The 72,089-nt window shown below is 41.4% G+C and overlaps 2 protein-coding genes across 3 annotated transcripts; both read left to right on the top strand.

Moving 5' to 3' along the window:
* The first annotated feature begins 19,387 nt into the window (after nucleotides 1-19,387).
* Nucleotides 19,388-53,793, top strand: LOC133005436 (contactin-3-like). Its single transcript, XM_061075108.1, has 22 exons — nucleotides 19,388-19,442; nucleotides 20,089-20,224; nucleotides 23,610-23,785; nucleotides 27,151-27,246; nucleotides 27,967-28,170; nucleotides 29,050-29,152; nucleotides 29,497-29,681; nucleotides 31,506-31,642; nucleotides 33,270-33,399; nucleotides 33,842-33,992; nucleotides 34,615-34,742; nucleotides 36,141-36,310; nucleotides 38,978-39,095; nucleotides 44,812-44,970; nucleotides 45,762-45,911; nucleotides 46,187-46,257; nucleotides 46,872-47,106; nucleotides 47,566-47,675; nucleotides 49,307-49,493; nucleotides 49,772-49,884; nucleotides 49,963-50,131; nucleotides 53,696-53,793. Exons 1-22 carry the CDS (start codon nucleotides 19,388-19,390, stop codon nucleotides 53,791-53,793), a joined length of 3,081 nt encoding a protein of 1,026 aa, XP_060931091.1.
* A 6,342-nt stretch (nucleotides 53,794-60,135) lies between these two features.
* Nucleotides 60,136-69,363, top strand: exosc10 (exosome component 10). 2 transcript variants are annotated; one of them, XM_061075264.1, is made up of 25 exons: nucleotides 60,136-60,317; nucleotides 61,154-61,290; nucleotides 61,779-61,902; nucleotides 61,988-62,092; nucleotides 62,272-62,431; nucleotides 62,545-62,653; nucleotides 62,733-62,808; nucleotides 62,892-63,002; nucleotides 63,218-63,361; nucleotides 64,366-64,556; nucleotides 64,716-64,872; nucleotides 65,057-65,205; nucleotides 65,370-65,420; nucleotides 65,528-65,639; nucleotides 65,767-65,814; nucleotides 65,920-65,995; nucleotides 66,106-66,182; nucleotides 66,274-66,366; nucleotides 66,454-66,522; nucleotides 66,609-66,714; nucleotides 66,793-66,866; nucleotides 68,538-68,736; nucleotides 68,832-68,896; nucleotides 68,979-69,055; nucleotides 69,147-69,363. In XM_061075264.1, exons 1-25 carry the CDS (start codon nucleotides 60,195-60,197, stop codon nucleotides 69,175-69,177), a joined length of 2,664 nt encoding a protein of 887 aa, XP_060931247.1. In that variant the 5' UTR covers nucleotides 60,136-60,194; the 3' UTR covers nucleotides 69,178-69,363. The 2 variants fall into 2 exon arrangements, with proteins under 2 accessions (XP_060931247.1, XP_060931245.1); XM_061075262.1 differs by having other exon boundaries at nucleotides 66,073-66,182.
* Nucleotides 69,364-72,089: the final 2,726 nt, after the last annotated feature.

Below are 72,089 nucleotides of genomic sequence, written 5' to 3'. Positions count from 1 at the left end.
CACTATAACACTCAGTGAATGCAACTCACACCAAAATAAATATAATATGTTAAATGTGACTTGTTCATTCGTTTTCCAAAAGCCTCACAATACTTGACATTTATTATTTCATGATAAATACACATCGACATGAATAGACCATTAAACGCTCTTCACTTTCAGGTCGTCCAACCAGGTTCCGTTCCCACAAGGTCCAACTTCATTGCAAAGCCATATAGAGGAAGCAAACATTCCAATTACCACTTGAACCTGCAGTGAGCGCTGTGTTGACCACCTTGACATTACCCTCCATAGAGAAAGGCACCGGCGCACTGCTTGGAGTTCGCACATTTACACCTATTATAAGACCATTGTGCCGCGCTGACCTGTGATCTTGACCTCGAGTTGTGTTTCTCTCCGGCTCACAGCACTTCATCGTGGTTAAGTGAAATCCGTGGATTCCTCATCACTTCTCCTCTCGCTGTGCATCAACAGAGGTTATTCTAAAGTATCAGGGAAGAGAAACAGTGTTTGCTCCGAACTGGAAACTCTTTATTCAAGCGATGAGTCTCGCGACCCCTGACAGCAATTTATTTTGCGTTGAGACAAACGGCCCCAGTGGTGGTTCGCATTGACCTCTGCCCTATATTTTTGTGCTACAGATAACAACATGCAAAAGATACACCACAGAGGAAGAAGTGGAGAATATCCAGTTGCCATGGTAATGGATGTATATTTCATTGGCGCCTGGTCTTTCCTCCTGTGGTCTAACGATGCCCCCTAGTGACACCCCGGCCCTGCAAACATGGGATTGGAGTATATTTATTTACACAGCTTCACTCCATCAGGCTGAGAGAGCTTGAAATAATTCATTATTGATTTCAATCTCAGTGACTAATGCACCATTTAAATATGACCTTAAATATAAAAAATGTGAAAAACTTGAATATATGTATAGATAATATGATAGTAATTTATAAAAATTTAAATAGAGAATAACCTGCCATTAGAGATGCTGGGAAATGGGAGTTGACAGATTCAGCCAAGAATATGTGATGGTTTATGTTAATGGTCATTTTTATATTTCAGAAGATGATATCTGCACTTGGTTTGATAGGCTCGGTCTCATGCAGTGGATGAAAAGTGTGTGAGATATACAGTAATTGCCACCAGCTGCAGTGTTTCGTTCCAGATTTTTCATGTGGTAAAGAAAGAAATGTTCTTGCAGTGTAGGTTGAAACTGTTTTATTTCTTTTGGAGCTAAACTGTAGAGGGCGCCTCGGAGTGCACCCTGCTGTGGTTTCACAACTGCTGTCTGTTCTGTTATCAATTTCACATAGAATAAAATATTATATTACATCATCAAATCTATTGTCAGCGTCGTTTCCAGAACAGTCCTGTTAGATGCAAGAGTGTCACTGGTGGCTCGGTGGTTTATTACACAGAGAACATATTTACGGTCTCATCAAACCTGGGACACTTTGGGGAGCATCAGTTCATTGTGTTTGCTTCGTCCGGCCCTGAGAAAACATCACAGTGCTTAATTTGAAATCTTTGGCAGCACTAGATCATGTTAGCTTGCATTTTAATTTGGCACTGACCTTCATTATATAATTGTCGTGGAAGGCAAATGGGGCTGAATACACGGAAGAGACGAAAGTATAGAAGAAGGATTTATTTTTTCTAATTCAAGGGTAGGGGACACACTTAAAGGTAGTACTGTTATAAAACGGTTATACTGTTATTTGCTTCGTTACTGTTTCCAGTTAGCAGATTTAGCCTTGTGGGCTGATGTACATTTGTCATCACTCGCACATTTTTCTGAGAAGAAATTTGAATCATAGAGATATGAGATTCACATCTATCCAGGTTTCTTCTCCAATAGAACCTCCGACCAAAGATTCAGTCAGATTCTGCACAGGTATCTCTGCATTTCTCTGATCCTCACTTTGCCAAAGCTAGGTTCCCATTCAGGCTGTGAATATGAGTGACACCTCCCAAAGTACAAGGATGAACCACTACTCACTGTATGAAATCATCCAATTATGAATCTCTTTGTGTGGAGGCCCAGCATGCGGGCACACTGACCTGGAGATGTCAGGGATCTTTCTCTACACCCAATCCCTTCAGCCCAATATTCAATGTCTCCTCGCCACGTAGAACTCAGGTTTTCTTTGCAGTGTCTGATTCCACCAACCTTACCTTTAAGAGTCAGATTCATGAAAGAGTGCCAGAGCGGAAGAAAGGGGCGAATAAAGAAAAGAGATAATGCTGTGTGGAGCAATGCTCTTTCTGAAGAAGAGAGCCTCGCATAAAAGAGAACTTGTGTCAGGTATCCGAGGAGAGTGCTTATGCTGCATGGGGTTTTTCTTAAATGACAGATTCTATTGTGTGGACAAGACTGGGGACGTCATGCAAAATTTCGGTTGCACCGGTGATGAATTATCTCATATTTGTTGCCCAACATCATTACAGGATTGCACCGGGCTCTAAATAGAGATGAACTGGGAATAACCGTTGACTGATAAGTGCAATCAAAGCGAGCTGCCTCCTTTTTATTGACTCGAGACCCAGAGGTGTGAGTGTACGTGTGTGAGAATGTGTAATATCAGTGTTGCAGTGGAATAAGAGAAGTTACATCATCACCATTTAACAGAATTACAGGTAGCTCACTAAACTATTGGTGCCCAGGGGCAAAAATTGAAATTGAAATGTTAAATGACTTTAATACTCGTGCACGTTGGGAATATGTGACCAAGGGTTGCACTTATGCTTGTTGTGTAATTCTGGGTTCTGCTTTCTCTCTCACTCCCTCTCTCTCCCTTTGCATTTGTGTGTGTGGGTTTGTGTGTGTGTGAGAGAGAGACAGAAAAGGTTGACCATGAATTGGACAAGCCTGTATGACTAAATGATTGTATCTACGGGGGCTACGGCTATTTGAGGGTCTCTTTTCCATCCGTCTAACACCCCCACATCTCCACGGCTGGGCAAGTCGCAGGTGGCTTCGGCCAGCCTTCGTCGTAAGTGCAGAGTCTATGCTGAATATAAAGATGGGTGACGTGGCTGCTCTCAAAATATGAAATCATCTGGATTTCCCCCTGGTTGTTGGTCGCAATGAAGGTCAGAAACCCTCACTCCTCCATGTCCAACAGACAGGACATGGGCCAAAATAAGAAGTTAAATTCCCAAAGATGGCCTATTCCCACTGCACTGCGTGAACGTCACCAGAACAAAGTGGCAGCACCAGTATCATGACTATATCGGCTCCATTTTTGCCTTGTGGGAGGAAGTGGAGATACAGCATTCATCTTTATTTCAATTGTTAAAGTGCTGGTAAAAACAAGTTGAAGAAATGTTAAGCGATAGTGTGGGGGCTCAAATGGAAATTAATTTGACTGAATAACCACAATGAGTCAGCTTCTCTAAACTGATACATGAAGCCTTTTTCTATTGTAATTTTTTAAAAGTCAATATTACACAACCCAAGTAAGAGGCCACTATCATTATTGGTTTGATTTTACTTATTTTTACTTTACCAATTTAAAGCCTATAGTGCATCCTCTCCTGCAGTTGTTTTACATAAAGAGCAATAATAATCAATGATCTGCAAATGTTAATTCTACTGTAAAGACTGGATAATTACGATCAAATTTAAAGCATACAATGTATCTTATTGAATGGATTTTCTGTTACATGTACACCCAGATGTCAGTTTGTCGACCATTACAGGATCTTTTATGTTAATTAAGATGTTTAAATAATTCATGTATTTGACATCCTGAGTGCTAAGATATACAAATTCTTTGAGAGACAGATGTTTTTTCGCCTTTAACACCTAATGATCATCTGTGAAAATCCGAGAGCCAGGCAGATGGACTGCTGTTCATTGTGGACGTAATTATAAAACTTTGCTTTTTCTCACTCTTTATGCATCATTTGTCCTCGAAAAATTTGCAAGTTAACATTTGAGAAGTGCCGACTAGTCGTGTTACCAGCTGTTTGACGCTGATTATGTTTTTGCATTGTCTTGAGCGTGCTGATGAGAAAACGTCACGTTCAACTGCATATTGGGTGTTGATGTGTAAATGCCACCACAGCGCATCTTTAAAAACAACAGAGATAATTTGCTCTCTTTAAACACAAGCTAATTTGCTTGTAGCCATTAATGTATGCCAAACTTAGGCGAATCATTGTGGGTCATTGACCAGTACAGAGAGAAAACATTCATTAGAAAGAGACTATTGACAATCCATGCGGGGTCAGCACCTTGGACCTCTCCTCCAATCATCCAGGATGGATCTTTTCATCGAACACTTGAGGATAATGTGTGAAAACAAATGCCAGCCGCACTGGGCTGAACATCCACTGGACATACAGTACGTGGGTGTGTGTGTAAATGCAGGAGCCCTCTGAGTGTGGGACAGATCCCTCCTTTGGAGGCCTCCCCATTGTTTGTTTCATTATACTGCAGGGTTCACTTACACATGAGCCTCTAAGTCTCTCATAATGAAGGTAAACACAAGCGCCGCCTCGTTTTCTCATGAAGAAGGTAAACATTTTAGTTTAAGAGGTGCACAGGGTCGTCCACAATGGATGCCTCAGGAAAAATATATTGCCTCCTCTGGCCTAAAAATATCTCAATTGAAGAACTTAACAAGAAGACTGAGAGCTAGAGTGAGGTGCTGGAGATCAGACGTCAGCAGATATGATGGCTTCAGCAGTATCCTCAGTAAAGACCAGAACTACACACCAAGGACTGCTTTAAAGGGATAGTTCACTGAAAAATTAAAAATGACTCATTATCTACTCGCCATTATGCAGTTGGAGGGGTGTGTGAAGTGTTTGAGTCCACAAGTCACTGGGGACCAATTATTACATAAAAAAACAACAGAAAGAAATGCCTCCATATTTCTCCTGTGGTGTCATTTAAGTCTGTCAGCGGAGAATGCAAACAAGGTCGGCCAAAACAACAAGGTGACGAACTGTGATGGCTGAGCTGAAAGAGACGGGTCGGAGCTGGGGAGAGGACCAACACCGAACCAGGACTCATGCCAACTAACTAACCAACCAACCAACCAACTAACTAACTAACTAACTAACTAACTAACTAACTAACTAACCAATTCGTTAACTTTCAAGGCCAGCAGCACATGTTCTGTAAGCAATTCAGACAAAGATGAAGGACTGCTTTTCAGTAAAATAGGTATTGAAGGTGTGTAAGGGTATTCAAAAGAGGACTGAGGATATAAAAAAAAAAGTTGATATGCTATGAATATTAATACATTAATTTGCTGGGTTCATTTAATTTTCTTTGAATAAGGAAAGTAAATGTGAGCTCGTTCCTGTCTAATTCTGGTCTCCAGAAATATATATACAATGTGGCCCTGAAGCAGCCAACAGAAGACGGTGTGAGATTCATGCAGCTCCTAAGAAGAGAAGAATTGCCGGTCTCATCTGAGGTAGGCTGACCTTGCAGGTTCAGTGGTTTTATTGATTACAGATGTCTGTGAAGCTGATATTGGGCCACAAAACCGAACCCTGAAAACAACATATTCACATGTGCGCACACGCACATACACACACAATGAGTCGATGGAAAGCTGGTGAAATGGTAGTTAAAATATTTATAAGTAATGAATATTCAGCTGAGAGTACTTTTGCAACATCCCCCACAACAGTTTTCCTGTTTAAATATTTATGGTTGCCCAAATAAATGGAAGAGCCACACAAACTCAACATTGGAGATGTCTAGGTGACTATAAACAAGCTCTACATGCGGCTTGTCAGTTGCTATGGTTGTACACAGTTTCAGGAGGCTAAAAGCCTCATTTAAATGTGTACGTCTCTATCAGGGGGACAGGTAAAGTATCCCTGAATATGACAGCGAGAAATACTTCCTGTATGAAAATTCATAGCGTGTGACAAGTTCTTCCATTTAACAATCTCCACCTCCTCTCCCCACGCCCTGACTGAAAGCACTAAAGCAATTCACATTTTCACTCTCCGCGTTTCCGTTGGCAGAATTTATAACCAAACGAGCTGCGCTGGAAATGCCTATTCCGACTGGCATGAGGACGTGGGCAGTAATGTCTGCCGCCACCTGCTCCTCTCGCAGTGTTTTCTGCTCAGCGGTGCAGGGCTCCTGACAGCGACTCGAATTCTGTCTGCACAGCGGCTTCAGGATTTAGGGACCTTTTACCAGGGGGCTCAAAGGCACCGGGAGATGATGATTTCGGTGCACTTTAATTTTGTCAGAAACTTCAAGGTTGGCCCAGAGGTAGTGATACTATCAACGAACCGCTATAAGAAACTCTTAGCGGGCTGATTTCTGGCTCTGGGTGAGGAGTGTAAGCCATTAGATTCGCAACTATCAACTCCGAGGTGGATGGTTGTTACAGACCACCGCTTAAGAGCATCTGAGTGAAACACTAAACCCCAAATTACTGTGAGGGTGATATAGTGCTGTTCCCACTTGCTGGCCTCTTTGCACTTCTCCATGTTGCCTTGTGTTTATTTGGAACCTCTTCATAAAAACTGTGATTTTTCAGATTTCCGTCACAGTAAAGCTGGTGCATTCAGCTCGGCCGTGACTCACTGGTGTGAAGCTTTGTTTTAACAGTTGTCAGTGCTGAAATCACTGGTGCATCGGTTCCAGACACTGTGGAATTATACAATAGAGCAACAGGGAGAACTTCTCACTGTTCAGCACTCAGGACAAGCGCTTCAGCAAAGAGCAGCGGTAACAAGTAGCCTCTCATCAACTCAGACTGAAAACACTTAACAGGGCATTTGCTTAATAACACTACAAAGCACAATAGGAATGACCATTGAGTTGAATCAACACTCCTCAAGGTCTCTCACACAACTCACCACGATCTTCAACAGATTCAAGTTGTTATTCTGTCCATTATATTTGAATTCAAATATATGCGTCATCTAGAACTGGTGCTGTACTATAATTGTAGCATGACTTTAATCAATGCAGTCAAGTGCTTGAGAGATACCTTTATAAATACGAATCCTTTGTTGCACAGAAAAGGAGAAGGTTGCTGCTCGCTATACCCCCGGCGTCACTCGTTATGAGTTTGTTTAATAGAGCGAGATGACTAAGAGCTGATAATGGATAGAATCATTTTTCCATCAGTCTTTCACTCACTACGCCATCTGTTGTTGCAAGAAAGCTTTAGTTCACGCCAATGTGTAACACAGGATTCCTGTGGGCGTTCACACTGACTCAAAATATACAGAAAAAAGAAACGTGCAGAGGTTGCCAGATTATCAGGACTTTATTTTTTTGGTTTGTTTGTTGCCTTCTAGTTATTATGAGAATTGTATGAAAACATCTTGAGTAATATTTAATTCACGGTGAAACGCTGTGCAGGAAATAACAAGATTGTTTTCCCCAGGCTGCATGAAACAGATATCTTATATTTAAGCCATGCTAAGATTAATTAATGTACTGCAGCCATATGCACTCACATAAACAGGCTAACAGACAGTCAGATAGACTGTGCATCAGCTTGCTGAATTTCCTGGACTCACTCGAGGTCAGACCTCCCCCTACTGGTTTTTAATTGCAGGCCTCATCTGCAGCCAAGCAAATTTTTTATTGACCTAAAGAAGGATTTATCTCAAAGTGGATCTTTCCCTTCATTAGCCCATAGTGAGGCCTCCCTATAGTCGAGAGTACATTCTCCATCCACCAAAGTAATGGACCTGCACAGCTATAGAAATGCAGTATGCAATAAAAAAGGAATGCTGGCCCATTAGTCTTCTATGCAAGGTTGTTGAAAAGAGTCTGGCTAATGAACTAAGGCTACCAGACACATTGAATTAAAAAGAAAACACACACAGGAAACAATGAGGGAAACAGGCTGAGGTTGTGCGAGAGGGAGAGGGAACGAGAGGAGCCCAGGGAGCGTCTGTGTGATGTATTCAAGTAAACTGCAGAAAACACACAAATCATTTTAGATTGACAATCACATAGCTGACAGATGTTTTTATGTTCAGATGTATTGTGCAAAGGGGTTACGACAAAAGGATTTATGGTTTTAACTGAAAAATGATCACAGCAACCATGAAAGTGATGTAAGTTTACATATTTGTAGCAGGATATGCTGTTTAATTTTTCATGAAATAATAAAGTCGGCCATATAGTGTTTCCTCCAGTCCTGACAAATTGACAAATTGTCAAATGTTTTTTTCATATTAGGGTGACAAATCACCTTTTTATTTCTACGTGTGTACGTGTGTGTGTGCGTGTGTGTGCGTGTGCGTGTGCGCGTGCGCGTGTGCGTGTGCGTGTGCGTGTGCGTGTGCGTGTGCATGTGGGTCTTTTGCACAAGAGCCTCCACTTTCTGGTCCTCAAATGCGAGCATTCTTTTCCCCCCACACAGCTTAAAGAGTTTCTGTCAGGTGTGCAGTGCAGTCAGGAGTTAAGCAATGTTCTGTGATCAAGAAACATCATAATTAACATCTTAAATCCCATTTGAAGAGGGTGCGTACGAGATTCCCTCCGCCGCTTTGTGGGAAATTGCAGTGTTTAGCTGTCTGCAGAACCGACCTGCAGAACAAGCAAATTAAGCGCCGATGTTTTCCCTCTACAAAACTGGGTTAAACATGGGGGTCGCTGCATTGTGCTAAGCACAGTTCTTGCAACCATTTGCACTTTGCTGTGCGCTCACCCCCAAATTAGACGAGCTGTTAATACAGGAGAATTTACATCAAGCCCTCTTAATGGTTGAGAAATAAGACCTAATGACTTGCAGCTTAACACACACACGCTTTTGAGGCACAATGCACAGCGTACACACACATATGCTGCAAGTTACACACATGCAGACACACTCCCATACACTGAAGGAAATAATACCTTCGGGGGTTTGCTATTAGGATGGTTAATCCATTGGCCTCAAGAGAAGCAGGATACAATATTCCTGGAGGAAGCTTTTCACAACAAGCTCCAAGGATCAAACGCATGAATAAATTACAGGTATAATTAAAGGAAATGTCAAATGACTGCCATATGGAGCGTTATTAACGATGCCCTGGCCATCTTAAATGAACCTGGGCCCGAAATGAGGATGATCAATATAGGTTTAATGGGGCTCCTAGTAGACTAAGAGGATCCAGTCAGGGCTTCAGTCAGGCCCAGCAGAGACCCAGTGATACGTGATCTTGTCTTTGGGAGGGAGGATGATGTACCAAAAAAGGCGGTGGCGAAAAAGAGGAGGAATTCAGTGTTTGTGAGAGAAGGAGGCCGACAGACAGAGTAATGACGGGCAGTTGTTTATCTCAGAATAGGAGAGAGTTAATCAAAAGTAAGGGAGTTGGAAGAGAGAGAAGTTTCTCTCCAGCCTTGTCATGGGAAATACATCTTTTCAACAGGAACCAAAGCTGTCAGCGGCTGCTTATCAAAAAACTGCAAGACGTCAGCCTTCTGCAACTCAGTGTGTTACAGCAACCCAATTTCCTCCAGTTGGCAAATGCACTTTTGAATCATAGTCAAGTCAGTTGAAGTAAATTTTCTTTATACAGCCCAAAATCACAAATTTGTCCCAGAGGGTTTTACTATCAGAACAATATACAACATCCACTACCCTTGACTTGGACAAGTCCGGAGTAAACACTTAAATGAGCAGAAACCGCAGCAAGAGCAATAAAGAGAAAACTTCTTACAGGATGAACAGAAAGGCAGGAGTATAGAGTTAGAAAACAGAACCATTATATTGAGAAACTCATGTAAACATCTGTGATAATCTCTGGTGAAACATCATATTCCTGTTATCCTGTTAAACATAACATTAACAATAGCTCTGTTCCATCGAGATTGTCCACAAAACAAAATAATAAAAATGAAAAACATAAGATCCATTCCCTGCATGCACGCTATACACTAATCAGGCAATGCTGCATTTTCTAAATATTGTATTGATGCCATTTTAAAATGAATGATTGGTTTACATTAATAAGCCGTAAATTGTGCCTCAATTCTTATTGCACACAAAATGAAATGCATTACTACACTATGTGACTTCATTTGACTTCAGAGTGATGTCATGATGATATAATTCAGACAATTTGCTCATAAATTATTTTTCAATCTATGTAAACTACAGGTCTTGTCTATAGACCTATATGATGCAGATATGCATGCAAAAGCATTTTTTTATGACTTCTTTATTGCCTCACTTTCCATATAATATGATCTGGAATGTTTTTATCAATAGAAGCTAACCCTGCTATTTATGGAGAATTTTCTGGGTCATGTATTAATATTTTTACTTTACCTTTGACTGACCAGCTCAATGACAAGCCAATGTCAACAATATGTAATCTTTGCAAATAGCATTTTAATGTCTCTTTTGGTTGTAGTCATTATGCCGGGTTGTAGTTAAACATACCGACAAAGTCCACATTGGGAGGAGGAGGGTTGAGGAGGAGTTTTGGGTCAACAAAGACAGGACTGTCACACAGGAGGTTGCTCTTCATTATCATTTGAACCCGACAGACAATGTAGTTTCTTTATCCCTGACCATCCAACAACCTTAACCCAATTTCATTTTATTATCATTGTAACCATGACAACAAAGGGCGCTCTAACCATATTTTACTAGAGTATGTTTTGAGCCATACATAACCAATCACTCTCAAGCCAAGCCCACATCAAGAAGGTGATCTCACTGGTCCGCATACATCATGAAGGCTGAAATGAAAACACTCTGGTCTACAGAGGATTTCTGTGATTGGCGTCACAAGCTCGTCCCTCCCATATTGTTGTTGCCCAGCAACAGATCTGAAATTCGACATGACAAAAAAGCCTGAATGCCCTCTGTGCAATACCTTCAGTTGTTCTCTTGAGTTGAAGCGTGATACTCAAGCTTTGGAGGTCTTGACGCAATTACCTCTATGGAAAAGGGTTGGTCACCAAAGCACAATGAATGCTGGGATAGGTTGGGGCAGGAAGGATCCACCCATTGGATCCTTCATTTCAAAAGGATGAGAGGACACATTTGTCGGCCACATTTGACGGAGCCTTTGAACTTGGACAGCCTAGTCATGCCAATGTGATGCAATCAGTCTGTAAATGCAGCCTCTAAAGAATGTAGGCCATAAATAAAGACACATCTAGTGATGTTACACAACCCAAACTACGTGTGTATCATTGAAACCATGATGATGATGGTCTGGTATGCTCCTATGGGTCCTATTAGTGTTACTATGACAATAAGGGTCCAGCGCGCCTCTTGCCAGTACCTCCAATGGGTTGTATTGGAGGATAGGTGGTCATTTTTAGTCATAGAAATTGGAGAACTTTTGTTTCTATTCAGTATCTGGCTCATGACACTAACACAGCTTAATGGAATTCAGCCATCATTCTTTCTATTATTTTTCTGTTATTTTTCTGCTTTGAAATTTGAGTAAAAAAAGGACAATTGCAATGGGAGCAATGCCACTAACACCAATATCATCATGAGCACACTCACTTTGTACTTGTTTCGCCTGCAGGTACCTCCTCCACTGCATTTACCACCTGTACTGAATGGCACAATGGAAATATAGTTCTGTTGTGCCCCCATCATTTCTCTCTCCTCCAATCAGAAACAGGCTTGAGTGATTTCAACTAGCCCCCATGCACACCCCAGCACCTGCACACAAAGAAGAAGCCACTCTCGCACAATTTTTGAGTAATTTTAACAACCCCCACTCTGCAGCTCCATGTTTTCAGCCACTTGCAGCTCATTATATTGTGTTCTGGTACATGTATGCTTGAGTCCCAGTGGCTCTCACTGACCCAACGTGTAACAACCAGCAGCCTGTCCGAGCTCATAAGCTCATACAAGCTGATTTTCTGTTGCCTGTCGAGTGTGAAATGAAGACTTGCTGAGGTAAACAAGTGACTGGTGAAGAAAGTCCAACCAAAAGTGACCCATTTTTCTCTCGAGTTTGACTTTATCTCTTAACTCTGTCAAGAAAAGCCAAGTAGAAATTATAGTAAGTTGTAAAGACAAAAGATAATAAGTAGGAATTATTCAGAGTTTTTCTAATTTAAGTTTGCCGGGAATGAGGCAAAGCACTGCGGATTAATCCACACAGTTTGACACGTCTGGCCGTGCTTATATTGAGGTACTTTAAGCGATAATAAAAATTTACATTAAATCAAATGACAGAACAAGCACATGTGGAACTAATAACATTAACAGTGGCTCTGTTCCATTGAAGTGTCAGTCGCAGTAAACCCTGCCAGGGAGCTGTCGTGAAAAATAGCAACATTAAATCATATGCAGCAATTATTAATCCAATTAAACACCTGTGCAATTTCCATTGTAATATGTCGCAAGGACCGTGAAAAAAAAAAGAATTCAGTAAAAACAAAAACTCTTCTCTGCGATTCTATATAGCTTTATAGCTTTATAGTTACTGTCAAAGGAATAGTTTGGCAGATTGAGAAATATGCAAATTGAATTTCTTGCCCGCAGTTAAATAAGAAGCTTGATGCGACCTCTCATGTGTTTCCATGATATGAAGCTGGAGCCAGCAGCCTGTTAGCGAAACAAAAGCAGGGGCAAAGAGCTAGCATGGCTCTGTCCAAAGAAGGAAATAAATCTGCGCACCAGCATCTCAAAAGCTCCCCAATTAACACTTACTAAATTAACCGTTCAAAAACGGAGTTGGATAAATGTCAAGTTGCAGTTTTTTCCCTGGCCTTGTGTAAACAACTAGGCATGCTGCACCTGGCTATCACTGTACTCTGGCACACAATCCCCCTGAAGCTACATCTATTCATTTTTAAAGTTCTGTACTGAAAGAAACAATATTGTAACACAAGATTTCGGGATCCTGGTGGGCTAATGTCGTCACGTTTGGACAGGGCCAGGACTGGCTAGCTGCTACCACTTCATGCTAAGCAACGCTAACCTTCTCCTTGGTTGTTGGTTCATGTTCAACCTCGTGGCAAGAAAATTAATGAGTTATCTCCCAAACTGTGCTGTTTTTTTTCACCATGTGCAGTCACATCCTTGTAAAATCAATTTGACAAACACATATGGTTTCCAACATGTATATTGCTATATATATTATCTTCTCCTACTCTACACTATCTGCTCGGCAGCATCTTGAAAGCTCACTAATTAACACATTATGCTGTAGAGAAAAAATCGAATGTCAAGTTTTTTCCTTAGCATCATGTTGATGCTGCACCTGGCTACCACAGTATTGTGGCTCACAATCCCCCTGAAGCTACATCTTGTCAGTTTTATAGTTCTATACTGAAAGAGTCAATATTGTAACACAAACCTTGAGGATCCTGGTGGGCTGATGTTGTTACTCTTAGACAGGGCCAGGTGAGCATGTCCTTGTTGTAGGTCCATATTTTATCTTAGCAATAACTATTTAATTCTCTCCCATAATGTACAATTATTCATTTAGCTGTTTGTCTTCCACCATGTGCATCACTTACTTGTAAATAAAATGGATCTACTGTAGGCTACAGGAAAATTCATATGAAAATAAATTTGCTATTTGGTCATTAACAAATCCTTCTTCTCCTACGGAGCTTCATTTATTGATGAAACTAAACAATTGTTATATATTGCAAAAATTATAGGTGATGGCTAGTGTATCCAATTAATATTAATTCACGGAAACATGGGAACAAAAAGGAAAATCCAAGCTACGACAAGAAAAAAATCCAGTTAACAACAGAATAAGAGGTTTTTATTTTTTACCAGTTGATATTCAAACAATTTAACAAATTGCAGATCTATCTATATACTGTCAATGTTCCTCAACAGCTAAAACACCACAGCCTCTACCTCTATAACCATGAAGCAAAACTCAGTTAGAGTTGGGAGTTGTGATAAACTTCATAATTTAACTAGGAACAAACCATTGCACTACTGTTGATGTATTCATCTAACTCTGAGTCAGACCTTCAGCAAACTGAGACTGGATTTAACTGGTGTGTGCTTTAGCTGATTTCTGCAAAGCTCTTTAGCTCCCACTCAAGCTACTGGAGCTCGGTGATTGACGTTATCATATGACATGTATTTGACTTCTATGACCACTTCATTAAAAACCACTATACAAATGCTGGGTATAGTCGAGCCTCAATTCTTACTGGCATATTCCACAAGATGTTTTTGAATATTCCTTTGAGATCCTGGTCCATGTGGACATTACTGCATCACATCATCTCACAGCACACTCATGCTACAAATCCCCTGTTCTACTACATCCCAAAGGTGTTCTATTAGATTAGGCTCTGGTGACTGGTGAGTCCACTGAAGTACACTGAAATTATGTCGTGTTAATTAAACCAGTTTGAGACACTATTGGTCCGTGTCATGGTGTGTTATTGTGCTGGAAGTTGCCATTAAAAGATAGGGGCCATAAAAGGACGCACATGGTGAAGTGGCAATAGTCCGTGGAACTCAAACCATGATTGATTTGATTTGAGTGATCTAATGTGTGCCACGGAAACCTTCTCTAAACAATCACATCACTATCAGCAGCATGGAGTTTTGACACAGGGTTGGTGCCATATTCTGATCCTACCAGCTGCAGCCTCAGCAGTAATCCACATTCATCTGACCAGGCCACATTTTCCCAGCTTTCCACTGTCATCCTCGTCTGGTGTTGTGTTTTATCCACCTCAAGGTTCACCCAGTTGTGCGTTCTGGGTGGATGATTCGTTTACTAATGAACACATGTTTGAAAACAAGGCTTTCATGACAGCAGAGCCAGTTTTGTGTCAAGGTCTGTTACTAATAAAAATATCCTGCCACATGTCCCGTTGACAATTAACACCAACACTAATTTAAGTTATAAGGACATGTACTGAACTTGAAATTTACTTTGTGTGTTTGATTTGCTCAAGAGTTAATGTTAGATGTATTTAAACACATTGAAAAAAGTATCTTGTTGACCAGCGGTAAGTAGTGGGCCCTGTGTGTGTGTGTGTGTGTGTGTGTGTGTGTGTGTGTGTGTGTGTGTGTGTGTGTGTGTGTGTGTGTGTGTGTGTGTGTGTGTGTGTGTGTGTGTGTGTGTGTGTGTGCCATAGTGGATGTCTTGCTTCACAACAATGCCACTGTAAGGGATGCATAGAAATATGAGGGGTAGATATTGTTACATTGTTGCTGATGCTGAAACCTAACGCTGGAAATAGTGCCACTCTACTGTGTGCATTTAGTTTAGAGTGCAGGCCACTTGTTGCTGATCTTTACTTTGTGCGTCTTTAAAATTTCATGAAGATTATATATATATCTTCATGTAAAATTTAGCATGCCTGCACCAAATTTCATTCAATTGTTATGTATTTGGCCATTTCTTAAGTTACATCTCATGAATAAAGTTATGATGGTTCTGGTCATAAACACCCTGTCCTCGACCAAGATGTTGTTACCTACATGTTACCTACAGAAATATTACTTTTTTATGAGCTTGGAGAATTGCTTTCAAAAAAAAAATTATAAAGAACCCTGTGCTCCCATTAAAGACATAGATGTGAAAATTGAAATGAAAATTCACTCATTATCTACATTATCAGCTTGTTCCTGCGAGTCGAGAACAACGAGAACCTCCAAGAACTGCAGCAGAAGACATTTAGGCTGAAAACATGGTGTAAATGACACTACATTGCGCCCAATATGAATGCCAGTGCTTACGGACTCTTGGATGACCCCACAGGAACAGTATGGAGGCATTTTATGTTTTTTCTGTTGTTTTTTACATTTGAAAAAGTGGTCACTAGTTACTTTAACTGTATCGGATTTGGCTGTAAAGCTGTTTAACCCTGAACATCCCAAAGTGTTTTGTGGACTCAAACCCTTCACCCACTCCTCCAACTACATAGTGGTGAGTAGATAATGAGTGAAGTTTAATTTTTCTGTGATATAAATGATGACCAAAGACAGGATCAGAGTTGTGTTGCAATATTGTGGTGTGACGCACGGGGCGCAGTTCTCCACCAGGTGCACCTTCCCTCCATCCTGCACCTTCCCATCCCTGCGCTGCTGGTCGTGGCTGCACTATCGCCTCCTCCTCCTCTTCTTCCTCCTCTTCTTGTTCGCAGGGGGAGCTGACTTGATGCGCACAATAAATCATCTCTGCAAGAGACCAAATCCAGACGTGCGTTTGTTGGATTTCATCACGTAAACAGGGCGAGAGAGAGAGGGAGAAAGAGAGAGAGAGAGATATAGAGAGAGAGAGAGAGAGAGAGAGAGAGAGAGAGAGAGAGAGAGAGAGAGAGAGAGAGAGAGAGAGAGAAACTGGGGATGTTGCAAATGTGATTCTGCACAGCAAACAACGTGGGTGTTGTGCGCGCGCCCGTGTGTGTGTGCGTGCGTGCGTGCGTGCGTGCATGTGTGTGTGTGTGTGTTTTGGTGGGGAGTGCAGAGGAGGAGAGCAGCAGACATGAGGCGCGTCTGTTTATTATACCTCCTGCGTTATGGCGTGTGCTCCACCGCTGACTGACCACAGGCTCCATCACCTCACCTGGATCAACGACCTTGCGATTCCGACCGAAATTTGCCGAACCAGGTTTCCATGGAGGATCAGTGTGTCGCTCTTTTCCGTCAGGGCTGAATTCGGTTCCTGCTGCTCGCACCGTATCTCCAGATAAGAGGTAAGGCAAGAAACAGAAACACACACACACACATATGCAGACCCCGACGCGTGCCTGGCGAACGTGCACGAGTGCTGGAAGTTAAATAATTAACGCCGTGATATTTATATGCTTAAAAAATTAATTGACTCTAACAGGCTCTCGTGTCGGCCTGTCTTGCCTGCTTCTCCGGAATTGGCCCATTAATGAATTCCCTATGTCCACAGACTGGATCATAATTGTTTGTGTTATTCTGGAGCAACGTGACGTGCTCACCCAACTGCAGCCAATTCCTGCGAACTGACGAGTCTGTGATTTATTTATTTTTTATTTGCAGGGGCATGCATTCATAAACAGGCACTTCTCCACATGCGTTCGAACACAGGGAGTTGCACAGCCATGCCTTTCTTTGTTGAAGTGATGCACACATGCAGTTGCATTAGACACGCGTGGTATTTGGTGGTATCTCTCTGCCCCAGCTGCTGCGAAAGGGATCTTGACTTCACCTCACCCTCTGCAGGTTTCAGGGCAAGCACACATGACAGCAGCACATTTCTGGGGCCACGCCAGCCTTGGGCGGGCTTGCATGTGTGTTGCTTGTATGTGTGTGTGTGTGTCAGAAAAGAAGCTTATAATGTAGTCGTCTCCTCTTAAGGAGTCAGGTCTTGTAAAGGTTTTAAGATGTATGGAGAAGAAAATAACCTCAGCTCTTCTTGAGGAGTCTTGTGGCCATTAGTGGCTTTATGTCTTTTAGGACACACACACACACACACACACAAACAGACACACACACACTCCATTCCCACCCTTCACCAATCACCAGGTATAATGGTACACTGGTGTGCCACGATGTCAGCTGGAATATATGTGATAAATGCAGCCCCGGCCTGAAAAGTAAGTACACTCCCACTCTCCTAGCAGGGCTGTGTGTTCAAACAGCGTGTTACTTGGATGCAGGCGGAGTGTGATGGAGGTGGGAGATATCAGGATAATACTTTTTTCCCCCCTTTTTTCTCCTGCGTCAATTAACCCAGTGGTGTGTTGGATCAGGAGCGGGTACCCTCCTTGATTGAGAGTGATTCACCCTGTTCAGCTTTCTCACCACCTTCCCTCTCCGTCATCGTTAGCACCATTTATCTATGAGTGCAAGCTGAGACTGTGTGTGTGTGTCTGTGTGAATGTGGGTGGTGTGTGCCTACGTGCTCCTGCTTGTTTATCTGCGAGTGTCGTGCGTCTGTGTCGTATAGAGCATGTACACGTGAATCACCGCAATCTGCTCTGTGTAATATCGCTGACAGAATTCCGTATCTCTGTGTTTTGCAATTGCAAATGATTTATTAGATCTGCAAAAAGAAAATGAACCAATGGCACACGGTGCCATCCTTGACAAATGCCAATTACAAATGCAAACCACAACATGCAAAGTCGACAGTATTGTAATGTGCGCCCCTCCACACACCAATCCCCCCCAGTCCTGAGGTGCCAGCAGTTTGCACACTGTGGCCCTATCACTGAGGTATGGCATGCAGGACTCTTTCTGAGAAGAAGCGTACCAATCCAATTTTGCAGACTTTGGGGGAAGGAAAAAGGACCGGGCGAACATGAAAGGTAGGGAAGAAAATCCTGGCCGAGACCCCACGTGTCTGATCTGACATCCAGGCAGCTGACAAACAATTAGAACCTCCATAAGTAGCGCTCTGATGCAGGCTCGCCCCGGGATTAGGCCACAAATGAAGCCACACATCAAGGCTTATGTCTTCCAAATGAAAAGTCAGTGTGTGTGTGTGGAGACAGAGTGTTATATATTGAGAAAGTGACTCCGGTGTGTAGGTGTGTGTAGGCTGTGTGACATTTACCATATTGGGGTTATTATCTGTCTGGGCCCTTAAGGTATCTCGAACACCTCTTGAAGAAATATGTTGCATGTTTCTGTGTGTTCAACTCAGCTTATTCGTGTGCACGTCTCCATGCAGGTGACAAACATCTGCATATACTCGCCACACGTGTATAAATGTGTGTTCGCCTGCTCGCTGAACTGCCGCGTTATTGCCGGTTCACCATTCGTTGTGTGTATGTATGACATTTCATAATTGCATCATTACTTGCTCAGTCTCCTGCGGCAAGATGAGGGTGCATCGCAGTCTGCAACATGTGCTACAAGCAGACAGACACTTGCCCTTGATTATGGACCTGGGTTGAATGGCTTCCTCATCAGGCTGTCTTGATTCACCCCAGCATGTGGGTAGACACATGCTGCTGTGGATGAATCTAATTGATTGGATGGCACCCAATTCCCAGGTCCAAGTCTCCTCAGGCAGACAGAGAGAGTATCCGTCCAAGTGAAGGATGAGCCGAGGCGTTGGTCGCCCCCCTAATAGATTGGCATGGGCTTCATCCCATATGCCTCTGGTATCACCCTCAGACATCTCCGGGTACAAGTTGGCCACACCACAGGGCACAGAGTGACACCCAACCTCCACTGATTGGAACGGACACAAGACATGAGCCACAGTCTGCACCAAACTCTATGTTCATTTTTAACGAAATAATATAATATTTCCTCTGCTGAACTTTACATTTCCTCTGTATGGTATGCAATTTACAGGCAGAATATTGAGAGTGGGATTAAAGTGTTTTTAAGTGTATTAAAGGTTTGCTGAGTTTGGTCTTTCACGAAATATATAAAAAAAAAAAATCTTGTTCCAACAGGTCAACAACAGGCCCCCGCCCCCCCTCCCTCGGAGAACAAGAGTGCCATTTCAAAGCTTATTGGATGAAAGTCTCATTTGCCCTTGGCTGCCAAAGATGACGCTGCTATGGAAACAGTTTCTGCTGTTATCAATCATTGACTGTCTGGCAGGTAAACCACCTTTTTATATGAGTAATGATTCTTTCAGGTTTGGACGTTTACAGTTGTGGGGATGATGGCTGAAGAGCAGAAAATCATGTCAGTGTCAGAAAGGATAGGATGGCCCCGGCTTAAAGGAACAATCCCCAGTATTGACTTCCACTCACAGCACATGCACAACACTCTCAATCTTATTCGTCACTCCCCTCTTATTGTCTTCTGGTCTTTCCTCCTCTTATCACCAGCAACTAGAAGAAGGTTTAAGTAAGACAGCACAATATCAATGTCAGTGCTGATATTTCAGCATAATATTTCCCTTCAGACCATGAGGACTCCTCTAAATCCAGACATTAAAAATAGCCTACGTATAATGTGCAACAGTTTAACAATGAGTAACTTAAAAGTATCATTTGTTTCTTTCTTCTTATTGCCATTTGAAAATGGATTTGTTTTTTATTAGTGAAAAATTACCATTTCTACATTGTAATTGGAGAGGCTATCCTGGTTTATTCATTGGGATACATTTGAACTTTGCAGCACCTCAAGAAACGTAATGTCTCACTAACCTGTTGAACAGAGAATCCTGTCGGTCTGAATCTATCAACGTTGGCCCCGTGTCTCGGTCTCTCAGCTCAGAGTGTTGTTGTCTCTCTGGCAGATTGTCTAGACAGTGGATCATATCACGGTCCAAGATGGAGGATGGAGCCAGGTGACTTGTTCATTCCCGTCGACTCCATAGAAGAAGAGGCCACTCTGACTTGTGACGCTAAGGGAACGCCTCCTCCACAGTACAGGTGAGAGCACATTCACATTAAAGTGTGTGTCTTGAATGACAATGCGATGCTTTGGGTTTGTTTGAAAAAAAACTAAAAACATTTTGCTTAGGAACCTTTCAAACTGAGTGAAGTGTTTCATAATAAGAGCTGCTAGAATTCAGGGAAATGAGCTTCAATGCTTCATAATTTATATCCGTTAGATTAGGAAACACTGAACCATCCTTAATGAAAAGAAACGACAAAATGCCGCCCAAGAATTCTTTGCAGCAGCTACATTCAAAGCGACAAAACCTTGAAGTTGCACCTGGACACAGCCACTAAAGTATAAAAAAAGAGCAGCTGTTTATTTCTGTTTAATTCTAATTCTCTAATTTCTCCACATATATTCCTCACGTTATTATATTATTTCAAAATTTCAGTCCTGTTTTTGGTTATTTCCTGTAGGCAAATAATGATAAAATGTCATTTGTATAAAACAAAAACAAGTCGTTGTGTAAGTGGATTTAGTCTGCACCTTTCCTAACTCCTTATGGCTTCTCCTTTGAATCTTTCCTTGAACTTGTGACATATTCCATCGGGGTCAAGGAATAGTGGTTAGGAAAGGAGATTGTTTTATTTCCCAACGCACCCTATATTTCAGGTTGAAAAAATATATTTATTTTCTAATTTAGAAATCAAGAATCCCTAAATCGGGATTATAAAATATCATATTCAACACCATCTTATTGATCATTTGTTTTTAATGAATGTGCAGCTCACTGGCACCTTCTCCATATTTTTCCACTCACTTACAGAGAGCCATTAATGTCACACTGTAAGACCTTTTGCAGGAAAAGTAACCTGTCGATTGCACTCATTAATTTGTATAGTCTTTAATATCACATTTATATTCAGAGAGAAAGAGAAATATAAATATATCCTTGATATTACCAACAGCCTTTCAGCTCCTGAGGGAAATTAAACCCCTTTTGAATCATTGGCAGTACTTAAAATGAGGTTTTGTCCATTCAAAGTTATATATATTTGTATATTCTTAATGTGGAATAGCTTTTCTCTCTTATTAATTTTCTCCAGAGTAGACTGAAATGCAACGCGCCCATTTGCTCCCTGTTTCGTCCGATAGTATCTAAGTGACTCATGTGCAGCATCTTAATGATGGCCTGCTCTTATAAAGATGCCATGAGACCGATGCAGGTTGCTAGACACCAGTTGGCACCAACACGCATTGATTACGAGTGTCTTTGGCGCTCAACAGTGGAATTACTGAAGCACAGAAAGCACAGATGAGCTGAGTGTTAGTGGTGGGGCGCACATACGCTCATTATCTCAGGCTTTACACATTCCCTGCCTAAGACCAGGTATTTCCATGTACTGATTAAAGGTGAAATGAGCATGTTTAACGTGGAGTCTTGTCAAACTGGCTGTGAGAGGCTCCGCATGCCCTCAGCACCTCTCCGGCTCCTCTCTTGAAGTGTAAATGGGCTCACACGGCTCCCACCCCATTCTTCTCTTTTCTCCCTTTTCCTTTTTCCTCCGCTGTCACTCACAAAGATGTGAGGCTTTCATAGCACACACACACACACACACACAAACACGCTGCGGCTGTGTTATAAGTCATGTGAAAAAGCCACATCTCTTAAGGAAAAGCAAGTTCCAGCGAGCCCAAAAAAAAAGGCGGTTTGAGTTTTTAAAAATCACAATTGAAGGTGACTCGACTAACCTTTACTTGACCTGAGGTGTGAAACCCCATTGGCTCTGGAGCCCGCTGGAACGGTCGAGTTAGTCTATGGTCAGATGGTCAGACAACATGTGGGGAAAAAATGAGTCTCGAGTGGAGTAATTCAGTTTCGGAACCGCTATACAATCAACTGCCCGATATTCAGAGCGCCACTGAGCAGCAGAGGCTCTTCGGAGTCGGTCAGAAAGAGGTGAAAACGGTGACTCACAGAATAAAGAGCTGAATGCGTACATGTGGACACAGACACCTAAACACAGGGCTGCTTGTATCACTAGCAGATCCAACCCTGCAGATATTCATCTTATAGGCTGTTGCTTAGACGTTATTACCTGAAGAAATAGCAGCATTGATCTCAACGCACACGAAGGTACAGAACAAGTGACCACCACGGGGCAGCAGGCCCCCATCAACATTCAAATGGTTTGGATAAATTCTGTTAAGAAATTATTCTGAAGGATGGCCACAATGGCGTTGGAAGGTTGGCCATTGTGGGCTTTTGTTTCCACTTCACGAAAGCACAACAGAAGAATATGGCTGGAGCAGAGAAATTGTTTTTTTTTCTTTTTCTGCTTTATGCTTTGAGAAAAAATGATGGAGGATTCTTGAAAAATGTTGTGTCCTTGAACCCATCAATTCTTCCATTTCTGAAAAGCATTTAAAAAGAGAGTGTGTGGTGGTGGCTGAGAATGAAAGTCTTTTCTGGCCGAATAGTGGGGCTTGTTTTAATCTGTGAATTAACCTCGTGTTCTGCTGAGTTCTTTGAGGCATTTTGTTGATTAAATGGTCAAATGAGAACCCGGCTGTGTATTCTAAAAAATTCATACGTGTGGGAAGGATGTAATAGAAGGTGAAGAAAATAGTAAAAACCATCCTTTGTTACCTCAGCCCACTGTTACCTCATGCCAAGTGCATATCTCTTTTCCTAATGAGAAGTCAAAGGTGCAGTAATGTCACATTATGTAGATATAATGTGACAGAGAAGAGGTGATTATAGTGAGACTGATGATGATATCGAAGATGGCTCCAGAACCTTGATCTTCTGTTTACCTTAAAAAGCAGCGGACGGCTTTGTGTGTGATACTCTCAGATTAAAATTTAATGATCCCTGCGGCGGGAGATGGAATAGCTGCTGCAGCAAATAGTGGTATAAATAAAGAAAAGAATAATAAAAGCAGGAAATACAGTGTGGAGAAGGAATTTACATTTTAAGGGTTATATAAAGACCAATAAAGCTAGAACACGCAAGTTAAACAAATGGCTCAGACGTGTGAACATTGCAGCGTTATGCATTACAGTGTTACGGATATACGGGGGGGAACATACAGCAATTAGGACATATACGCAGAGTATGATTGGAGGACATGTTGTTATATTATATTATACCTGCAGTTTATAAATACACCAGTTGACAAGGATTTAGGATTGTAAAAAAAAAAATAAAAGGTTGTTCAAATGCTTACTAGTATTTTTATAGACATCCATCTGATTATATTTCAAGGTACATGCATAAGAGAGAAGGAATTTCAATCCCTATGAATCCCAGCACAAACAAACAGTATATATGAGTTACTGCAGTAACCTCCTGTCACGCCACCTTGGTCGGTAGCGAGAACCGGACAGTGCCTTTTCCTGCGACTGATGGTGTCTTTGCCCCCCCCCCCACAGATGGTCACTGAATGGGACCCTCATAAATCTCGGCCAGGATCCCCGGCGGCGTCTGTCTGGGGGCAACCTCATTATAAGCAGCCTGGACCGTCAGCAGGATGTGGGGGTGTTCCAGTGCATGGCCTACAACACTGTCGGAGCCATCCTCAGCCGGAGAGCCAGTGTGCAGTTTGCCTGTAAGTCGGTGTCAGAGATTATACTCACTTGTTTTTCTAAGAAAAAATGTCTAGGAAGCATAAGTGCACTTACAAATAATGCAGACTCACACCAAACCGACAAGGTGGCATTTGCATTATTTATCATTGTGCTGCGACGGTGGTGTGAAACAACATTAAATGTTAAAGTAACATGTGAGTTTGACAACTGTTCTTTTTCTAATGGTCATACTTGGAAACCACAGACTGTGGATGAAGATGGACGACATGACAGCTCCACAAAAGTGAAGCCAAAACGTGTTGATCTGTAGCACATGTTATAAACCCCACTTCCTCCATGTTAGTGAATGGGGCATGGACCTATCTTAAAGGTCAAAGACGCGTCAAAAACATTTCCTCAAAGATGGTTTGGTTCATTTTAGGCAGTTCTGAGATCCTTCGCAGGATTTATCGCCAGCGGGTGGGGGTGTGGATGACACTCGACAGAGGCAAAAATGAAAAAGAAATAGAAAACAAATAACTCTAAAGAGCGGAGCCACACACACTCAGAGCTTTGGGAGATAAGGGCAATATGCTGTAGAGAATAACACGTGGCATCTGCAGCGGTATTAATATGTTACGTCCTGCCTCTGCCTGCTGCACCCCCCCTCACCTGAACGCTGCAGAGGATTCTGTGTGGTTGTGAACGCGTCTGAGGGGAGAATCTCCTGCTGCGTTGTGCGGCCGTGTCGGAAGTTAAGTTTGGTCTCAATTTGTTATTTGATGCTATAGAAAAGGTGATGATTGACAGCTGATAATGGACATTGGCTCCTGTGCAGACTCCAAACGCACAAGATGGCAGCGTTTGTATCCTGGATACTTCAGATTCATTTCTCGATAGTGGGAGGAAGTGGAGACGCATCGTCCATCTTAACATACAGTCTGTGGTGGTGTCAGTGGTGCTTCACTGGATGTACTCAGGGGGAAAGGAGTCAGCAAACCACCTAATAAGGGCTGAAGCCTGAACAAACATTTAGCAGTAATATCAATGAATAAGAGCTGCAGTGCGTTGCTTTATATTACAACATTGAGTTAGTGTGTGTGTGTGAAGACTCTGATTTCTGTCATATCAATAATCATCCATGGTGACACCTGCAAACATCCCCGATGAATAAAGAGCTGGATGCCTGTTATTCAAGTTCTATTCATTACGGCTTCTATTCATAGAGATAACAACAAAACATCTTTTCACACCCTCACTTCACGGTGCTATCTGGTAGACAAGCTTTGAAGAGGGCTGAGATTAGCAGAGCTCAAAAATACTGACTAATGATATTTAAAACACACACACACACAGAAGAACAATAGGTCTATGCAGAGGTTACATCTTTAATCTTCACAGCTCGCTGGTAAGAGTTTTTTGCTGTTCTTCAAATGATAATAACCCCAGTTGTAAAATGTCTGTGAATTCTGCAGAGTAACTTGTAGATAACCCCATTAGTTAAGTGGGGAATGTACAGTACATACATTATACATACTTTAACATGTACTAGAATCCACATGTAATAATATGAACACCTCAAGAATTCAGGGCTGGTCTGAAATGTTTATTATACTGTGGTTTAAAGCTTTCTCTTCCTCAGTGTCTGATGTGATGTTAGTGGATCATAATAAGTGAAGGCTACTTTCTAAATTTACAATAGACAATAATCAATTGTCACAATAGTAGCTCTCTCTCTCTCTCTAGCTTCTGGTCACGTTTTTATTTTCATATTAAAGTTTCGCCGTATACCTCATATTTGATATTATTTATATTTAGATAGATAGATAGATAGAGTACTTTATTCATCCCCGAAGGGAAATTAAGTTTTCATAGCAGCCGGTATATTTGAATACAATAAAATACAATAGAATAAAATTAAAAATATTGAGGTAGAAAGAATAAAAAACAGAAGCACAAGATAAAATACAATAAAATAGGTAGATAAGGTGCAGTGGCAAGATGATGGTAAAAGTACTGATGATATGATGGTAATGGTATTGTTAGACAAGAATAGTACAGTATATATAGTATATAATATAACATAATATATATTTATATATGATAGTAATTATACCAATATAAAAGCAGTATATGGTAATAATGGCAGTTATTATGTGTTCGAAATACTTTTCTGTGTTTTTACCTTGTTGTGTTATGACTCAGGTTAGGGTTCTAGCGTTAGCCATCATGCTCATGTGGTCACATGCTCTAATAGAGACATTCATTACAGCAGGGCTGTAAATAATAATCACATTCTGAGAGAGGTCATTTCAGATCTGGATAATGAGATATTACTTTTCCTTAACTGTGTAATTTGGGGCCGTGTCACCAACATCAGCTGTTAATTCCCTCCATTCTCTGTGGCTCTTTACCATATGGCGTGAGGTGTTGTAGCAGCACTGTACTTCTTTAGACTCTCTCCGGACTGTCATGATTTGAGGACAGGTGGTAACAGAAGTGAGTGGTGTTTGAGCATCATTTGCAAAGAATAACGTGGTAATTTGACAAGAATAAAGTTACATTTTCGGGGGATAAAGTCGTAGTTTCACATGAATACGGTCACAGTTTAAGGCTATCTGTCATTTTGGAGGGAAAATATCAAAAGATCATCCAATCATCTGCGTTAAATTTAGGGAGGTGGAGCATCTTGCTAAGTTATATAAACATCAGTTTCAGAAATAGTGTTTATTCTTTGTTTTCGAATATTAAGACATGTTTTTGTAAGATAACAACATTTTTGGGGGCTTTTATCTTTCTTGGACTCTCACTGTACTGAGTGAGATGATTGTAGCACAGGTGGTAAAAGGGGTGTTTAAGTGCGTTGTGGGGATCGGTCTATGGGCTTCATTTGATGACAGTACTTTCTTCTCCATGTCAGACTTTGTATAATCAGTAGTTCCTGTTTTAGGAACGAGCTCCATGTTTTGTCTTGTCTGGTCCATCTCCTGTACTGAAATACCCTTGTTCACTCTCCCCTGTGATTGTTTGTGTTGCTGTCGGTTGATGCTGAATTCCTGCTGTGCATCTGTTTTAACACAATAGATATCGTCATGTGACACAGCCCTATTCTTTTGTTATCTGCATGCTTCCCATGTCATGCAATTTATATCTAATGTCTCCTTTACGTCCTGGATGTGAGTTTCTCGATTCTATTTTGGTCAAATACTTTACAGAAGCAAAGCACAAGCTCAGTCTCTCAGTCTCTCTCTCTCTCTCAGGCATTGTAGACGTGTAATTCTCATGACAGTTTCCTTACAGGCTTGTGCCAGTGTTTTGCTGAAAGCTTTTACTCAGCTCGGCTCCTCTCTGATATGTGAGATCCGGCGGGGATCTCTCTTTTCATTTATTTTCTGTTTTCCCTCAGACTTAGATCATTTCAAAGTCCACACCAGAAGCGCGGTGTCAGTCCGAGAGGGACAAGGAGTGGTGCTACTTTGTGGAACGCCCACATCCTCAGGAGGTAAACTCGCTGGCCTCCGTCTGAAACCTCCAACACAGCTGGTTTTTAAAGTTCTAGTGATGTGAAGATTGAAGCATGTTAATCGCATATCATTTCCTTAATTGTATTTCCTCAAATGTATCCATTATTTATGACTGAGTATGAGAGCCACTCAAAGGAGAAGGAGATTTTGAGATGAAAGTCATTATTGTATGAGAATTAAGTCCTAATAAATATTACGAGAATAAATAAACGAGAATAAATTATTATATTACAACAATAAATTCTTTCTCTTATGAGAATAATTAGAATTTTACGTGAATAAAGATGTCATTTTAGTCATTTTTATTACAACTAGAAATGTGGAACATCTCTTTGTGTTATGCTTAAGTATTGGTTTCAGAAATAGACAACATTTTATTAAAATTACAACTTTGTTTTTGAAATACTTAGACATTATTTTTGTGAAATCACAACTTCATTGTTGTAGAATAATGACTTTTTCTTGTAATATTGTCTCATTAATCTGGTTATATTATGACTTCCTCTCAATAAGCCTACAACTTAATCCTTTTTATTACTAAAACTTGTGAAAATCACAACTTTTTTGTCGTAGAATAATAACTTTATTTTTGTAAAATTAGGAGATTATTCTATAAGTCTCAGATAGTTTTTTCTTCAGCATGACCCTAATACTCCGTTGCAATGATCAGCATCTGTGTGTTCTGGTTTGTTTTGCAGATCTTTCTTATGCATGGATCTTCAACGAGTACCCATACTTTGTTCAGCAAGACAATCGGCGTTTCGTGTCGCAGCAGACGGGAAACCTTTACATTTCCAAGGTGGAGACCTCTGATGTGGGTAACTACACTTGCGTAGTGATGAACAGCATCACAAAGGGCAAAGTTCACAGCTCACCTACGTCTCTGATCCTCAGGACAGACGGTAAGACGCCGCCTCTGTGCTGTGATGTGACAAGTCTTCCTTTCAGTCGTATATATTGAGGCTCTTTCCTTCTTAAGGCAGCTTTAAATCATCACAGTGGCTCGAGCGCTCTTTGTCCCGTCATGCTTTGCTGTAGTTGAGTCACCGAGTTCTAATGCCTGTAAGTTAATAGTTGCTCCTCAATGTAGGCCACCAAACAAAGCGCCCAAATCTCCTCTTGCTGACTTGGCTTTCTTATAATTCCTGCCCCCCTTTTTTACAAGCCTTGCTTGTGCTTTCAGATGAATTCTCAGGCCGGTTCTCAGCGGCCCGTTGTTCTATTCTCTGTTATGCTTTCATAGAAAGATTGAATAAAGATTGCCTCTGGAATGAATTAAACATAAGCCATACATCATTGGACCATTACATTGAGTGTTCTGGTGGCTCAACCAGTTAGTTTCCACTCAGTGTACTGTACATGTAGCTGAATAAATTTAAATCCCATCGCATCACTGTCTGATCCTGGCCATGCCTGTCTTCACTGAATACTGATACAAACAATAAAACACCAGCGGTTGGGAACTGCCCACTCAATCTTTGAGATAATAGATAAAAAGCCAGACTAGCTGAACAGAACAAGATTTCACATATACACTCCGTCTATTCCACCCGGAAGAGATTTAAATTATTCCTGGCTGCTGTTCACCACATTCTGGTGGCTGCAGACTAAAGTGCGGTACCGCTCAGGGTTTACCCGCGAGAGCATGTTAGCTCCTGTGTCTTTTATTTCTCCTCTGTTAGTTTTACAGTGTTGCTGTTTTGGTCCATAATGCAAACCATATTGCTTGTAAGTCATGCATAATAGAAGACTGAACAAGTTCTTGTGCTTCCTCTGCATAGGAGTGATGGGTGAATACGAGCCAAAAATAGAAGTTCATTTCCCAGACAATGTACCCGCCTCGAAAGGATCAACAGTTACACTGGAGTGTTTCGCCCTTGGGAAGTAAGCTGGATTCCTTGATGCATGATTTCAATCTTCTTCTGATTTTCTCTCCAGACGAGGCACTTTTAGATTTCTATTGAGTAAACTTACTGTGGCAGTTATATTTCTTAGAGTGTGGCATCAAGCAACGATTAGTCTGAAAGCCTGTGTGAGGCTGCTCTTTTTGTTGTTGGATTGGGTTCACATGAAACTATTCATCTGTCAAAATACTGTGAATCGGCTTAAAGCGCCATCACGCACTTTATTGCAGGATTATTACAGACACCTGCGACCTAAGCGGCAGTCTTAATAGTTCAAAGCGACTTGGATCAGGATCTCATCTCACTTCCTCTTGTCTCTCCCAGCCCTGTCCCAGAGATCACCTGGAAGAGGGCGAACGGCGTGCCCTTCCCCAGCAAAGTCAAGATGAAGTACTCCAATGCCGTGCTGGAGATCCCCAGCTTCCAGCAGGACGACGCCGGAGGGTACGAGTGCTTGGCTGAGAACAAGATGGGGAAGAACACAGCCACTGGTCGACTGGCTTTTTATGGTACCGACACCTTTGTTTGGATTTCTAAAGCTGTTATGAACTCCGTAAAATGTCCGTGCACAAGTTTTCTGGATTTTTTTCCGAAGTTAATGTCTGAAGATGTTTGTCTTTCACTTATGAGGAATGCACAGGAGATTGTCTGGGTCAGAAGCGTCACAACAACATGAACATGTCCAGAATATTCAGGCAAGATGTGGTGTGCGGGTAGATAAGGCATAAGGCCTGACATTGCCAGTAAATTCAACTGCAGAAATCATTACATTACATAAACATTTGCGTCTGACCTTATTACGAAAAATTCCTTGAATCTTGTCATCTGTCTAAGTTGACATCGTTATCTGTATCCTCTATGTGAATGGCTCCTCTTTATCACCCTGAGATATTTGTATTCCCAATGCGTTTAGTTTTTTTTTCACTTTTGCGTCCCTGGTGTGTTAGATATGTGTTGTGTTCTGGTAGATACAAGATACAAGATACATTTATTAATCCCACACACATGCACAGACACACTCATGCAGATGAGGGAAATTTGTCCTCTGCTTTTAACCCATCTGGTGAACACAGCAGGACACACAGAGCAGTGAGCAGCCATGTACAGCGCCGGGGAGCAGATGTTGGGGGAGTAAGGTGCCTTGCTCAGGGGCACTAGACAGTGGGGTAGGGAGAGTCCTCTTGGACTTTTGAACAGATCCAAGTGTTTTCTGCCACTAGTCCACCGCCGAAGCTAATCCCAGTTGTTTTCTTGCCTGATCAATAAGCGAAGGCTGCGTCGTGACCGAAAATATCCAATCAGCAAGCGGGTGTGAACGGATACGTCATCGATTTCCAAGCATCTTTGTTTGTACCTGTTTATACTAAAATACTGCGCCAATACAGAGCCAGCAGCGTTACCTGACTTCTCCATTGAGCTGCTCTTAAACTCCAGGCGTATCTGTACGAGAGTGGATGGGATTTCAAACGTGTGGTTGTAGCCTCACATCCACTCACTTTTCAAATGTTCGGAGCTACTGACTCGGACATTTGCGTTCTCACGTACTGCCCCATTCAGGAACTGAACTGTCGGTTCAGTGCAGTGGATGCTGGATTCAATGCCTCTGAATGTGACGTGATGAATTGTAATCTGGTGATTTGATCACATCATATCATTCTCCAGCTGTGTCTGACAGCAGTTTCCCAGCTGGAGAAGGACCATCACCTTCCTCCTGTATAATAAGATGTGTTGGTTTTAACTGTGCCGCGCCATTATTACATTTTTGGGCTCCTGCCTTTTTTTTTTTTTCCCTCCTCCTGAATTTATGAGAGAGGGAGAATGACACTTGTGAAATTGGAACTGATGGTATGACGAGTGCCTGCGAAGTGAGATGTGCTTATTATGAGCACAACTCTCTCTAGCCCCATAAAAAATTCCTGAAAAGCTGTCAATTTGTAGGATGCCGGTTGCAGGGAAGAGGGGCTCCGGATGGGGAAATCGACAGGGGTTATGTTTACTGTGTGCAGAATCAAGGTGACAGGTTGGGGGGGTGAGGGCTGTTGTCGGGTGCACTCCACCCACCATGAGGGCTTCCTGCTTTCTGCTGCAGCGCTTCGCTCTAATCTGGAGTTGCCACGGGGCGCCGACACATTTCAGTGATGAAACTGAGTGACACCTTACGTTCACTCCTCTCTCTCCAGCTCCTTTAAAGACAACCTCTTTTTATAACGCTCGATGATTTCCACTGATTTGAGCTGTCAGAATGTAATGAGATAATTCTGTTCCCTCACAAATCTGCCCTCCTGGCTCGTGTCAGATATTTCACAGGAGTATAAATAAATCTGTGTCTTCAGCCAAGCCTCAGTGGATCCAGACCATGAAGGACACGGCCCTGGCCATAGAGGAGAGACTGTACTGGGAGTGTCGAGCCAATGGCAAGCCCAAGCCCTCCTACACGTGGCTGAAGAACGGCCAGCAGCTTCTCTCCGAGGTAAATCACTGCCTGTCTTCTGCCACCCACCACTGATTCATTTTTAACGGCTTAATCTCCAGCTTTAGCTCATCCCTTTCGTTTTTTCGAGAGCCCGGCGTCAAACCCGTCGCTGTTTTTTTTTTCTCCCAGAGTGCAATTCAGAGAGAGATGAGATGAGAGGGTAAACATGATGCCGAGGTGTGCCGGTGATGAGACGCGGATGTAACTGTCTCTTCTTCTGCTCCACCTAGGCAGATTACACAGTTTTAGCGAGTGGATCAGTGTAGTCCCCAGGAGATTGCTCCATTTCATCTGAATGAAGTCAGTGGTTGTTTTTCATTATTCATGGTGCATATTTAAGCTCCTCCAGATTTAGGGACAATGGGCTTAATCCACTGTGAAAGACACTGTATGGAGCAGCACACCTTACTGCAGACCACCACAGCTACTTGTCGTCTTGTGGGAGATCCTGCTGCCGTGTCTTATTGTCTGAGTGCTAGTTTAATAACGCTCAGAATGTGACTGGTCTTTTGATATATAAAAACAAATATAACCTGTCTGACCGTGTTATAAAAAAAATATGTTTTTAAATGTCATTCTTTAATTTGGTTTTAAGGATATTTTCCATCCTGCAAGATTCAGAATATGAATATTTTTTGTTATATATTATTTTTGCCATCAAAAGGCCAAGTCAAGGAGGTTTTGTTTTCATCTGCAGAACCCATTATATGTTGATGCAGAGCTAGTGGCTGTATTTCACTTTCTTCAACATCACCAGATCAGATTCCAACATTTTTGTGAACTTCTCATGAAATAATGAAAAGATCTTTATGAATAAACATCAGGCGTGTGTAGAATATTTTAATGAGGTGATTTTTACTCAGTTTCTGTTTGGTCATAACACATTTTTGTGTACATTGTACTTTTCTAATGGAATACACAATATGGTGATAAAGTGGCCAATCAGCCTGAGTTATGTGCTCTCTGAGTGTGCTTCTAGTTTCATCTGTGTGTTTGTTTGTAGACAACATTACACAACAACATTTTAGTGAAGATCCAGGATTTTTTTATCCCTTTCTTCACCATGTGTGTTTTTCAACATTTCTGTAGATTTCTCAGAGAATTATGTGTTAATCTTGATGAAAATGTCAAATCAAAGACAGATTTATGGGGTTTGCGTTAACGAGATGTGCATTTTTGTATGAATCCAAATAAGAATCTTGGTCAAGTGGATTCAAATGTGGTTCCGTAGGGGTGAGGGCTTTTTTCAAGAATAATGTTTAGAATAGTTTAATTAAAATGGATTTATAGAACTATGAAAGGTTTCAAATGTCAACTCCTCGAATGGAACACCTCAAACTAAATATTTAATAGATCAGGATCCTAGATTTATCCACACACTTACTCAGATTTGAGTTGGAAACGTAAAACTATAAAGGCTATTATCGTGAAACCAAAAGTAAAATGTGTTTTGTCCACACGATTAATTCCCGACAACATAATCCTGATTCGATCTGCACCTATCGACAACACCTCTAACTCAACCGAATAGTCGTTGAGCTTTGCCAGAGGATGCTGAGTGAAGCAAAAGCTGCACCCTTAAGTCCTTGGCAATAATTGCTTTCTTTCATCCTTTTCTGCACAGGGCAGGATCCATGTGGAGGACGGAGTCCTGTCAGTGTCCGCGCTGACACTGTCTGACGCCGGCATGTACCAGTGTGTGGCTGAGAATAAACACGGTGTCATATATTTCGCTGCTGAGCTGATGGTTTTAGGTAGGATGGCATTTATCTCTCCCTTAACTCCTCATGTCATTGTTGCCAAAGAATCTTAAAGGTCATCTCACTGTCATTCTGAAAGGTTGTCTGGATTAACGGATAAAAGGGTCAGCGAGAATCATTTTGTGGGGTCAAACACATTAAAAAAAGAATATATATATATTTATTTGTGTTTATTTTTTCTGGGGGGGATGTAGTGACATATAGAACAATATAAACGACTTTTTTACAGTAAAACCAATAAAAGACATTATATTCATACATAAAAAATGAGTTAATGTCTCAGCAGTGTTTTGATTTTATTTTTATGTAATTCCAAAAATCCAGAATGTTAAAAAATGTCTGGTTGGATTACTTCACGATTTGATGATTCATAGACTGAAGTTCACTCCTGTGAGAGTTGCTGCAGTGCTAAAGTCCGTTTCGTGTTTCCCATCAGCCTCTCCTCCAGACTTCACAGGGAACGTCCTCAGAGCTTTGCTCAAAGCCAAGGCAGGAAGTACAGTGACTTTAGAGTGTAAACCTCAGGCCTATCCCATCGCCAGCATCTTATGGAAGAAAGGAAACCTGCCTATCCACACCAACGACAGGTGAGTCATGGCCGAACTGAAAAGTAGCTGGAGATTCTCTGAAAACCACTTTAAGAATGTTTCCCAAAAGACTGGTGGATGTTCAAATTACTGATGATAATCTGCACACAAGGGCTACACGCTGATACTATTTATCTTGCCTCTTCTTCTTCTTCTTCTTCTTCTTCTTCTTCTTCTTCTTCTTCTTCTTCTTCTTCTTCTTCTTCTTCTTCTTCTTCTTCTTCTTCTTCTTCTTCTTCTTCTTCTTCTTCTTCTCTTTCTCCTCATTTTCCTCTTCTCCTTTATCTCCTTTTCCTCGTTCTTTTTCGTCTTCTTCTTCCTCTTCCTCTTCCTGTTCCTATTCTTTTCAGTGTGTAGCTGGATGTACACGCATGAACAGTTCAGTTTTTTAATTAGGTTGAAATCAGAGCATGGGGCATTTTTTATCCAAACTCTTTTAAAACTTTATTTGCTCTGATTAATATTCACTGCACAAACACTCGCAGCTACACCACTACGTTTCCGTGAGCATGTAGAACACTGACATGCAGACACATCCAGAATCAGCAGTGCAGATAAAGCGCCTCCTTGTATGCAGACGTGAGATTGTGAACTGCTCTTTACGTTTCTTACCCTCCTGCAGGATCACACTCTCCCCAGATGGAACGCTGAGGCTTGCCAACGTGAGCAAGTCGGACGCGGGCAGCTATACGTGCTTCGCTCGGAATAGATTTGGCATGTCGAGCACGACAGGACGGCTCCTCGTTACCGGTGAGCTCTGCTGTTAAATAGCTTAGCGTTCCCCACTTAGTGAGCTCAATTTATGGCTGAGTATGGATTAACACCAAAGAGGGAGCCACTGCATTGTGACTTGAGTCCATAACTGGTGGCTGGAAAACATAAACAAACTTTAGGTTTCGCTTTGAGGGGTGCGTCAAAAGTTTGGGAAGCCTTTATTCATGAGAGGCCCAACATAAAGTCGTTGAATAATTGAGTAACATCCTTAAACGTTTTTCCATTGTTTGTGTATTGTTCACCAAAGCTCTACTGCAGCGTGCAAAAAAAATAAAAAATCTTTCGGTTTATTTTTATATTGAATAGTTCTGTCCGGCTGCATTTTGCTGAAGATGCAATAATACACATGAATGGTGTTGGAGAAAATTCTCGGATCATTGTTTCCCTCAAAGCCGTTGAAACAACCAATTTACTGCAACAAATAAAATTGCTCTGGATGGAGGCGATGAAAGAATGAGCTGCTCCAGACTCTGTTATTGTATTGAGTGTGTTTCCAGTGATGGTTGAGTGTTCTCCTGGATTCTTATTGGCTTTATTTATGTGTCAAACGCTGTTGTTTGCAGCTCTGTCTGCGCGGAACAACATTTTTTTTTTAATTGTGGACGTATTTTTCAAGGTCAAAACGCAGCCAGCGACACAAAGCCACGATCCAGACGTGGATTATTAATGGCTTTAGAAGTGAGGGGACTCTTTTTACATGTATGCTTTACTTCCTTAACAGGGAATGTAAGGTAAGATGAGAGAGTTCAGACCCTCTTTCTTTGCGCACCGTCTTTATTCAAATCCAGCAGATTCATTATCTTGCATTTTGAGGCACAGAAGACTTAGTCCAATGATTGCCGTGGTAGACTGTGAGGCAGTGCTCCTCATTTTTGTTCTGGATGCACAGAAGAGCCCATTACATGACGTTTTATCTGATCCGCAGTGTATTATAATTGCTATCAGGAATTCAGAAGATTACTCCGGCTGTGTCAGCCTGGAGTATTAGTCCACTTTAGCGGTGGCAGGCTGCATGTTATCACATAAATTCCAATAAGACTTTCATGAGACCTTCCTTGGATCTCTATAAGGGCACTGTATAAAGTCAAGTTATTATTATTACTATTATTATAGTGTTTATTATTATTATGATGACTATAATTTATAGAATTACTATATGCCGTAGATAATAATGCCTGCCCTCCACTTACTGTATTACAGAACACTTTCCTGTGTTCCAGCTGGCGTTGTATCACCCGTCTGCTTCTGTTTGAGAAACTCAGCAAATGGCTTCTCATCCCGTCGCAGCGAAATGTCTCATGTTCAGTGTGAGACTGACAGCCGCCTCGTCAGAGATGACTCCCTCTCATGGTTTTTTTTTATCCTCTGGTGCAGATCCAACCAGAATCCTCCAGGGGCCTGTGGACATGGAGATCATCGTTGGCGAGAGCATCGTGTTACCGTGTCAGGTCGCCAGTGACCCAGTCCTTGATGTGTCATTCTCCTGGGCCTTCAACGGACAGCTCATCGCCAAGGGAGACGGTCACTTTGAGCTCGTGGGTGGGGTGAGTGACCCACCGTGGTGCTTCTTCAGGACGTGTGAATGTGCAGTTAACACCTCCCACCATCTTTCATCCCAGCCATTTGCTAAAAGGGACAGCTGGAAGAGAGTTTGACTGTGACTAAGGGTACATTCATACTTTCCATCTTAAACACCTTTCAAGTTGACTGGAAAACAGTGCGCCGATGTAAACAGGGAACAAAAAACAGCAATGATGAAAAGTAAGAGAAGGGATTTATTTTTTAGGAATGACAACAAGGTGAAACTGTTACTGACAGTAATACATATTAAACACCAAAATTAGCAAAGACACAGCTAAAAATATCGATATTCTCTATTTGCATATCTCTGTCACGTTTGACGTCACTGGAAACAGAGGAGCTCTCTCGCCTCGCTGGCTTTCCAGTGCTGCATCTTTCACATTATGAAGAAAGAAAAACACTGTTTTCCGAAGATGGGAAAAACATAACAAGTTCAATAACGTTATGGATAATTAGGTGCCAAATGCCCGGAAGTGCAATGTGGGGGGAAGGGGGGTAGCTTTTTCAAATTCAAAATACAGTTTACGCACCTTTTTATGGAGGTTTACTCCCTTGTTATTGTCCAATTTTACTGAGCATTATATGACAGTTTGGAGCACCTACCCCCCCTCCCCCTCCCATCACTGTTGCTTGGCAGCCCACCCCTCCTCTCCCGTCTCCTTAGTGTACGGCGCTCGCTGCTTGCAGATTCTCAAAGTCCTGTCTCTCTTGCAAACTGGCCGAGTTTCTGTCGGTCCCTCCATTCTGTGAACAGCTCCATGCGGTGCAGCAGCTCGTCAAAATGGGACACAGACATAGAATGGACTTTCCCCTTTTAACATCCAAGCACCGATAAGCTGTTTCTGTGATGTGAGACGCTGTAACCAGGGGCAACAGAGGGCTGTGTCATTGGGCTGAGTGTGTAATAAATGGTGGTTGCTTGTTTATCAGTTAGCCAGCGTTGCGTGAAGTTTGAAGAACTCATCAGGCTTAATCTCTAAGACGTTGTTATTAGCCGCATTGATCTATCTGAATCACATGCTCACAATTACATCATAAACTTAATTTTCTATTACATTGGCTCGACATTATCTTGGCTTGGTGTATGTTGTTATGTGTTATTTTTACATGTGCAGTCTTGATCTAATGGAGTAGATATATAACGTAACATGCAATTACAACACTCAAGTAATGTAGTCCCTCAAATTTGTAGTAATTGAGCAAATATATACCTAGTTACATTCAATCATTGTTTACCCCATACCAGTACAAATAAACAATACAAATTAAATGCTAATGTATTGGTCTATATGACTTGATTTCAGTTGTTTTAGTCTCCTAGTCTATATATAGTATATGGGGGACTGAAGTTCACCCACCTATTTAATAAACAGGGCCAGCAGCGTTTTTCAAACTTCTTAGTGTGATATAAAAGTAAAATCTAGTGGTGTGGATGTAGCCTAATTTATCCTGAAGTTGGTGTGACACCTTTCTTTTGATGTTGGAGGGATAATAAGCTGTGGGAATCTGTAGCAGGAACTTGTGGGACATCATTCAGTCCCTCTAAGCCTCCAATTGTACTTTTATGAATGAAAGCATGGCGACCTCTGTGTCAAAATCCACCTCCTACATCCAAATCCTGATGCAGGTAATACGTTGCTTGCTCAGCCATTGTGACATGTTGTCATCTCTTCGAGTGCACGTCTCCTGCTCCAGCTGACGCCTTATGAAGAGATCTATTTTTAATACTCGGGCTGGTCTTGAATTCTTTTCGTATCCCACTTTGACATAGCCTGCCGCACGGAGAGGGGAACACACATCATTAGAGGTGTCTTTTGAAAGGAATGGCAGAGCCCCAAATGACAAAACGCTTTGAGAACACCCTCACACCCTTCAAGATTAACCATTCTTCCTGTGCGCGCTTGACTGACAGTGTTCTTATCTGAGAAGAAACGCCTTCCCCCAGAAATGCTGGAATGTGCCCAGTCCAAAGAGATTATCAACTTTACTTTGCTGCTTCAAGGAATTTAATTTCCATAATTAAACCATGCTGGTTTCGACTGACACATTCGCCTGCCAATGCCAAGAGAACAATTTCACCACTAATTTACCATTTACTGCTTACGGGTGTCTCTCAGAAGAGAATATAGAGTGGGCCGTTTTCACTCTCCAATCAAGCACACACCACTCGCTGAACACAGTAACACATATTTCTGCCGTTCCTCGTAATAGGTCTTGAAGGTCGTGGCAATGAACTCTGAGAAAATGCAAAAGAAATAGCCGAGGCCTTGTCAATCACAGTGGCTCCGTTAGCTGCATACATTTGATTTGATTTCCAGCCTTGATCCTTCTCATCTGAGGAACGGCTCCGTGTGACTCGCTCTTATTCAGAGATGTTTCATTGTGTTTGCTTTAATGGCTTCGACTTCAAGAAGGGTCAAGATGTGTATGGAAAATGTCTTTTGATGTAACAATATCTAGCTTTCTAACACCATGCCTGGTTTTCTACACTTGGCGAAATAACTGCAGGATGTGCAAACGGTTGTGGCGCCGCTATTAACCACATTTTATGTATGCTTCACTACCTTCTTTGATAAGCTGTCACAAGGTCTGCCATCATGCTACTTACATCTTTCTCTCCTCCTTGGTAGCGCACAGCGGGAGATCTGATGATTAGAAACATTCAGCTCTACCATGCCGGGAAGTACATCTGCGTGGTGGACACAGATGTGGAGAGCCTGTCAGCTGTGGCTGTATTGATTGTGAAAGGTAAGAAAAGCCCTCTGCTCTGCACTCACTAATTACAACAGGGTTTATAGCCAGTGTTGCTGATTGGGCCCCGCCTCTGAAAAAAGGATCAATTTAAAATACAGACTTAACGGTGTAGTACTCGGTTGGTGTAGCCACAAAACATACAATAAAAAAAGATTTCTGGAGATATATGTGGAGACATTGTTACCTCCACAAAGGGGGACTTGCAAAAACTACTAAGCAGGTATCCATGAAATTGAAATGGAAAGGTGGGGCACAACCCAGGAAGAACCCATTAAATTTTGAGTAGTACGAGTAGTGGTATTTTTTTTTTTCACTTTCTTTGACATTGTGAGATTTTTTACAATTTTCCTCTCTCAGAGGATATTTCATGGATCTTGATGTTATAAATCTGACATGTTTAGGGGACTGATATCAGGGAGATCCGTGCAGACTCAAATAAAAATCCAGATCTAGTGAATTTAAAAGCGGTTTCGTAAAGCTCAGTTCACACCACAGGGTTTTCAGACAGATTCGACACTCAGCTACTACTTCTGCAAGTTACAGATAAAAGCCACTGATGGGCTGGCAGCTATGTGGGAACTCTTCAAAGACGTGATCAGAGGGGCTCGCCGACACGTTCCTGACGTGTCACAGACTCCTAGATTTTCAACCTGCTGGAAATCTAGCATATCTAGATTTTTTTTAACACTGCACATGTCTATAATAAGGCAAATCAAGCAATAACCATGTGTGTGAGAGACAGGGTAACACACACTGAGTGCAGCGCAAATTAACTACATCGGGCTGGGATCAGGTTCGGGCAGCAGAATAACTGTTAGGTTCAGGTCGGGCTCCTTTAGCTTTCAGGGCGGTTCGAACCAAAGATCTGGGCCTGAGCTGCACTCTTGTTTTTTTGACGTCCACTAAAGCTTTTCACCTCCTCAAGCCTGATGTGTCATTCTGAGCAGGAAGTGGATCAGTTGGATTCCGTGTGTTGTGGTTTAACGTACCAGTGGCTGGTTTCTCCTGGGGGAACATTGTTTTGTGTGACCCCCACCCATTGCCAATCATGTGGTGTGAACTCAAAACCACTGCAAGACTCCTAAACACAAGACAGCAGGTCATGTAACGTGAACTGCAGAGCGATCTGAGCGCTCTGAAAATGTGGGAACTCGGCTTTAGAGGACTGTTGAGCGAAGGTATGCCTTTCTATTATGAATACGTCAAGTTGTGTCAAGTTGTGTCAAGTTCACTAACAGTGCAGACAATGTTAACTTAGGTTTTTTAAACTCAAATGGGTTTTCTTTCAGACCAAAAGGCTTTTATCCTCATGAAAATCACACCACCAGACTATTACCAGAACTCACAGGATTTATGTCCTTCTTATTCCCACCGGTGGCTGTTTGATTATTTCAAATTGCTTTTCTTTTCTTTTGCATTGAGGGATGCGTGTGCAAGTGAAAGATTTGCGAGTAATGTGTGAAATCACAGGAATATGAGCTGTGAGTGTTTAAGAAGGTGTTCTGGTGTTCCTTCTGTATCTCTTTTTTAATGTACAATTTTCAGTGTGGCTGCGGTGTGACAGATGAATGTTTAGAAGCCTGTCTGTGCTCGCTCATGCAGTTTGTATGGCTCCGGAGAGACGCAGTTGCAGAGAGCTGCATCGGGCAGAACAAAACCGAACAACTTGTTTCAGGGAGTGGCAGGTTTGTGCAGAGTGAGAGGTGGGATGTTCGTGCCGTTGATCAATACGCCGAATAGCCCAGCAAATTGACACCACGTGTGTTAAATGCCAGATGAGGTGAGGGATGATTTTGGTGTCAGGATTTGAAAAGGTTGGATCCATATCTTTGTCTTGTAGGGATACTTCCCAGTGATTCAGTCTGGCATGTTGGAGATCTCAGGCAAATGGCATTCATAAGCACTCCTTCCCGAGCGGCTGACGACTAAGTGGAAATGACGCCAGTTCTCCAGCAGAAGCGATATCAGGGCCCTGGAAATGGATTGCCCCGGCATCGACTGGAGAGGAACTTGTCCGTGACTCAGACTGTGCATTATTTACACTCCCTGCTCACGACAGCTGTCATGAACGTCTCATTGCTCGGATCGAACAGCTTCAAATGTTTGGAGCTGGGCAGAAAAAACAGCCATGCAGGGTAAAGAAGGAGTTTTCTTCATCACAAACGCAAACGTCTAACCAATGGACTGTGGCCACATGTCGATCAACAGTCGGGTCACTATCCAGTTTGTAAACCCCCACATACCTTTATACCTATGACCCATGAAGGATACGGGTTAACACTCAATGTTCAGCATCAATCTCAGAAAAAAACTGGATTTGAACAAGTAAACAGTAAACTATGTAAAAATACTGCATTGCAAGTAAAAGTCCTGCACTTTACTTAAATTACAAGAAGTGAAAGTACCTGACATATTATTACCTTGACCAAGGAGTTAATAATAGGTTTGTTTATTTGTAAAATAGATTATGCAAAAACTGCTGGACAGATTTACACGAAACTTGGAGGAAGGATGTGATGTGCGTCAGAAACAATGCAAAGACTATGACAAAAATCAGACTCGTGTATAGTGCTAATATCTATCAACAGGTTTGATGTGGATCAAAATAAAGGGCTAATAACTATGGCAAAGTTATTGTCGTTACTAGAATGTCAATACTGATGAATCACTTTGGAATTTTCATGTCACATTAGTAGCTGGTGGAGGTTGAACTAGTTTTATCTTCTTTATTAACTGTCAGATTAGTGCGGTGAGTCCAAGCTTTGGGACTTAGGGCCCTCATAAGAGTCACATAATTCATGGATCTCCTTTTATAATTAGATGTTAGAAAATATAACTTCTTTTAACGGTATTTAATAAGAACAATTTCATATATTTATAGTTATTTTTGATGTTTTTAACATAGAATCTTACAAATGTGAAGTAACTAACAGTCGGTGCAGTATTTTCCTCTTAAATGTTAAAATTGGATGAAATGGATATAATACCCTTTCGACCACTGCCGGTGGCACAGTGTCCCTGTCCCTGGTGGGATAACGGACAGAAGAAGCTGTTTTCATCTGAATGACTTTAAACCAGAGAAACTCTCCTTTGTTGTGTGGATTATCAACGGGGACGCTGAATTTAGAAAGAGATGTTGCTATTGATTTCTTTATAAATGTCATTTTTCAAAGCTGTTAGCAGCACAAACAAAATTTCCACCCTCTCCCATTTCTCTTGACGTGGAGAAATTTCAGAGATTGATAAACTTAAAAACGGGACAAAGAAAAGAAAAAATATCTTTGCGGGTTTATAATTCAGGAGGCAGGCGATAAAACCTTGAAACAGAGTCCAACTTCACTCATTGGTCGCGTTTACTTGAGCGCAAACATGAAATTCGAATACTCCGACAACAGTGTGAATAATGCAGGACTCATTTACCTGTGATAGTGATTATGTCAGTGTGATTATACCTTGGAGGGAGTGTGAAGGCAGGAACATACAGTCCATAAGATCCCAATCGTAATAGTAGCAACTGTTGTTGTTGTTGGCAGTAGACACATTATTGCAATGATGTAAAATTAGCCGTGGCTCAGTAATCCTGCCGGGTGCTATTTCCGATCCCGTTTCACTCGGCTCCTCTCGTCGCACTGAAGGTCAATAATAATCGCTCCTGATACAAAGACTCTTGAGTGATCAATCTGCAGGGTTCTTGTTTTGTTTTTCTAAAACAGCTGCAGTGGAAAATGTTTTGGAGGCCCACTCCATGACGGCCCACAAACACTCCACCACTGGACACCGGTGGTTTTGGAGAAGGTCACTGTTGTGGTTAACATCATGGCCATTCACTTTCAAACCACTTGGCGAACACTTGTGGTGGTTTGACGGCTGCATTGTCATCATCATCATCATCATCATCATCATCATCATCATCATCATCATACACACGGAGACACTCGTCACAACTGCCAGAACGACAACGTGTTTTTAACATTGTTATTTCATCTCTTTCTGTTTAGATCTGCATCTGACATGTTAGACAGCACCTTTAACAAATGAGCCTCATATTCAGTTCAGATCAAAATAATATTACTATTGTAAGAAAATCACAACACAGCCAGATTCTCTGTGCCAGCTTCACAATAACAGCCCAGACAGCCAATCCATATTAATAATAGACTATTTGAACACCCTCAAGACACTGACAGCTCCTTTTTACCTCTGCCACGCAAATACAATTAAGAGGATAAGAAATTGATCCTTGATTGTGTTCCCCATGATTACTTATGTATTAATGAGGCCAGTTTATTAAAGTTTTTTTTTATTTTTTTTTATCAGGAGCTGCTAAAGAGTTTTACAAAGATCAATATCTCTAAAGCCAAAGTCCAAATGTATGTGGGCAGCACATTCAAGAAAAAAATGTTCCACAGTCACTTGTTACATTTATACCACAGATCCTGCATGAACCATCAATACAGAATTCCCCGCACGCGATTCCAGTGCACTTATTGTTTATCAAAATAATCATTTATCACTTTGATAATTACAATGGTTCTCCTCCAGATTAGAAAGCACTTCAGAGCCAGCGATAGTGTGAGCAGAGCAGGGGGCGGTATTATTCTGCGGGCTGTCTCGCTGCTCTCTAGTGGTCTATTATTTCTGATGAGCTGACACCTTCATTAGAACAGGAAACAGGAGATGGGGCTAAAGTAAACCATCACAGCAGTTAATTGGCAGGATAATGAAAATAAATGATAAAGCTCTGGTTTTCTTCGGGGCTAGGAGGTCTTTTTTCATGTTTTACCTTTTAATTTGACTCCATGCCCCCCCGCTTAGTCTGGACTGTTTCATCGATCACTTACCGTGGAGCCGCCTGAGAAGGAAGGATCACAAGTTGGGTGAATGTTGGAGGATAAATCTTGAATTATATTTTCATTCCTCATGAAGGACATAAGTTCACATTAAAGTCAAAGCTTTTTAAAAAAAATGTTTCTCTTCCTGTTGCTGTGGATTCGTAAAGAAAGGATTTCAGCTAATCACAACAGACTGTAGGAGCAGGCCAGTTCAGGTAGAGGGGACAGTCATTGGCAAGAGGGATTTTGTTTTCATGTTTTCTGTCTATCAGTACATCCCATTATTGTGAACACAAGATCGCCTCAAGGGAATTGCTTCAAATTTGCTACAAACTTTAACTTGAACTCTAGGATGAACCAATTTGATTTTGATGGTCAAAACTCATGGTCGCTGTGACCTCACAAAATACATTTGGAACCTGATATCTCAGGAATACCTTCAGGGAAGCCCTTAGGTAAAGTTATTAGGTTTTGGTGGTTAAAGGTCAAAGGTCAGTGTGACCTTATGAAACAATATTTTTGGGGTTTTGTAAACTCAGCATCTCTAGAACATCATGAGGGAATTCAAAAGTCTGCCTTTAGGAAGTTTCTTAAATTGTTAACCACTTGTGACTTGGACTTGACTTGGAAAGATGAATTGATACGATTACAGTTGTGTAAGGTCACAGTGACCTCATACGAACTGGAAAAAGAAAATGTTAACTGAAGCCACAGTGGATGGTTGGGGCCTTCAGCTACAGGGTGGTAATCCGAGAATTTGATGCAGAAATTATACACAGTTAAAGCTTTAAACTCCAGCATGTGCAAGTTTACACATTTGCATCAACATTTTTGCCGCTGCACGAACCTCACAGTGTGTGTTTGTGTGATTGAGCCAGGCCCCCCCAGCCCACCAGACTCTGTGACGGTGGAGGAGGTGACAGACAGCACAGCTCAGCTGACCTGGAGCCCAGGCAGAGACAACGGCAGCCCCATTGCCAGTTACCTCATCCAGACCAGGACCCCCTTCACTGTGGGCTGGCAGAGGGTTCACACAGGTACGCAACCCTTGAAGATGAATTTTCCTTTTACAGCACAAGTGACGTTATCCAGATAATTCATAGAGCCCCTCAGGGATATTCACTTATTTCTCTTTTCCCTTCAGCAGGGAGAGGTTGCAGGATTTAAATCGATATATTGTACATTTCCATAGACAAACCCATCTGTCAAATCAATGTAAAGTAATAAAGTGTGGTTTATTGCGTGTGGGCATTGTAAATGGCCCACAGTTATCCAAGGCAATTTATTTTATATGATCCTAATGTTGATGTGAAAATATATGCACAACAGTATAGGTCCTATCTACGGAATACATATTGTGATAATATAACAGAAAGTGGCTGCAATCCATATTAAACAGGAAAGAGGGGGAAAAGGTTCAAGTCAAGCCAAATTAAAGCTGATATAATGAGTATTATTTAACAATGGATCAGATTTCTGTTTAATGAGGAATAAATTGGTTGTAGTGATGAACCCAAAGATAACGATCACCTAATACTGAAGTTCATCTGAACGGTACAGAGCCTTTTCATTTCTTTGAGCCTCCATGTTTTACTGTTTTACTTTTCTGATTCCCTCTCATCTCCGGTCGCAGCAAAAAGTAGTTTTCTAAATATCATACAGCCAGCATCACTAGCTGAGAGCAGACAGTTTGTCTCACTGCTAACGTTATGTTACATTACGTTACTATTAACGTAAAGAAGTAGAGGCCTTTTAAGCCTCATGAACCTGAGTGTATTATTTATTATGTATTATTAAGAATCAATCTCATGATTATTCTTTTTCCTAGTCCCTGAGATCATTTATGGGAACACGCTGACAGCCACTGTGGTCGACCTCAATGCCTGGGTGGAGTACGAGTTTCGGGTTTTGGCCAAGAACAGCGTTGGAGTCGGAGAACCCAGCCCTGTGTCCGTCAAGACCAGGACAGAGGACGCAGGTACAAACATCTCCTGATTCGTCCGGATCCGATAGAAAACCTCCACCTGTCCTCTGCAAAAAACAAAACCAGTTTTAATTGAAAGATACAGAGACAGACAAACAATAATAAATCATACAAAAACAAACGTTACAATAAGACCTGAATAGTTGGACTTGCAGATGGTAGCGCGCCAGCATCATTCAAGTTTATAGCACTGTTTCCATTTTGTACAATATCATGAAGCCTGAAGTGATTCTCATGCAAATTGTGTGAACGAGTTCTGCGTTGTGTAGTCCCTGATGCAGCTCCCGGGGACGTGGGCGGAGGAGGCGGAAGCAGATCTGAACTGGTCATCACATGGGAGGTAAGTCAACAGTCTCTTCTTCTCAATGGCTGCAGTCGGTGGGTTATTATGTTGAATGAGCTGTTTAATATTTCGACACTAAATCAAAGCTCCTGCTCCCTTTGGCCCGTGAGTGTGTCGTAAATGCGGGGGTCAATTGACATCTGGCGCTGCTGTGATTGTAATGTCTTAGTTAAAGAGTCACTAGCAAAGTGTAGACAGGCGTAACACTGAATCTGACAGTTATTGTCACTTGTGAGGCTTCAATCTGTGATAAATTACTGCTCATCCGAATCACAGCAGTGGAGTGAGCCAAAATAATGTAGATATTGAAGAAATCATTTTGCGGCAGGAGCTATCTCCTCATTTAAATGATTCTCATTTCATTAAATGCAGAAATGACTTCTCATTTTAAAAGCTGCAACGGACGCCCTGTAATGAGCTTAGACTTTTTTTAAATGGCATTTTACTGCTCATTTCATTTCGTCAGGTGGGTCACAAAAGCAATTTGTAGGTCACATGCTTCCTTTTGGCATCATGAGAGAGGGAGGTGATTGTGTCAGCCCGGCGGCAGGGTGAACGTGAGCGGTTTGTATATGTTTTAATATCACTATAGTTTTGTGTTTCACTCTCAGCCTGTCCCCGAAGAACTGCAGAATGGTGAGAGCTTTGGTTACATCATTGCTTTCCGCGCCTTCGGAGAAGTCAGCTGGACCCACGTGGCCACCTCGGCCCCCGGCGCCGCGCGCTACGTGTACCGCAACGACAGCATCCTGCCCTTCTCTCCGTTTCATGTCAAGGTCGGAACCTACAACAGCAAAGGACAGGGTCCCTTCAGCCCTGTGGTCACCATCTACTCTGCAGAGATAGGTAAGGGAATGAATGTGAGCGGGATTTTTTGCAGAAGCTTTTTCATTTCTTACGGAAGGACAAAGATCATGAAACTCGGCTTTATTGGATCCGCCGGGCTGAAAGCACTTGATAAATAAAGAGACAGGAAAATAAATCTTTTTAAAGTTAAGCTGGGTGGAAACTAAAAAACACATTTATGTAAGGATCGGCAGATTGCCTGGAAATATAACCACTCTTTTGAACGGCCGTGCCAAAGTACAAACAAAAAACCTGTTGGCATTTATATCGATGGTACCTCTTGACGCGCAGCGAGAGGGTCAGTCTGAACCGGTGTGTTTACCAGCAGCAACCTGTAATGATTCACCCGAGCAGAGATGAACAAGAACACTGCGCGGTTATAAACGTGAAAAAACTGAAGAGATCTTTTCTGCTTGTCTCTGTGCTGTCGGCGCTCAGTCTCCTGTTGTCTCCTTTCAGAGCCAAGTGGGATGCCAGCAGGCGTTTGGGCCAGAAGTGTCTCAGCCTCTGAGATTGAGGTGAATTGGCAGGCGATATCTTTCACCCCTGAAAGAGTTCTGGGCTACGAGGTAAGAAAATGTTTCACTCTTTTAAATGGAGAAAGAAATCACGCAGCACAGCACCTCACAGTTAAAATAATTGTCCTCACCCCTGTTGTACCAAAGAACCCAATCACTTCCGAAGTTTGCTTCTCCATGGAAATAAGCGTTTCAGTCAAAATTATACGTTTCTTTGTAGCAACACGACAGAAAACATGTCAAGGGAGTTTTCAAGAGAACAAAGGAAATTGCCGCGTCCACTTTGCTTTTCATGTTGCTGTCAGTTATAGGATATCGTGATACAAAGCCTGATGATGGACTGAGCTGCAACACTTCTCCGCACTTCAGGGCAGCAAGAAGTGCACAATATCACAACTGACTATTGATAGCACAGCTGCACCAGAAAAATGGATCTTTAGTCTCGTCTATGTTCTCTAAATAAAACAGGAATATTAAACGATCACATTTGCAGTGAGGTTGCGTTTCTCTCCTACCTTGAAAAACTGGGACACCCTGATTGCCTCGTCTGTTTGCTTCTGACTGAATAATCAGGACGATCAAAGAGATTTAATGTAAGATGCTGATGTTCTTCTTCTTCTTCTTCTGCTCGGTAAATTCAAAGAGGTCTCAATGTTTTCCATCCGGGAAAGAAAGTGTTTGTGTCATTTCATATCTGAGCGATCTCAGTGATATCAACATCAGCAAACACTGAATAATGATGATGAAAGGGTACATGATGGAACTTAATCAGTTATTGTATAATTTACTTGCATTTTTAATAAGTCAGATGATAATCAGAGGAGAATAGTGATCACACAAGGCCTTGTTTCACAACATAGACTGATGTATTCTTGTACTGTTATGATTTAACAGAAAATCTATTGGTCAGGGAAAACAAATAAATCATTTTCATTATGCATTTCAGTTTTATAGCATTGTGACTCAAATACATTCAGGATTAGTAGGAGAGTTAAATGGAGGTTGGGAAGATATATAATCAGGTGCATTTCTTTAAAATGTATGTAGAAAGGATTTTAAATATATATTCATGAATTTCTGGATATTTACTGTATCTATGTGTATGAGTTCATACATGTATATGTTTGTTTTCCACTTGCGCACATTTGTATGTATATCCGTTTGTGTGTATAATATATAATTATATCATTAATTAATTAATTACAACTGTTATTGTTTCTTTTTCAAATATACTGTATAAATTGTAATCTCTTCCATAATTAATTTAAAAGGCGAGAAAGATAAATTAATTAAGATTTGGGGACAAAAAAATAATATGTTTGCTATTGTTCGGACAAACACATTTAATTATTTTCTTTTTTTTTCATTTTAATGATTCAGTAATGAATTAATTAATCAAAATTATTTGCAGATGGCTTATTGTGGAATCTAGTCTTCCCCTATTGTGCCTACGAAACATTTGAATGAGTTATATAAGCACCTCCAAGTCTTTGCAATGATATTAGGTTAAATTCCTCAGAAGATATAGCCAGAGGAAATGATTTAACATCACCACATGTCTCCAGACCTCACAGACAACAGCCAATACTGCAGGTGATAGAAAAAAGCATGTTGCCAGTGTGGACGTTTTGCTCCGTGTGTCACAGTTCGATCCCAGGTGACGTGCTCTCCATCTCAAACAGGTGGTTTACTGGGAGGACGACACTAAACCGGAGACCATGGGGAAGGTCAGGGTGCCTTGGAACCAAACCTCGGTCACAGTGAGCGGCTTGGCTGGAAACACGATGTATTTCCTGACAGTCAGCGCCTTCAACACAGCAGGGACCGGCCCCTTCCTCCCTGCAATCAATGTTACCACAAAAAAGCCCCGTAAGTTTGAGCACCAACACACCCTGCTGCTGCTGCTGCTGCTGCTGCTGCTGCTGCTGCTGCTGCTACTGCACTGATTTGAGTCCTATGAAAGGTTTGAATCCCAGCTTTTGTTAGCTGCTTGAAAAACTTGAGGCACATTTGCATCTCCAATACCCAGAGATCAGATAGAATATTCACTTCTTATCATATTCCTAGAAGTCTTATTATGCCATAAGAGAAATGTGTGATGTCTGTAGTGACAAATAGAAAATGTATGGTTTTTATTTATCACGCAGCACCAGCTCAGCCTCCACTCAACATTGAATGGACTCTAATTGGCTCTCAGCTGTCTCTTTACTGGGAACCTGTGGTGGCTATGGAATCAGAGTGTGAAGTCATGGGCTACCAAGTGAGTTTTTCCCCCTCCATATTGACTCATACATATTTACACTGAGTCACCCACCTTGTTTCTCTTCCCTCTGTTTAGCTGTCATACAAGAGGCAGAGACACAAAGAGGTAAACACACTCAAGACATCCAATTGTACAGCAGAGCTGACCCTCCCCGAGGACGACGACGACTACATCATCCACATTCAGACTCTGAGTGAAGGAGGGCTCGGCCCGGCCTCGGACCCTATACGGATCCACCAATTAAGTAAGTTTGTGATGGGGGGGGGGGGTTTATTGATATATTAAGTTCAAATAGGGGCGGCATGGTGGAACGGTGGTTCCCACTGTCGCCTCACAGAAAGAAGGTTCCTGGTTCTTTCTAGTTTTTCTGTTTGCATGTTCCCCCTCTGTCTGTGTGGAAACTCTGGCGTCCTCCCGCAGTCTAAAGAAATGCAGCATTGGGTTAGGTTGATTACTCTTTAAACAATGAGTGTGAGTGGTTGTGTATTCCTATGGCTACCCCAACGCGGCTACCTTTTGAATTAGTGACTGGCCCCTTTTTAGTTTGAAGACTCCACTGTAGCGTTTTTGTCTGGACGGGCAGAAACTGAGTTGTTTGATGGAACAATGATGTTGTCACAACCGCTTGCTGATGGGGTCTTTTCGGTCTCAACCTTCGCTAATTTGTCAGGCATGACCCCTTCCGGTAAAGGAAAAGGGATTAGCCTTGGCTACCAGCTGCATGGATAATCAATTACAAGCGTTATTGGCCCTGTTGTCTTTGCTAACAGCTGTTAAATTCTGCATTTTACAATGATACAACTGCTTATTTGTGTAGGACACAAGTAATTATTCTATTATCTGTGTACACTGGCAGGTGCATGCCCAGAGTATGTGAGTGGTCCCATGATGGCGTATCGGTATGGATTGAAACAGATGGAGCCAAAACGCTCGTATGGACAGAAATCGTTTTATTTTGCCGTTTTCAAACAAAAAAGGTGTAGGATGGATGGATAAGTAGTCATTTCAGATTCAAGTAGTTTTGGTTTCAGTCGCCACGTGCTTCAGTTTTCTCAGGTGAAAGAAAAACTTATTTTGAAGTTTCAGCCTCAGCATTGAAATCTGGTGATGACACAATCTACATGTAGATTCAGCCAACCCTCAGTCTGTCAGGGCAACTGTTTCCTTTATTATTTATCCACTATTATAATGGAGTCACTTAACACTTTTATAACCTGACAAGGACATTTTGTCCTCTGTTGACTCCCCATTACTCCTGCCGAGCTCCTGTAGCCTTATATTTTGCTGAAATATGCAGCACAATCCATCTCTGTTGCAGGGGTTGACTTCCTCTTTTTACTAGATGCTATTACTGTCCTGTGGGACACCAGGGGGGCCTCTCCCTCTCTCTGCTCTAAATGCTAATTTGCATTGTTAATATTCCGTGTTGAATCCCCGAAAACAGCAGTTGAGAGAGAGATAGAATTCCACGCTGACTTTTCTTTCAAATTTCATTTTGAAATATTGCCTACTGTTTCCCCAGAGATTCTTTGGCTATTGCAAAGAAAAATATGTGGGCAAAACAAATTAGCAGGCAAAGAGAGGGCTGTGTTCACAGGAGCGATTTACTCAGGAACGTCAGAAATGGTTTAGGAGGTTCCTTTTGCATCAGTAATATGTTTTCAATTCAGGAAAGGGTTTTATATGAATATTATGTCATTACAGTGAAAGTAGTCAGTGATCTCTAAAGAGCTAATTGACTGACTTAATCATACATGAGGAGTGTGAAGTGATGAGAGCAAACTGCTTTAGGCTTCTGGTCCCTTTACACCCAACTCCCTTAACACATTTAACTGACAATCCCAGGCACAAGCCAGGACTCAGATTAGCTTTTAATAAATACCACTTCAAAACACCAGTGTTTATGTTTTTGAATTTTGAAAGCCAATTTGTTTTCAGTTGGATCAACAAGTAAATTAAACTCTGACCCCGTTCAGAACCGCTTATAAAATTAAAATATTAGGCCTCCTTTTTCTGTTGGCCGATATATTGTCTTAGACGATAAATGTTAATATTGTCATTTTAAGACTTTTTTGTGTCCCACAGTGTCTCAGTGTTCAGAGTCAAATCTGTGTATTATAAAGTCCATTGCATTCTCCCCCACAAGCAAAACACAATCCAGTTAAATCCAGTTAAATCAAGGCGAACAGTACAAAAATAGTTTTACCACGGATCTTCTCCAACCAACAAGGAAATTAAACAGAAAGAGACTCTTCCGTGTCACTGTTCTATATACTATATATGTACATGGCAATTATGTAGCGTTGATGGTATATAAAGTGGTTCAGAATACATGGGGCTGTGGTCTGGGGTTATGATTGGATTATTGACTATGGTTGGTGTGACAGTTGAAAGCACGAATGTGAACTCTCTGATAGGTCGGCTGTTTCTACAGTAATCAGACAGGCAATATTAAGATCTGCAAAAACAGATCATGGTCATGTCCATATTGAAAAATGTGTGATTATGGTGACAGGCCAAGATCCGATCACAAGCGGTCAGCACAAGTCGAGGTCTGAACGCACTCAGACCACATTCAGAGGGGGTCAGGGACGTATGTGACCACATTCTGTTCACTGTGTGCACACAACTGCAGTTAGCCACCGATGAAGGACCACCTACTCAGCTGACAACCTACTACAGTCTCACAATGTTTCATATTCTTCGTCTTTTTAAGCTTCTCTGTGTCCAGACATTGATTTGTTTGTGGCGGCAATAGAAAGACTGATCTCCACAGAATGACTGAAATGATCTTTTTTCTCAAATGGGTAAAATCTTTCTGCAGCTCATTGATTCTTTCTCCCGACTTCGCTCCCTCTCTTTCTCGCTCGCCCAGACACACACACACACAAACATTGTCATGGGGCATATCGGCAAACTCAGGGCTGTGTAAAAGCACCATCGTTTGGTCTTTGAAAGCACAAATGATTGTTTGCAAATACAGTGGGAAAGGGAGAGAAAATCACAAGTGGTCACAGGAGAAACATTCAGGACCAATTTTGATACCAGGAGTAAACATCCTACCTAAGAGCTGCCCACTCTTAGGTAGGATGTTAATACCAGGTCTGAACAGGGCCTTAGATCAGAGGTGTGTTTTTCAGGTGGATGTCTCAGAGTGTTGCTGCCAGCAGTGTCCGCTTCCTCCCGCAGGTTTTAAAGGAGACATATTATGCCCATTTTAGATCATTTAAAACAGCACCCTTTTTACCCTGTCTAAAGCAGCCCCCCTCAGATTGACCTGTTTTGAGTGCCCCCCTCACCCCTCCTCCACGAGATAGAAGCGCCCAGATTTTTAGCTATCCATTACCTCTGTAGAAATATGGCTACTGGAGACGAAGATATAATCTTGCAACCATATCGTTTTGAACCAGAGTCAGGTGGGCCGAAGCCTGGCTCCGGGGAAAGACGGCCAGGCTCCACCGGCCCGATTAGCTAGCGAGCTAACGCTAGCGGGGGGGCCGGGCCAGCCCGAGAGCTGATCGCCGGGCCGGCCCGCAAGCTAACGCTAGCCGGGGAGCCGGGCTGTGTAGCGAGACTGAGACGTGTGTTCTGGTCGTAATCCCATTGGATGCACTCTAGCGTATCGTTTCTGACATAGAGGAACCACAACAAATCGCGGGAGTTGTTTTTTTCCAGAGTTTTTTGGGAAGGTAGACATGCTAAATACCCAAATTAACGTGTAGAAGCAGTACAAAAGTGAAATTTTCATAATATGTCCCCTTTAACATCAGCTTATCATCTTTATTTTATGTGTGTGTGTGTGTTTCAGGTATGAGTGCCCGTGGGTCGCGAGCCTGGAGCCTGGACATCTCGCCCCTCTCCCTGACCCTCGCCCTCGCAATATCAACATTCAGGTCGACGTCATGACACAACGACCAATTCTGCTATTTTTCAACATCCAATTTCGCTTTTTGTTTTTTTTTCCTTTAATCTGTGAAAGTTGCCAGTTTTTGTTTCCTCTCTTTTATGGAGGTGCCACCCTTCTACAGTATTTTGCAGTGTTTGCAGGTCTGAAGCAGCACACGAGCGGAGTGTTCTGTCAGATACTTTATTAACAGTCAATGCTTGATTTTTTTTTTGACATGGGTCTGTTTTGATATTTTTGCTGGTTGGGAACAATGCTCCATTTCATCTCTTTTTTTTCCCTTTTTAACTCTAGAATGATACAATGCCTTACTTCCATTCATGTGCCAGAGTAGTTTCAGCCTTGTTGTTATTGCTATGATTGCTACATGCTTTTTCTCAAAACTTTAGTCCTCACGGTTTCTTATTAATGGAGGTCTCAGTGTCAGAGGGCCATGATGAGAAGTTGTGTTTTGTATTTTTCAATATTTCAGATTTCTTCTCTGAATCTGATTTGGTGAGAAGGAACATGTTCATTCACCCGTGTCCGTGCCTTCGGAGGTTCTTGTAACGGCGTCACTTATAATCACTACTTGGTGATACTTTGGATCGTACTACATCCGTCTTCATCTTACCGTGTGCCATTGACAGTTGGTTGATAAAACTGGGCCCACGGTGCCACTGTTATTCATTCGCCTTTCATCATTTGAGTGTGGTAATCTGAATGTACCATGAGGATTTAAAGCAAAACTGTTTAACTTTTACTGAGCATGAGCGCCCTCTGCAGACACTTGAGGTAAATCATTCTGTTGTGCTTGGTTATTCAAGTGATTTTTGCGAGAAAAAACAAAGCCTATAAAACAAAGCACTAAAAGACCACTGATTGATGGATATAACCCATGATCCCCGGCTTCCTGAACCAAAAGAGATGCCACTGTAACAAGCACACCAAACTCTTTTAAAAGTTTCCTCATTGAATATCAGAGATAAAAACTATTTTCTTTGGACTTCTAACTGTTTTTTTTATCTTTTTAACTACAGTTCAGCTTTACTCTGGAACTTGCTTGGCCTGATTCTGACAATTCAGGCCACAGACACACATACGGGAAGGTAGCAGTAGGGACGCCTCACCTCTGTTCAGTCCCAGGAGGTGAATAAAAACAATTTGCTTCCTGATGCAAAGCAAATCTGAGGCGTTGCTTTGTGTTAAACTTTGGAGAACTTTTAACCTGCAGTATTTGCTTCTCATTCACGTTTATGTGTCCATTGCCCTCAAGCTTAGAGTATCAGTGCGTTACATACTTCTCACAGGATATCGTTCCCGCTCACCAAAGTTACCTAGAGCGTGAACAGATGTTCAGGGTGAGGAGAGAGAATGAAAGTGACACCATTCTCCCGTCACAGAACCACCTGACTGATCCCGAAGCTGCTATTTTAAGGTAAAAGGTTGCCTAGTGTTGCTTTAACACCTGAAATCTGTTGTCTTGATAGTTGGATTGGACTTTACACTGGAGATTATTTCTCCCATTACAGGCGTACAGCAGCCAGTGTGTGTCGTTCAACACTAGTGCTGAAACAATCAGTCAATCAACCAAACAAATCAATAATCAACAGCAATCATTGAAGTCATCGATCAAGGAGTCATTCCTTGATTCCAGCGGCTCTAACATGAGCAGCTGCTGCTTTTCTTTTGCTATAAACCTAAATTATAAACCCAGCAAGGATTATGAAAAAAAGATTTCAACAGAATCCAGTTTATACCACCGAACAAACTGCTATATGTCATCAGAATATCAACCATTTCATTAGATGGACAACCTTTATTTTCAGTGAAAGTCACAGTTACAGACTCAACTGATCATTATGAGATGAAGTGAAACAAAATGGGAATTCATATGATAATCATATAATATCAGGCTATAGTTCAAATCCAGATTATTTCCACAATATTATTTATATTATATTATTTCTACAATCACATTATTTCTAAAATTGGGTTAGATGACAGGATCAATACCAAGTTTTCATTCCCACTCTGCAGATTATCTCAGCATAGCACAAAGACTGGAGGCGGGGGGGGAAACCGCTAGCCTGGCCTTGTCCAGCGTTCAAAAACACACCTACCAGCACATGCTGAACAGCTCGTCAAATGGTCGGCACCATAGTTAATGCAGAGACAGGAGAGTAGTTTTGATTTTCTCGATTTCCTTTTAGCAAGAAAGCAAAGAAGCACATTTAGCCCAAAATGTTGAACTGTTGTTTTAAAGTAATTTCGCTGAACGAGCTCAAATCATGGAGGAGGGCAGTTAAAATACAAGAGTAGAGAAAAGTAGGTGGATGTGTAAGGTCATTCTTGGTGTATGGAGCAGTAGTTTGACCAAATCATGTAAAGATCCACTTATGAGCTTTTTCCAGAGCTTTGAACATCACAATGAAAATCCAAACAAAAAGTGTATTTTAGTCATAATTATTTTGTCCACCAGGGAACCAAAAATCCCAACGAGGTGCACGAAATCCCACACGCTCATACATATTAGTCCCCTAAATATGCCTGATTTATTTCATCATGATTATTTATTCCCTGAGAAAACAACGAAAATATCAAAAAACGCCCAAACTCACAAAGTGATAAAAAAATATGTGATAGCATGGATTATTTCTTGGTCCATGTCCCGTTCTTCCACCAAGTTTAATGAAAATCTGTCCAGTTGCTTTTCCGTAATCCTGCGGAAGAAACACACACACAAATGGACAGGGGGTGAAAACATAACCTCCTTGGCATGGGTAATAATCAGCTGCGTCAAAATAATGATAGACATTCTTCACTGTGTTCTGACATCTGAGAGACTCAACCATGAAAAGGAAATACAACCGTCTAATCCATCAATTATGAAAGTCGTCATTATGTTCAGGCTAAGACTGCGTCCATCTGGGCAGCTCACAGCTAGTGCCATCATCATCCGCCATCACAGTGGAGACGAGAGGTCCGTAGTGCCGCCGAACGTGCCAGGCTGACGAATGAAATCGAGCCACCAGCTTAGACGTTACTTGGCTAAATGTATGGTCAGCTGTGTTTTAATATGTGGTTCTGTTCCCTGTTGTCAGTTGTGCTGCCTCCTTCTTCAAAATGTCATACGTGTTGTCATTGTTCATTTTCTGTGTTTCAGTGTAACGTCCGCTGCTCAGGTATTCAGACCTGCTTCTCCCTGCGCTTCAGTAGGAGCAGACAGGATCAGAAATCTGTCACAAGGGTCCATTTAACTGTCTGGCGTGACGAATGGAAGGCCTGATGTGTGCCATGATTCAGCAGACATTAAAACAGATTAATAAATTAGAGCAGGCCTGAGGGGCTACTATGGGAAAGGGCATAGGAGTAATGGTAGTAATGACGCCCACACAAGACTAATATATCAGGATTTAGGAAGGACTAAATCAGGACAGTCCCGTCAAGATGAAACCAGGACGATTCGTGTATGTGTGTGTGTGGGTGTGTGGGTGTGTGTGTGATTACCTTACCCCACAGTGTCATGGACAAGTGTTTTCAAGAAGGACATTCAGCTAAAAAATTAAACACGCTATTCAAACTAATTTTTTGTACTTAACTGCGGTTCAGGGCTCTGAGCCACTGAAGCGATGCAGACATTAAAATCCAGTAATGTGAGGTCAAAATGGGAAGTAGAGAAGAGAAAAAAAGGTTGAAGCCTGAAGGGGGGGGGGGGTGAAAGGTCTGCTTTTCTATCAAATTACAGAGGATTGCCAGTGCAAAGGAAGAAGTAGGGGAAAAAAGCTCCAGAATCCAAGGCCAGGTCGGGTTCACCTTGCAAGATAAAATTTGTATTAAAGTATGAAAACAAAGGGTTTTCTTTCTTTGACAAGTGTTAATGCCTTTCTGAACGCAGTCTTTGAATCCTGATCCTGATATTTTGGGTTTCTTGTGGCTTCATGTGTGGTTAATCTGTGTCCATTCTCACAGAATGTCTTTGTTATTCTGACAGAGCTTTACACAGGAAACTTTCCGGCTGATTTATTGATCATGTGAAGTGAAAAAAGATACACTGTTGACGATGGTGTCTTTTTTGGAAGCATTGCCAACCTCTTTGTTTTGTATCGTATCAGTACTGTGAGATGTTTAGATTTTAACTCTCATCTTCTCTGTTGTTGTTTTTTATGTTTGCTATGGTTGCTGATCGTTTTTATTTCCTGTTTTCTTCCCGAAATTCTGCACAAAGGTCAAGTGTTGCTTTAAAATACCAATTAATTCAGACGGACACAGTGATGTGAGATCCGTCATCATACACTGTACATACTGTATGTATTTGGTTTGACGCAACGCCCCCCCCCCCTCCCAAAACCAAACATGTGGTGTCCTACTCTCGATTGTAATTCTTAGTCAAACCCAGATTCCGACAGAGAACAAAAAACATGAGAAAAGAGTCACATCTCCTCTGAGCTGCTTTCACTCAAAGCCTTTTGGCGCAGTGACACAAACGCTACCTGTTACAAGGTAGTGGGTCCGTGCACAGTCTTTTTATACCAACACAATTTTACAAATTTTCTTGCTACTTTCAAAGAAAAATGCAGAAATTAATCTGAAAATAATCAAATAAAAAAAAGAGTTACACACAATTTGTGATTCCTTAAAGATTGATAAAAAAATGACAATGATTCCAGCTCTGGGTGACAACGCTTGGCCTTTCTGTTGTGACTCTTCTGTATTTTGACGTCCAGGTGATCTCCGTGAGATCGTGGCATAAACCGTTTTCACATTGAAACGAGGTCAGCTGATCTTGATATGCTGAAGCTGTGCATGTATGATATCGTTTGGTGCATCTGTGTTTTCTAAATGAGGGAGTTAATAAAAACAATTCACTGAGGATTTTCGTCTTGGTTTATTTTTTTAAAGAATGTGTGGCACAGTGTCATTTTCAGCATCAGCAGTTTTAGTGTCTTCTTCTGCTGGGAGAATTTGAGCAGTGCCTTGGGGCACCATCAAAGCTATAAAATACATAATGTTATGAAAAAGCATATAAATGAGAGAAACTGACAGCAGTAATGTCATAGTCAGTGCATAAAGAGCTCATTCACAGTGGATTATGCTGCGTATTCTAAATATTTTATTATGTAATATAGAGGGAAATGTTTTAAACACTAACATTGCAAAATACAGAAAGAATACACTGCCTTTGCAAAATAAGACTGATTCATGTCTTTTGCTAATTGGGGCATCGTATCTGCTGAACCTGAATAACATGGGAGGGTTACTGTGAAATATCGATTAAGCCAGTGTTGCAGAAATGCTTTTAAGATAATAAGAGGGAGAGAAGATCAATAGGGAGGGGAAGTGAAGGAAAAGAGAGATTTCTCCCTGCACACCACAGATCATCCGTAATGAGTTGCTGTGTCAATACTTAGGCAATGGCTCTTCACATGCTATTGACCACTGGATCACGACAGCAGCCCACTTCTCTCCCCACCACATGCACACCAAAGGGAGTGTGACTATAGTAAACTCCCAGTGGCACATCTATGGCTGTAAGCTGTAAAAAAAAAAAAAAAGACTGGGTTCAGACATGATTTAGATAGATCTTAATACTGAGGCATAAACTAAGGCATGACTGGTGCAGATTTCTCATCCCCTCAATGCAGTGCAAATACTGTAGCTCTGTAGATGCAGATTGCAAGTGTCAACACTGCCTCCTCATGGTGCTAGGTTCCTAGTGCAGCTCTTCAGTCTGGATGGGTGAGGCAACTCAGGGGGGAGATGAGGCTGTGTCTGCAATGAATGAGCGCACTGATGAACAGAGCTTCATGACCTGCAGAAGTCAACACACAAAAACAAACTAAAACTGAAATGTTACTGATAACTACAATTTTGAATTTCTAGGGATGTTTTCAACCACAGTATCACACATTTTACTTGATCTAAAGCTCTAGTGTGTAAGGTTAAGGTGAAAGGGATCTATTGGCACAATTTGGATTTAAAACAATCCTAGAGATGTTTTCGCTCTAAAATGTACAGATTATCCCAGAAAGGGGCCTTTATATATTTATACTGGGAGTGGTTCATCTCTATGGAGGCTGCCATGTTGTTCACAGTAGTCAAGACTGGACAAACTAAACACCTTTTGAGTTTTAAGACAACTGAACGCTACCACTTGTTTGGAAGCGGAGGGTGAGGTGTGGGGTCTTCAGCTGCAAAATGTAACTTCCCCACTAGATGTCACTAAATTATACACACTGACCCTTTAAACGTTTCCAAACAATACAAATAACACAATCTACCCTTTAGCGTCATGTGTCCTCCCGGCCGTTGGGTGGCGCTGTGTCCCCCGCAGCGTCATCGTCGAGCAGTCTAGGAGAAAGCAGTGAGCACGGCGGCTGTTTCCGGTCGCTCACATGTACACACTTATCACCAGATTAAAATAATGGCTTCTTCACAGAGTAACGACTCCACGAAGACCGGCCTTCAAGACAGCAATGCAGAAAACAACGACGAGGAAACAAAGGAGCTGTGTCCCGGCTTTAAAGACGTCGACGCCTTCGTGAAAGTGGGTGAACGCAGTGACGTGTGTAGCTCATGCTAACAGGCGGTGTAGCAACGTGGAGAGGACGGGCTGTGTGCGAGTGGAACACTTATTTATTTAGCTCACTGAGTTCATGAAGAATTGTCAGTGTGTCGTGCTTAATGTTTATCTCATGTTGGACGAGAGTAAATTTGCAGATTCGATTTATTTGTGTGTTCGTTGTTACGTATATAAGAAAAGTCCCGTTCAAATATCTCGTCCAAATCAAAGCTAGCTAACTTAGCCAGCTACGTCATTAAATGGAGAAAATGAGCTCTATAGCTTCTCACATGGGCTAATTCATGATTGGCTTTACCCAACATTTCCAATTTGAAGTCCTCTCCCCAAAAGAACATTATCGACATGGACATTTAGATGTCTTTCTAAATGATCATTCTCATAAATCCAAGCACATGGAAGCGAAATCTAGATTTAATATGTATCATAATGTGTTAATATTATGCTTCACAGTATTTTTAGGTTGTCTGTTTGCTTTCTCAAAGCTGCAGCTGTTCTGTATTTGTTATAAAATACCTTGATTGAAGTGCCATATGGTTTGTACATTAGGAAATCGTTTAGTTAAAACTATACAAAGGAATCTGTCATCAGCAGCTTTTATCTTTGTACAAGATTCAAATAATAGTTTCTTATTGTTTTGAAGACCCCCAACCTGGCATTAGACTAAACAGCTATAGAATTTAACAAAAGTAACCTTTCCCTGTGTCCCTGTTCCTTGAATTTCTTTACTTGTACTCACTCAATCATATTAAAAACTTTTATCGAATTACTGACTACCTGCTTGTCCTCTCTCTCCTTTGCAGTATGGATTGGGTGCTGTAGTATCAGCCACCAAAGCCTCCGCCGGCTTGCCTCAAGCTGGAGATGAATATGATTTCTACCGGAGCTTCCCGGGCTTCCAGGAGTTCTGTGAGAATCAAGGAGATAAGCTCCTGCACTGGTGAGTGTGTTGCTGCTTCCTTTGAGTGTTGGTTCAGTAAGACTTCCATCTGTCTGCCAGTATTTGCTGGAACATTAACCCATGGAGCTGATGTGTTCACACCCGGCATTAACATGCATCCCGAATGTGTCTCCTGTGACCACTTCTACTCAGATCTCGATTCCCCACTTTATATGCGTCCACTTATAAAGTCCATGTCGAAGTGGAGCCAGGGGGCTGAGGAAATTAATGTGGATAGCTTTACAATAAAACAAGATTTTATTCATTTGTAAATAAAAAAGAAAATCAATGTTTGGTGGTTCATGTTAATCCATCTTAGGTGTGTTCATACCTGTCCTTAGAGCTTTCCACTTGTGATTGGATCACTCAAGATGGATGTTGATCTGAAGAGAGCCTTAGATGTGCACAAGTGTTGATGTCATGATGAATCTAATTATTTTATTGTGAAAGATCAAATGCCTATTGTCTTCACCGTGTCCCTGTTTTAGCATGAGTCAGTTAATGCGGCACCATGGCTGCAGATCTCACCTAAGAGACCAGAGCAAGCTGACCGGGCTGGAGGAGAGATTTGACTTGGTTGTGGACTCAAATGACGTCATCCTCGAAAGAGCGGTAGGACCCAGAGTTCCTGTGTTTTACAAGTTTCTAAATGGGAAGGTCTTGGCCAACCGACTAACCTCTTGTATCTGATCTCCAGGGGATTCTTCTTGATGAAGCTGATGGGCTGAATAGGAGCCAGCAGCCGGTCATGCCTGCAGGGTTTCAGCCTCCTAAGATTGTTGTTTCCAGCTGGAATCGCAAGGTTGGCTAATTAACCTTTTTGCTCTTGTACTGCAGATCCCAGTCTCTGTTTTGGGCTGCGTTCAAGCTGAAATATTTTGTGCCAGTTCTGGTTCTTATTACTATTTTGGGACACATTTCATACATTTTCATACCGGGGCTTCACACTTTTTGGTAAACTTTTGTTTTTTTATTGTTCAGGGTTCAGGCTCTAGCAGTCGTGCCGAGACATTCCGACTGCTCCACGCCAAAAACGTTGCGCGGCCGCAGTTGAAATTCAAGGAAAAAGTAGATAACAGCAACACACCATTTATTCCCAAGATCTTCATCAAGCCCAACGCAAGAAAGCCCCTTCCTTCTTGTAAGACACGCATCTCATTCTCATGTTTTTTCCATCTGTTGTTGTTTTTATATCATTACATTTAACTCTTTAACATTTTTACCTTATTTTTCTCCCTTACCTTCCAATGGTAGATTTTACCAACAAACAAATTCAAAAAGAGAGACCTGAGGATGTTAATGTGCCAGCTGCCCTTGCAGATTTCATTCACCAACAAAGAACTCAGAAACATGTTGAAGACATGTAAGAATTATTTAAAACATTTTGTCTTTTCCTTTTTGTCATCGTTGCCCATCTAAATGATAGTTTGTCATCCGTACAGGTTTGCACACCCATACCAGTATGAATTGGATCATCTTACAACTCCAGAAAGTCTCCTGACTAAGCCGGAACCACAGGCAAGTTATCTTCATCCTTTAATGTGATCTTCTAATTGTTGGTTAGGCCTTGATCTAATCTGTTATCTGTGGATTCTTTTTAGATGTACAAACCAATCACCGAGACCAAGTGTTCCTTCATTGACACCCTGGAGGATCTGGTGGCCCTGAATGAGAAGCTGTGCAGATTGTCTGAATTTGCCGTTGACCTTGAGGTACAAGGATTATATTTGTGACATAATGGTATATGAAGCATTAAATAATTTTTTATTGTTAGACCTATAATGTTTTAAACATTTGTTTCAGAGATTTACTGATATGGCAACCTCTTGGGGCTCTTGTTTGGGTCGCTGTAAACCTGTTCTCACCTGTTCTTTAGTATAACCACGTGGATGTGGACACATTTTGTAAACACTGTTCTCTGTTGCAGCACCATTCCTACAGGAGTTTCCTCGGCATCACCTCTCTGATGCAGATTTCCACCAGGGATGAGGATTTCATCGTCGACACCTTGGAGCTCCGTAGCGAGATGTACATCCTGAACGAAGCGTTCACTGACCCGTCTATTGTCAAGGTCATTGAAGCGTTCCCCACTGTTCCTGTACCCTGTTCTATAACTTTAACACAAGAAGAGAATATGAGAATACATGGGTCCATAGATTTGTTTTCAAAATGTGTAACTGCGTGATCTGTGAGGCTGTTTTCTCAGTTTATGCCAACATTTCTGTTATGAGTGAACAATTAATTCACCGTCTTTTCATTAGAAACTGTGGACATGGCAACTCTGCCGAACCAACTTTACAAAAAAATGCAAAGAGTAACGTTTTAACTTTTAAGTCACACATGTCTTTTGAAAATCCAATAAATCTCGCAAAGCTACCGACAGATTCAACTTTGACATACAGTGGTTGTGCACACAAGTAATTTCACAATGCAATAGACAGTTATGAGAGAAATGTATTGTGCATACCTCTGGGTTTAACTTAAATCATGACTAAATTGTTAAACTGGGGATATTTTAAGAGAATCTGTCTTGTTTCACAACTTGTTCCCCTTATCTTTGTCAGCTCATTCCCAAATCCCAAATGAAAATAGCCTCAAAGGAATAGATGTTTTAGGCACATGTATCTGAAGATGCTCAGACGACCTTATGAGCAGTTCATTCTTCAACTCTCTCCCATTGTTATTATATAGAAAACCTGGGGAAGAAACTCTTTAATTTCGAGCCCATTAGTCTGAATTTCTTTGAGGCCTCTAAGAGCCCAGTTGCCTTGAGAGATGTTTAAGGTTGGCGGGTGTCTTGTGGAGCGTGGGAGGCACCATGAGTCACACACTGTAGGACACCTGTGAAAAAAAAGTGGTATGTGGGTTGGAGCTACACAAAGATCCTGTGAAAATTAGCGGACTAGAAAAATGTCACATAATGTCCCCAGTTTTCTTTCTGTTTAAATGTTTTCTGTAGTGAACAATGAAATATAAAAACAGGTATATCATTTATATATATATATTTTTTTTTTTTACAAGTTGGTTCCTCGTCACATAGGTTACTCTAGAATGGGCTTTGTTTCTTGTTCTCAGGTGTTTCATGGTTCAGACTCTGACATGGACTGGCTCCAGAGAGACTTTGGCGTGTATGTTGTCAACCTTTTCGACACGCATCAGGCCAGTCGGGCTTTAAACATGGCCAGACATTCCCTCGACCACCTGCTCAAACACTTCTGCAATGTGGACTCAGACAAACGCTACCAGCTGGCCGACTGGAGGATACGGTATGGACCTGACCAATTCATTAGATGCTTAATCTTATAATTTTGGTTTTGTTTATCTGTGACCTAGAGTTCTTTTTTTATGAGAAAAAAGCTAAACAGATATTCACGTTCTTGTTTCTCTTACAAAATTGTAATTTTTTTTTGTCTCATAACTCGTAGCCCCTTGCCAGTTGAGATGTTTCAGTACGCCCGGGCAGACACACACTACCTCCTGTACATCTATGACTGTGTGAGGGTGCAGCTCTTGGACTTTAACCACGGGCAGCCTGGCCTGTTGCAGAGTGTCTGGAACAAGAGCAAGGACATCTCCCTGAAGGTTTGCACAAACCTCACTTCGTACACCCACCATGATTGGATTGACACTTCAAAACTACTCTACCATCTATCCAATAGTTGCGCAGTTTCTTCATTACTCCCATATTTTTAAATTCCCACACCAGAATCTCCAACATCTTTTGACATTTGTCATGGTTTCTGTGCCCCCCCCCTCTTCCACACAGAGATATTTGAAACCTATATACACAGAGGAGTCATATTTGGAGCTGCAGAGGAAGCAGAAAAAGTCGTTTAACACCCAGCAGCTCACTGCCTTCAGACTGCTGTTTGCCTGGAGGAACAAGCTGGCCAGGCAGGAAGATGAAAGCACCGGGTAGGCTGTTTGGAAATGGATGGACTCGCTGGTCTGGAAATCTGCTTGAGCTGTTATCTTTTTATAGTTTGTGCCCAGCCAGATTTTGCAACCATCATAATTTTCTCCCAGCTTATAGATTTCGCTCATAAAATGTTTTAAACTGCTGTTATTTGTGTTTTAAGATACGTCCTGCCCACCCACATGATGATCAAGATATCAGAAGAGATGCCCAGGTAAGTTTAAACGAATTATTGTGTTGGTTCTTCTCACCTAAATGTGGATGAATTTGGTATTTTTATTGAGAACCTACAGCACAGTATTTTGTATTTTGTCTACTCAGGGAGCCTCAGGGCATCATTGCCTGTTGTAACCCTGTCCCCCCAGTGGTGAGGCAGCAGGTCAATGAGCTCCACTTGTTAGTGCAGCAAGCACGAGAAATGCCCCTCCTTAAGGTGAGAGCTCTTATCAGCCGTGGTTTAATAATGTGTTTTATTGTTTATGTAACTTGAGTGTTTTTGCTGTCAACTTACTTGTGAATTCAGGTATCTAACAATTAAATTTGTTTTACACCCCTCACAGGCTGAGATTGCTGCTCAAAAGACGAAGGGGCTGACGACCATAAAAAAGGTTTGTTAAGAACTGATTAAGATTGAGTTTTTTAAAATTTGCATTTCATTTGTCGAAAAAGCAATCACTATATAAAATTATTTGTTATCTTGTTTAAATCTCCAGCCAGAGGTGACATTGTTTGGACCCCACGATACCTCCAGGGTCTCCGAAAGTGACATCCCCCAATTCTCTCCCAATGGTGAGCACAATGCGTGTGCATGTTGTGCCTTTTCCAGGTTGATTTGATATTTAAGCCAAACATTCATTTCTTTTCAGAACTGCCCGTTAAAAAGGGAATGCTCTTTTCAGAAGATGAGCACCAAATGGATGATGATGATCAGAGAACACATGGTCTCATGGCATCAGCTAAAATCACTCTGTTTGAGGTAGAGATCATCTTCTAACTTACTCAACTTAAGCTCATTGCTTTGTGCGTAACCCTGAAGACTAATGTGTGGACTGTGCTTCCTTTTCAAGGAGCCCGAGACAAAGAAGGACCAAGAGTCTCTTTCTACTTCTCACACGAAAGCCAGGCGCATCATTGAGTCTTTTGAAAACCCTTTCAGAATGGTAAGAGATGATCAGTGAATAATCTTCAGTATTATTTGTATTTTTAATCAGACACGCAGTATTCATTGATCTTCTTTGGGATTTCAGTATTTACCCACCACTGACGTGCACATCAGCAAGAATGCCAAGTTTGACCCTTCTTCAAAAATATTTGAGGTAATCGAAAAGGTCCAGACTTATCCGTCTTTTACCGCTTAACTATATGTTTGGATGTTTATAGCTGTACCATTTCACATATCCAGATTAGTAAAAGATGGAAGCTGCAGAGTATGGAAGAGCAACAGAAGGAGGCGGAGGCCAAGAAGAAAGCCAATCAAGAAGTAAAGGAACAGGCAAAGAAAGCGAACGGTAATGTGGTCTAAACTTCTCCAAAAGTAAACTTTGTTATTTAATGCTCTTCCATGAATGTAATGTTTATTTCCACAGAGGAAAGAAACAAGGAGAAACAAAGCTACCAGGAGTCTCTAGCCAACGTCATCACCATTCGCCAACAAGCAGCGGTGAGTCGTTTTGCTCTTGCGTCCACACATTAACAGGCTTAGCTGTCAACTCCACTGTTGATGTCCCTTTGGCGTAAAGTACAAATCCATGAAAAACACCAGTTGCATTCACCCAATAGCCCGGCACAGCATATTAAAGATAGGTCATTAATAGTCAGTTTAACCCTCTGCAATGCCCCCCGTTTTCTTAAGACCTGGCTGATATTTCTGCGCAAGTAGAGTGACTCACAAGCCAGTGAAACACTGCTGCCTTTCTGCGGCACTGGTGTGTTACTAGCTTTTCAATATTTATATCTTTCCCATGATGTGTCTGGGGAAGAGAAACACACAGCGTGGGACTGGAGCATAAGAGACACGTCTTCCTCTTCTTTCCTCCCCAGGGAGCAACAATAGCTGCTTTTTGCCCCAAACCCCACTTCTTGTTATCTCTGTCTCTCTGGGGAATTACTTGGCATCCTTCTGCTTGGTTACTCATCTGTGCTCTTGGCACCATATGGTGTTTTCTGCCTTTTATAAATGCTCAGTCATATAAAACTCACAGTATAGAATGTGGTCATCACCATTTGATTCTTGTTTTTATGTCCTTTCCTGTGACACCACCTCTCCTCAGCCCTTCACTGTCAGCATTAAGCCATCAAGAGCTAGTACACACAGTAATGGTATGCACCACAGTCACCCATTGTGTGATGATTGGCTTTAGTGAAAAGTTTGTTCAAGGGTGCTCCCTGCAGAAACGGCTCCTTCAAATATGCACGTTGGCAGGCATCATAGTCATAAGTGTTGGCAGTAGCACTTGAAAGTAGCACTCGTCAACCTGCCAGCTGCAGCCAATGTTTGGCTGTGCTGGCACACTGTCAGTTTCAGCCGGCACTTAGGCACTGAAGTTTCCTCGCTTTATTTTACTTTGAAAGAAAGTTCCATGGTTTAACTGCATTGATTTTTTGATGCAGATTAAGAAAGGTGTGTGCTGTGATCAGATATGAATAAAAATCATTTTTAATGTATTTTGAATCTCCGGAATAAGGATGATAAACAATGGAGTTTGAAGAAAACAGGTTTTGGCAGTTTTGTAATCAAAGCAGTCATGAAGATGTAACCTGAGGTTGTCATTCACACCTTTTACTGTGATTGTAGTTATATAATGTGAAGCCGTATGCATCCTTGTGAATAGGCTTTCTTCATGGTTTATATAACAGACTGTATTGGGTTAAACAACAGACAAAGGCAAAATCACTCACCAGCCTCTGCTATAAACAGAAGACCAAATTTGTATCTGTTATGTTGGTTTAAAAAGTGGTCAGATTAGGAGAAATCACCCATTTGTCAAACGTTACAGACACTTGATGATAGTGTCCATGTCTAGCTGAGCCAAGGAATAGCATTTCATTTTTATCAGAATTTAATCAGCAGGGAACATCCAGACATCTAGCTTTTAGGAGCAGACAAGCAGACCTCTTATTTCCTAATTTGGGCAAAGTTGCCTGCCTAATAGCTGCATACAGCTGGATATCATCATTCTAGCAGTGAAGGTTAATTCCATGACTGCAAAGCTTTGATTACTTGTACAGCAAAACTGCTCACAAATACTGCTTGTCCATTGCCGGGAACAGTTAACGCCGTTCATTATACATGTATTGTTAAGAATATAATGTTGTTGATCAATTTCATTAGGAATCTGTAAAAAGTGGTGGAAAGAAAAGAGAGAGGGATACCAGTTTGCCTGGAGAGTCGACTCCCAGACCGACCAACAAACTGATGAAATCTGCAAAGAAGTCGGAGAAGCCTGAAAAGACAGAGAAGCCAGAAAAGTCTACCCAAGATGTCTTCACACCCTTCGACTACACTCAGTCAGACCTCAAAGTCTTTGCAAGTATGTAACTTTGATTGTAATCACATTAAACAAGTTACTAGTTGCTGCACATTCCTTTACAGTTGCTGTAACATTAAATTCACTTTGTTTTACAGACCCCAAATCAAAGGACAACACACAGTTTGATCCAGACCGGCAAAGCCATGATAACAAGAAAAAGGTATTGTCAAAGATTTTTTTTAATACTTTTCATTCAACACATTTTATATGTGATTGATGAACTGAAATCTTTCGTTCAACAGAGAGGCCCCAAGGGACAAAAATCCAATTTTGCAGCTGGAAACCGAAGTTTGTCGTACCTGACTGGAAGATCTGACAGGTAAACATAGAATATACAGTCCAATGTTCTTTTCCTCTGCACATTCCACCATCCCAGCATGTTACCCATTCTGTGTTTTTACTCTCCACAGGGGATTCCGGCATAACTGGCCCAAAAGATAAGCCTGTTGTTCATTTTCAGTTTTTTGTTTTATTTTTTCATCTCGAGGAAACGATGATCCCCACCTTGCCTTCCTGCAAATGCATTTCAGTATTTCAATATATAATGAATTTGTATTGTTTTTCCATCTTTGGAAAAGTGTATCCTGTAAAAACACAGGACTCTTCATTAAAGATGGTTTTACAGGATAGAGTTCCTCGTTTTCAGTTTTTTTTAACTAAACAAAACAATTTGATGAAATGTAATGTTTCATTTTGTGGATTTCAAAGTATTTTTACAACCGTTGTCAATGATATTAAGGCAATAGTTGTCAATATAATTGTCTGTTTGAAAAGCATGACATGACACATGAGCAACACACCCCTGTGTGAAAGCTAAATTATACAATCCTGCTCCTGCACCCTTACTCACTCTTCTGGAAAGGCTTCACACCCACACACAAAATAATTTTGTAACCTTCCCGCAGGGACTTGGTATTATTAGTGTTGTGCCACAGGTTAGTCTGGGCCAAATCTGATTTGAAACCCAAAGATGAAAGAACACCATTGTCTTAAATACCATTGTACACTGTCACGTTACGATTTGCCTTGAGCAAAGTGATAACATCCATCCCAAAGAAACAGCCAGCAGGCTCCGGGCATGTGAGACTTTTGAATGTACATTTGGGAAATGCCTGAAAATGCTCTGGCCTTTATCACCTCCTTTGCGGAGGTTATGTTTTAATTTGTTGGTAGGATAGTTAGTATGTAAGCAAGATTATGTAAAATATTGACTGGTTGGATTTCCACAAAAGTCGGTGATAGGATGTGGTCTGTGTCAGGAGCGAATCCATTAAATGTTGGCGCAGATCCAGGAGTTTTCTTTATCATTGTGAGATGGGACCTTGTTCAACATTTTTTTTCCTCACAGAATAATAAATGGGTGTTATTAAAAAAATCTGGCTGTAAGGACTTTAAATTAAACCAAAGGGAACTCTACACTTCACCTTCCTTGTTGGTCCTGTTTTAAGTAGACTTCATGTTTTCTTTAGACCTTACAAAATTTGCAGTCACACCCTTCACTCAGGCAAACCCTGCACTGACTTTACTAACTTCCACATTCGAATTGTTGATTCTTAATTTGTCACATTAATTTGATAGGTTTGGGTAATATAAGGTTTTTTTTTTACCAGTGGTGTATAAAGTACTTGAAAGCCATACTTGAGTAAAAGTACAGATATCTTACTTGAAAGTGACTCCGGTCACCCGTCAGAAAATGACTTGAGTAAAAGTCTTAGAGTTGCTCATATTAAATGTACTTAAGTATCAAAAGTATCTGGTATTGAAATGTACTTAAGTATCAAAAGTGAAAGAACAAGTACCAAAATTAAAAATGCTAGGTGCTTTTTATAGTAGGCCTATACAGACACAAAACAACCCAAAATTGTTCAGTTCAGGATTTATTTCAACTGACTGAAAAATTATAACAACACTATATATATAATGTATAATTTTACAAATTTTGAACCCGAGATGCTGAGGTTAAAAAAAGTATTGGACAAGTGCATCTGAACTTAAAGAGACAACAAATAATCAACACAACAGAATAAACAAGTGCCTCTTGATTCTACTTAATAACACTAATAGACCAAATTAACCTTTTGTGTCTATTAGCTGTATTTTGTACCTGCCCGCCAGCTTGTCCACGCATCTACATGTAAGCCTGTTTATTTATCATTAGACTATCTTCACTGAATGGGCCTGCGTTTGTGATTGCATTTGTTTCCAGCAGGGTGACAATACACCTGTAGGGTATCTTGACTGTAGGGACGACAAAGTGAAGACACAACCCTGCTTGAGGTTGTACACATTAGCCAGTTTGTACAATACATATATAAAGACTCAACAGCTTCTTAGTTGTGTTGAGTCAGCACAAAGGGCGACTAAGTATTGGAATTGGCAATATATAGATATATAATATCTTTGCAAAATTATATTGGCATTTTAGTGAGTGGAAAACTGGGCCTGATTACCCAGGGTTCCATTTGCCGAGGTCCATTAAAAAACCTGAATTGTGTGCGTGAATATGCAGTAGTCCACGACACAGTGTTTGTTTTTGGTTGTGTAGGCTGAAAGTTGTTTTTGCATTTGCTTATATAATTGGTTGTGTTGTTTGTTTTTCCATCTCGACTTGTTTTAAATCTGTTTGTTTTGTTTACGTGGACCAATGATAGTCTTTTTGCCAACAGTTTTTGTTTAAACCAACTACTTCCAATATTTTCTTTAAGAAAAGTTAACCACTTGCTGCTTCGAGCTATGTATTTATGTGCAGATGTTGACACAAAGCAGGAAAGGGAAAACGAATGTGAATCGAAAAAGGAATACCTTCAAAAAATTATGCAAAGTCACCTAATAAAATCCCTCAAAAAGCCAATTAATTTGCCTGAATAATAATCCTTACAATTTCAGTAGGGCCTCACGTTTGTCAGTGCCTGTCAGTGCTCGGGCCCTAATAATAAAGACTGAACCGAGCTCCTGCAGGAGTGAGAGAGCGAGAGAGTGGTGCACCGTGTGTAAAGGTGCACGTTCCGCCAACCTCCGCTGCTCAAGTAACGAGCCAGTTTTGAGAATGTAAGAAGTAGAAAGTACAGATATTTGTCCTCCAATGTAGCGAGTAAAAGTTAAAAGTCGTCAGGAAAATAAATACTCAAGTAAAGTACATATATGTGAAAAATCTACTTAAGTACAGAAACGAAGTATTTCTACTTTGTTACTTCCCACCACTGGTTTTTACTTTGATTGGTATACTTCTGTGTCTCCATTTTTCTGTGGCCACTTGAGCCGGGTCAGGAAGAATGTATGAACTCTGAAGTCTGAATGATGTGTGCACCATACAGTTGCTGCATGAGAAATAACTAAATAAATACATATAAAGA

Source organism: Limanda limanda, chromosome 7, assembly GCF_963576545.1.
Source record: "Limanda limanda chromosome 7, fLimLim1.1, whole genome shotgun sequence".
Lineage (NCBI taxonomy): Eukaryota > Metazoa > Chordata > Actinopteri > Pleuronectiformes > Pleuronectidae > Limanda > Limanda limanda.
The sequence above is the reverse complement of the archived record's forward strand: the minus strand, read 5'-3'. Positions and strand labels throughout refer to the sequence as shown.

Coding starts and splice junctions, on each gene's coding strand:
- LOC133005436 (XM_061075108.1), top strand. CDS start 19,388: ATGACGCTGCTATGGAAACAGTTTCTGCTGTTATCAATCATTGACTGT. Junction 23,786..27,150: donor AGCCAGTGTGCAGTTTGCCT/GTAAGTCGGTGT, acceptor GTTTTCCCTCAG/ACTTAGATCATTTCAAAGTC. Junction 49,494..49,771: donor TGTTACCACAAAAAAGCCCC/GTAAGTTTGAGC, acceptor TTTATCACGCAG/CACCAGCTCAGCCTCCACTC.
- exosc10 (XM_061075262.1), top strand. CDS start 60,195: ATGGCTTCTTCACAGAGTAACGACTCCACGAAGACCGGCCTTCAAGAC. Junction 62,432..62,544: donor AAGAAAGCCCCTTCCTTCTT/GTAAGACACGCA, acceptor TTCCAATGGTAG/ATTTTACCAACAAACAAATT. Junction 65,996..66,072: donor CCCCCAATTCTCTCCCAATG/GTGAGCACAATG, acceptor ATTTCTTTTCAG/AACTGCCCGTTAAAAAGGGA.